The sequence below is a fragment of the Enoplosus armatus genome, chromosome 19 (assembly GCF_043641665.1).
Source record: "Enoplosus armatus isolate fEnoArm2 chromosome 19, fEnoArm2.hap1, whole genome shotgun sequence".
Taxonomy (NCBI): Eukaryota; Metazoa; Chordata; class Actinopteri; order Centrarchiformes; family Enoplosidae; genus Enoplosus; species Enoplosus armatus.
The window spans coordinates 4055989-4128077 of NC_092198.1; the positions used below are offsets into that span (position 1 = coordinate 4055989).

At 40.8% G+C, this 72089-nt stretch overlaps 1 protein-coding gene across 4 annotated transcripts; it reads left to right on the forward strand.

The window, feature by feature from the left end:
- Positions 1-24653: 24653 nt before the first annotated feature.
- map3k7 (mitogen-activated protein kinase kinase kinase 7) lies at positions 24654-41795 on the forward strand. Of its 4 annotated transcripts, none has more exons than XM_070926374.1 (18): positions 24654-24814; positions 25324-25443; positions 25544-25654; positions 25825-25890; positions 26006-26051; positions 28368-28506; positions 29357-29485; positions 30393-30517; positions 30968-31098; positions 32037-32118; positions 32397-32533; positions 32666-32813; positions 33876-33956; positions 35972-36039; positions 37856-37955; positions 38795-38856; positions 39114-39229; positions 39988-41795. In XM_070926374.1, the coding sequence occupies exons 2-18, from the start codon at positions 25351-25353 to the stop codon at positions 40166-40168; spliced, it is 1815 nt and encodes a 604-aa protein (XP_070782475.1). In that variant the 5' UTR covers positions 24654-24814; positions 25324-25350; the 3' UTR covers positions 40169-41795. The 4 variants fall into 4 exon arrangements, with proteins under 4 accessions (XP_070782475.1, XP_070782474.1, XP_070782472.1 ...); XM_070926373.1 differs by having other exon boundaries at positions 32403-32533; XM_070926371.1 differs by lacking the exon at positions 33876-33956 and having other exon boundaries at positions 32403-32533.
- The last annotated feature ends 30294 nt before the right edge of the window (positions 41796-72089 follow it).

A 72089-nucleotide genomic window follows, 5' to 3' on the forward strand; every position in this document is an offset into this window, starting at 1 on the left:
AGGTGTAAGAGCAATAGATTTTTTTAGATCTTGTCTATCAAATGCTCAAATATCTTTTGCAGATGTCTAAAGGGGGGAGGGGGACTCAGATCCTTTACGCAATACCGCAGTGTAGAAATACTGTAACAAGTAAAAGCACTTTACTTTAGTAAAAACACAAAAGTATTAGCATCAAAATACACTTAACATACCAAAAGTAAATGTCTTCAATGTGCAGAATGGCCCATTTTAGAATAATTTTTATCATTTGTACGTCACTCTAATGTTGCGGCTGATAAATGTGGGGCCAATTTTAATGATTTTATATTCTGCAGGGTAGCTTAACCTATAATAATATATCATCACTTATTAGTTTATTTATATCTTATCTTAATCATCTAAATCTGCAAAGTAACTCGTAACTGAAGTTATCAAATAAATGCAGTGGAGTAAAAAGAGGAGTAAAAGTATAAAGTAGCATAAAATGGTAATCATAAGTACCTCAAAATTAAAAGTACAGTACTTGAGTAAATGTACTTAGTTACATTGCACCACAGGTAGTAAACTCATCACTACCATCCACGAGCTCATTTGTTATCCCGACAAAATAGATGCAGGTCAACTGTTTATCTTCATCACATCCCCCATTCACTTCTCTTCAGGGAAAAGGAAGAATATATATATATTTATTTGTATTCATACTTTATGAAATTTGGATATTTGTCACCTTTAGGTTTTTTGTAGTGTTGCCACCTGTTGGTCTGTGTACAAGCCCATAGAATACAAAATACACATATCCCATTTGTCATTACCAAAAAGAGGCTAATTTTTGGCATGTGGCATCAGTGTTGGGGTCATTATTGGAAAAAGGTAATAATGTGCACATTGCTTACTTTTTATAGATGTGATTTGTTCCTGGCTTGTTGCTGAGTGAGAAAAGTAAAGTTGCACTATTCATTATACTTTAAATTGTGTGTTTTAGCTGATTAGGAGTTCTCATCCTGGAGGACCTTGGAGCTTATGAGGTAAAGTTGAAGGTACATTTCAATCTTCAGAAATACCTGGTTTTGCCTGTTTATGTAAGCTGTACTTTTCATTCTGATGTTTCCCCCAGGCAGCACAATATAGCAAAAACATTTTTTTTTACAGTAAACATTTTGAGGCCACAGGTGTAATGAATTATTGGCTTACTGGTACACTTAAGTGGAACACGGCCATTATTAATGTTAATAACACCTGTGCCCTTCCTTCAATAACAAGAACAAGGCCAGTTGTTAGGTTTTCCACAGATGGGTGAGAAAATACTCCTCTCTGGGGTATTACAGTTTTTTCTCAATTGTTAAATCATGCTTAAAGAAAGTGGGATCCACTTCTCTTGCAAATGTGGGTTTCTCACATTTTTCACACCCTTTTCAAAACAGTTAACACAGATCACAGAGAAAGACCCCCAAGCTCTATTGGATTAACTGTTAAACTAAAGGTAAACATCTATTCGCAGCTGATAGAAATGACTTGCATAATTATGAATCTCTAATGCACCGGTGTGAAACTCCTTTGCACAACTCTTCAGCAATCAGTCCTTATCCATCTATAAAAGATGCCACCTCTGAGTTGCTATTTGCAAGCATGGATCAAAGAGGCCAAAGGCCCGTAAGGAGAGTAAGAGGCCAGGGCAGAGGGGCCCGAGGAAGAGTTTGCATAGTGGTGGAGGAGCCAAAAAGAATGACATGGAAAAATCTGATGCAGTACAATAAAACATTTTGTTTTGAGCACTTCTGAGTTTGGGTGAATTTTTCTATTGGTTCTCTGGTGAAGAAAGAATGCACAAACGATGTGTGTAGTCCAGGTAGTTGCATGACAACGACAGATCATGGGCATGGAAAGACCTGCACAAACGAGTGAAATGAATGAAGAAAACCTCCTTAAAAAATGCATCTGTTTTTTTACAGTATTTCAAAAGGGCATCTCAAAAAATTGTAAACAGGGTACAGCTGGGTTTGTTATCTTTGGTAAAATCATCTTTGGGGAAAGGAATACATGCTGTGATATGCTTACTTGCCTTTTTTTTGGCACATACTATAACTATGTAAAGTTACAAATGGCACTTTGTTTAGTGTGACTCAAGTGTGTCCTCTGTCCCGTTTGATCACAGGGATTATTCGGAGGTTTAGTCTTTTAAGTCCTGTTTCGTTTTTGCCCATCCAGCTTGTTAGCATTTAAATGACTTTTTGTAATTGCCTAGGCAAGAATCTTGAAATAACATGAGGCGAATAGCTTTTTTTGGCCTCCTCCTCTGCACTCCCTCCTTGTTGTTAACCTCTCCATTCACTCTCAATTACAAACAAACAGAAAATCCTCGGGATTCCCGTCAGGAATTTGGTTCACTTCAAATGACTCACTTTGCCGCTGCTAGTCTGGCTTTGATGCGTGTGACTTTGAGTTTCGCTAGCCCCCTACGTGGAGGAAATATGCACCAATTATTCGCACAAACCCCTGGGAATGAGCCATTAGAGAGACTAAAGTGGAGCATGCTGCTGGTGATCCCACAGAGCAGTTGCAAGAGCTTCTTTGAATGTGTGTGAGAGTGTGTGTGTGTATGTTTGTGAGGATAGTAAAGGGATTCCTGAGACGTCCCGCGGTGAAAGCTTATATTTACACATAAGTACTTTGGGCAGGGCATGACTTCATATTTAATCTTTAAGCCTCCATTCCAATATGCTTAAATCCAATAGGAACCTATAGAAGGAAGTGTGGGCAGAACATCCAGCAGCACTAACCGCTCTGCTGTCTACAGCTGCAGTTCACACCAGTGAACATCTCGAGGCCGCAAGAGTAGGATAATGCTTTATTTCCTGCAAGGATGGCGATGTTGGTTCGTCTTTTCATACAACACGTTCCTGAGCAAGACATCTAAAAAACCACTGGACAGACAGCCATGGAATTTAATTCCTTCAGGATGACGTTGATGTTGATGACCCTCTAACCTTTCATCAGGCCTTCATTTTATCTAAAGTTCATCTGTCTGATTGGACTTGAATTTGTCTCGACTGACTTGAGACTGGACTTGCGGTAGTGACCTCACCCTCGGCCCATAAAATATGAGAATAGATTTAATATTAGTATATTAGATTAGATTAAGTTCAAACCCGCTGGGGCCTTTCTGTGTGGAGTTTGCATGTTCTCCTCATGCCTGCGTGGGAACTCCGGCTTCCTCCCACAATCCAAAGGCATGCAGGTTAGGTTAACTGATGACTCTATATTGCCTGTAGGTGTTAGTGTGCGCGTGAACGGCTGGTCTGTCTCTATGTGTCAGCCCTGCAATAAACTGGCAACCTGTCCATGGTGTACCCTAACCTAACCAATGACAGCTGTCAGGCATTTTAGTGGGACATGTGAGGTCTGACTCCGCTGACAGGTGGCTGCTTTCTTGTCTTGTTTTCATGTATACCAGGGTCGAGAGAGTCAGATAACACATATATGATGTTGGGAATGTGCAATGCCACAGTGAATGGATATCCGTCTTCCACAAGCAGCCAAAACCTGTCCAACTGAGTTGTGGTGAGTCTGATTTTAGTTTGGTTGATGGGCTCAGATTCAGTCATGTCAGACAGTGTTGAGGGCTGAGATGTACCAGCATTTGTGTTTACCTTGTCAAATCTTTCCATCACTACTCTGACCGTCGCTTTTTTTCTGATTGCTGTCAGCCTGAAAAACTCCCAAGCTGGAAAGCGTGTTGTGTTACCAAGACAAACTGCAATCATTAGCTGCGGCATAGCTGCATATTAAACAGTGTAGTGATTTTGATATTTATTACCCTCTTCATCTGTTTTGATATAATATAAATATCACCATTTTTTAATAAGATGAAACATAAAAATGGACAATAAATTAACAATGATAAAATAAATCATTATAAAGAGTACGGTCTAGACCTGCTCTATAAGTAAAGTGTCATGAGACTTTTGTTGTGATTTGGTGCTATATAAATACAATTGAATTGAATTGAATAAATCTTGTGGCACCCTAGACCCATCCTAAAATCCACTTTGGGAACCACTGATCTAGGATCTTTTATTAACACTGATAAGAGCAACGTGTTTTGCTCAGCAGTTCATCAGGCTAATAAAAAAGTGCAATGGGCCAGTCAGTCAAAGTCTCTGAAAAGATTTAATTTGGCTTAAAAGCAAAAACATTAAAGTCTAAAACTAAATAACACAGCAACCGGCAGGCCTTGCACAGATATAGACTGAATACAGTGTTTAATTATTAGCCATGTGCTCTGAAAGGACTGAAAGGTCTCAGCTATGTAAAAACACTATTAACATAGATTTGATAATGTTCATTCAAAAGCATTCAAAGAGACCTGTAACCCAAAGACTTGTGACTTGACTTGGTCTTGCCATAAAGGATTTCAGACTTGAAATAAAAATCTCTCGACTGACTCAAGACTTTATTTGAACATTTCTCAATTGACTTGAGACTTGACATGTCTTGGGCTCGTCTCTCTCTCTACTATGAGACTTAACAAAGCCGTAGATCTCAGTGGATCTAATCAATCGTGTGCCTACATCTTGTACAACTATTACCATCAAATTACTCCTGCCTGTCCTCATTCCCCCAGTGATTCATTGTGGCTTCACTATATGTTGGCTGTCTACAGTATTGTCTGTGTCTTACCTTGTTCTCCCGAGCAGTACGCTCGTCTCCCCATGAATTAAATAGTTTCAAATGAAGAGCTGCCAGCAGCTATTTACTGTGAGTGCCTCTTCCTCCTCCTCCCTTTACAACATCTCTCACGAAACACAAAGGTGACCTCCGAGACTTGTGTATACCCCAAATCAAAAAGAGCCTGCAAGAGATGCAAGAAAAAAAAACTGTCAACTGTTTCCACAGATGTTTCAAGTATCCTATGTTTGGCTAAAAAGAAAGAAAGAAACGTAGATGTATTCTGTACTTCTATCTAACTCTTTATGATTCAGTGTCAGTTCAGTGGATTTAAACAAGGGTTTGACCCACACAGGTCTTTGAAGACTGCTAACAAACAATTACAAATACCGATTTCTCACTGAACTTATAATATAACCTGATTGAACATTAGGTTATTGTAAAATACGTGTAGTCTATGTTATGGTATGGGGAACTATTGAACAAGGTAACAAACAGTAAATAATAAACAGTAATTTAGCATTTCACTGTGACTTGTCACAGTTCAAAACAGTCCTTATTGATCTTCTACTGGTCCTTCATGCAGCCCCTCAGTTCACCGTCTGTCTGAAACAAGCTGTTTTAGACAAACTGAACAACCTCCAAAAACTTGAAGAGTAGTCCTGAGCAGAGCGCTCCAATAACTTAGACAGCGTCCCTGTACGCGGTGGGCGTGCTGTGTCTGGATCAGATGACCTGCTGGGGGGCGTGGCTGAGTGGAGTGACTGTATAGTTGTGACATCACAACCTTACAGAAGTCCTGACGGCTCATTTAAAGGCACAGTGTCTGAATACGGGCTGTGTGCATTTTGTTTTGATACTTTCACAGTATTTATACAGCACCTAGAGCTGCTTTGTAATCAGACAAGACATGGAAATCTAATTTTCTACAATATGGGACCTTTAATACAAAGACAATATCAGCACAGCTCATCACATAGGCATTTATCAGTCTAATCCTAAATAAAATCCATTTTAAAAAGGTCATCACCATAAGTCTACGGCCTAGGTCCATTCGCGGGTGATGCAGCTTGTCATACAGCAGGACGGGGCCCTTCAGCTCTTTCCTCTACAATGACGTCCTTCAGTATTATTTGCAGTGGGAGCCTCCCAGACTGAGCTGAATGGTGCAAGGTAGGGCAATAAGGAGTGACAACGACAAGGAGAGGAGTGCTGTTGCCACGTACCCAATCACTGTGAATTCATTTGGGGGAGATGGAGGAAGTCTAATCAGTCTCGCAGGATCACCCGTGGATTCTGTTCTATTCACAACAGCAGCATCTGCTCCAGCTGCATGAAGCATGGCACTCTCTACAGCGTCGCTCCCCGCTCTCACTGCAGAACGGCGAACGCTATCTGTGCCCTCTTTTCCTCTCATTCCTGTCAAAACACTGTGTAATTATGTTTAAAGTTCCAATTTCAGTGAAGAGGCCCATGTTTGTTTCTGTCTTTCAAGTCCCAGCTGCTCTGTTAATGCCTTGTAAAACTCATGAATTGGCACCATAAATAATCCTTTAAATGAGGCTTAAAGTACACAAGACTAAACCTTAGAAAAGAGTTGAACGTTGCAGGCTGAAGTCCATTTTAGGTCTCAAATCTTGTCAGTATCTTATCTATCTATCTCCTTTTTTTTATATTTCCTTTCTCGTTTCTTTTCTTCATTTTGTCTGATATTTAACACAGACAGGGTGAAAAGAAGTCCTGTATGAAAAATTTTACTTAAAGCTGCATTAATCAATATTTTAATATATTATATTAACAATGGGTCAAGCATATAATATGAAAGGTGTTGCTCGTAGTGATGAACTCAAGGTTATGAACCCAAGGATATGAACAATATATATAACAAAAAGCAGTAACAACCTAAAAAAAAAATTATAATATTCCCCCTTCCAATATTATATAGTACAGCCCTGGTCTTTACATGCTGTTTATTACATTTCAATCTACCTGTAATTATAATTTTCAAATAAATGTAGTGGCATAGAGGTATAGAGTAGCACAAAATACTCGTTTAGTACACTACTATTATAAGAAAATTCAGTCAAGCCCAGGCCATGTTTATGGTTTTTGTGCAGCAGTCATTTAGGCACAAAGCTTTGTACACATAATATATTTGAAACTTGATTGAATAATAGTATTTCCTTCTCTAAGATCTGTACCACAGCACTGAAGCTTTCCCTTTGAGCATCTCATCTTAAAACAAGTTCTTTTCAGTTGTTTGCTGGAAAATGGATGAAGGGAGAAACTTTGTCAGGATCTGCCAATACCACCCAAGTTTGACTGAGTGGAGTACTGCCAGAAAAAAGTGGGCAATCATCTGGTGTGTGCCCATGTTATTTTTCACAGAGATAGTGTTTTGATTGCCTGGGGGGAGGAAATGGTATTATTTACTCTAAAATTGCCTTGTTTGATCCGCATTGGGTGAACTAGCAAGCTGAGACTAAATATTTCTCATATCCTTGACACAAGCTCTCTTTTCTGCAGTGCTGAGGAGTGAGAAGGCAGTCTTTACAGCCGAAGAAGAGGAAGACTACCAGCTCTCAGCTAGATGGCTGTGTCAAATGGCTTAGTGGGAATACTGAAACACAGCAGGACCTGAACATCATGTCTCCTCAAATGAGTTCATATCAGGATGAGCTGGATTTCAATGGTTCAAGGCCTCTCATGACTAACCACCAATAAGTAAAAAATAGGACAAATCTGTCGTCTTTGAAACTCAGGCTCCACTTTTTGAGCATGTTATCCACCAGCAAAAATATCAGTGAACTTTCTGTTTTGATTGCTGTGTTTGTCAAACTTTTGTGGTGTGGTCGCACCGATAAGCGGCTGTGCTCATGTCTTGTGTGGGCAAAGTGTAAAAAAAATGAAGCAGTCGGATAGCAGGTGCGAGATGAATCACGCCGGCTTGTGGAGGCATTGAGGGAAGATAAAATCAACGCATCTCACATTTCCTGGAATACAAACTTGGGCATGTGCAGCAGTTTGGATGACAAAAAACACAGAAAAAGGCCTTGAGCCAAGTTCTGGTGCGTGCAGCACAGCTTGCCATTGCAGCAACCATGGTCAAATACATCCCAAGACGGAATCTGACATGCTGTATTGTATTTAAGTTCACTTAAAATGCCATCCATGTGGGGCTTTTCAGAGCTGGGAAACCTCACTGTAATCATATGGCAAAACACACTCTATAAAAAGCTGACAGGCTCGAGACAGAGGTCGAGCCATCTCCATCGGCTAAATCACCGTAGTAATCAATGTCAATATGCTGGGGGCATCACGGGAACATCCCTCCTCCGTATGTTTTAGAAATTGCCCACTACTCTCGGTCACCATTTGGTTTAAACAGGGGATGAGTGGGCTGTTAATGATGCTCAGTTCAGTGCAGCACACTGCCACGGTCTTGCGCGACCCAGACACTGTTCGGTAATTACAATCCTGCATACTGTATACGCCATCATCATTACTTCTGGGAGAGTGAAGACTCATCTGCTCTGACTGCAGCTACACCATCATCAGCACTGTTTTGTCTTCATGGCATTTAAAGAAACTGATTATTTCGGTGAAGTATTTCACCGAGTTTTGTAATTTTTTTAATTTGTTCCATTATCCCATATGATATGTTAATATGTCATATTGACATGTAGCATCTACAGAGCTGGATTAACTTGATGGAGGGGCCCCTAGCAAAAATGATCATTGCGTACCACTTTCTAATAAATCACACTTTGTAAAAGTTTATACATTGCAATTAGTCTCACAGATTACAAATGGCGACTTCAGATTCAGAATCTGCAGAACATCTTCATAAAACATCATCCATCTTTGAAGAATTCAATATCACTGACAACAGGAACTGATAAGGACTACATATGATATTATTCATGAGGATCTGCTTCCCCGTGTTCATTTTCAGTCATCATTTATGAGTAAAAAGAGATGCTCGCTCTTGATTGCCCTCTAAAATTCAGCCACAAGATTACCCTAAAATGTGTAGCTGCAGGAGGGTTTCCTCGGAGCTGTCACTCACCGGTAAAAATGGATTTTGAGCGAGACATTGCATGCAGGTCGCATCTTAGGTCTGTTCCAAGTGAATGGGTGGTCATGTTTGTGTTCCTTTCATGTCCTGATACCAAAGGAGTGGATAGGACACTCTGTCTCCATCTCTGCTGCTCCCCTTTCAGCTGCCTTTGTAGCTGCATAATGAAAAGTCTCCTCAAACTGTGAAATTTGAAACGTTACAAACAAAGTCGCCCCGTCTCCCTTCTTGGAACATTTCTACCAGTTTAAAGGCAAAACAAAGGATGGATTACCTAACAATGTAAACCGCAGTCCTCTAAATTATTTCATCTAATCCTTCGTTAGAGTTTCCATGTCCGCCACAAGAAAGCGATTCTTTTCATACAAACAGGGAGATGCTCTGATTTTATCTTGCCTCCTGGCTCATTTTGGCTCCTGCTAATGCAGTTTTTCCTGTTCAAAAGCAAGTCAGCGTTGTTAGGATTTGACAAAATGTCAGAAGTGGTTAAAATCCTAATAACAGCATCTGTCGTTTTGTGGGCTCACCCAAGCATCCCCGAGGATGCTTAGGTATTTAGAACGAGTGTCTTCAATGACATTGGCAATGACAATCAGTACCCTACGAGTCAGTCGGTTTGTTACTCGCTCTGTGTATTTATCAACGAGAGACCACACAGTTAAATACAACCTGAAGACATGGGAAATCACAAGGAGAGTTTGATTTAGTTTAACCTGCGAGTAATACATTCACAGTGCGAAGCAGCGAGATAAATGAAGTGAATCTGAGGTTCAAAGTCTTCGATCAGGTTTGCAGCATGCAAAAAGCACCAGCTGGAGATCTCTGCTATTGCTTATCTGTGAAGGAATCGCAATTCTTTTCCAGTGATATGGTATTTATTATAGTCATACACAGCAGAGATATGACTGTGGCTATGGCGTGTTTCGCACAGAGATAAGCACTTGTTGGTCATACCTATCTGCACTCATGATCATGTTATCAAGTAAATGCACACAGTGACACGATATGCTAACTTTTATTCACAGAAGGCCCGTTGAGACCCCCGTCATTATAATAGACAAATGGAACCCCTTCCATGCACGGAGAAAAACAATGGCAGCGAGTCAACTGCATGTCAGCTTACACACACGTGGCATTCAGGAAATTGCCAAATACTGATTTATGTGCGCTACATTCCTCGACACAAGCCCTGGAATAATTAGAGGAAATATTTCCTGTGCACGTCCACACGCTCAGCTCTGTGGTGCGTCTCCCGCCCAATGACGGGGAAGGAAAGACACAAGCGGCCTGAGAGGGTGCTGCACTTTGCAAATGTACACGTAGGAGGGATTAATTGGACCCAGCTAGCCGGCTTCGGCAAACTATGTGAGAATGTGTTGAATCTTGAGTGACTACTGATTGATAGATATACCGTATGCCTTGGGCCCTTGAATATATTGCTATTGAGGTGCTCAGGATCTCAAACTGGGCTGAAGGTTCACCTTCCAACAGGACAATAGTCCTAAGTACACAACACAAGACAACACAACACAGGAGTGGCTTAGGGACAACCCTGTGAATGTCCAGCCAGAGCCCGGACTAGAACCGGAACTTGAGATCTCTGGAGACACCTGAAAATGGCTGTCCACCAACAGTCCCCATCCAACCTGACAGAGCTTGAGAGGATCTGCAGAGAAGAATGGCAGAAAATCTCCAAATCCAGGTGTGCAAAGCTTGTTGAGTCATACCCAAGAAGACTTGAGGCTGTAATCGCTGCCAAAGGTTAACTAAGTACTGATTTATGGGTAAATGGCTGCATTTATACAGTAAATGGTAGCATTTACATAGCGCTTTTCTACAAATCGCTTTATACGCCAGACCACAATTACCCGCCAGACCATCGGGAGCAATTTGGGGATCAGTGTCTTACCCAAGGACACTGACGTGTGAACAGAAGAGCTAGGGGTAGAACCAAATCTGAACAGTTTAGCATTTTCAATGGGCAGACAAATTGAACAAGACAGGACTTGTGAAAGGAGCTTACAAATCTCTGTGAGTCATGTTGTCCCATTTCACACACTGATATCTCAATCTCTGCTCTGAAATACATGATCACATTACATGATTATACCTTACATGTGAAAAGCATCATTGCTGAAAAATGCCCGTATGAGTGAAGGTCAGTACCATAATGTTAACATTGCAAACCTGTTTTTTTTTAATGCACTTTGGAACTCCTGTTGCTGCAGAGTAGATTAATAGTTTTACTGATACAGGAAAACAGATTTTTTGAACAACATATTCGACTTGACAAGTAAGAATATCTTTGATATAAGCAGTTGGCCATGTTCTGCAGATCACTTTAAAGTTGCCCACCAACTTCAGCTATTTGATTGAATTTGATGAAATGAAAAATTCAATTAAAGCTGTGCTGAATTCGGTAAAAGTAAGGTAAAAGTTCTCATTTCATTTTTCATACAGCGGGACCATGCAGGAAATGAAAAAGCAGAATGAAAACGCTGACTCCGACGTTGGAGGGAAAATACAAAGAAAAACTGTAATTCAGTTATGTTCTGTCTGTGGAGGATAAAATATACATTGACTTGGGTTGAATGAGTTCTATGTTTAATCCATGTAGTCATATTAGGCTGACTGTGGCACCAAACAGATATGAATAAGAAACAATGATAGTTGTGTCCAATGACCCAAGAGGGAGCCACTCTGCAGAGGAAATTAAGCCTCTTTCAGCGCATCAGGGAGGAAAGGATGGATTGTTGGTGTTGGGGAAATGACTTCAAAATCTGTAATTTACCAAATGACTAACAACCAGGAAAGGAATCAAATTACATTGTTACTACTCTAAGTGCAGTATAGTTTGTCAAAGTAACACTGCTTTAAAAAGCTAATTCAACTGCATCCTTGGTACATGGTGGGGAGGGCCTGTTACATGGTCATGTATGGTATTTATAGCTTTAACCTTCATTTAGTACAGCAAAAAACTAAGGTCCTAGACACTGGTGATGGATCAGAGGAGAGCTGCAGTGTACTAAACTCAATGACAACGAGCATATGAGGTGCATATACACCGTATTTGACGGTAAGGCTATGTTTGGTATAGATGTGGCCTTGATAAACAACAGATTGGTTGAATAATTTGATTGATAACCGCAGAGAAAGTGATACTGCACCGAATGTTATATAAGTATAAAAGTGGCCATAGAAAGAAAAGTAGATGCATTGACTTGATCGGGAATAACAATGCAGGCTGAACTGAGTGAATAAAAGGCCATGGAGAAGTAACAGGTATGGTGGAAAAACTGAAAAACATGTTTTAGATGCATACATACAATATGGATGTTCTGCCAGGTACGTATATGTTCCTCTCGGTCGTAATGTCAGCATTCACGCATTCACATCTTTATTAGTGTGAATTTTGATTCAGCAGCACATTCTTTTGACTTTACTAGGTAACTAGTGAGGCTACAAGTGTTTACTAGTTGAACTAGTGAAAACCAAAATGCTCACTAGTCACAAAAGCATGCACTGGGGATTCCTACTGGCTCTTAAGTTCAAAATAAAAAATGCCAACCAATCAGGACTCAGGATTTTGTTCTGTTGAGAAATTGCAACTACTTAACTAGTGGATGCATGTTGCAGCTTACATGTTAACTAGTCAAGGCAAAAATGTCCACTAGTTACACTCTTTAAGGTCTATTTGACCTTACTTGATGTTGAAATGAGGACCAAAGCTGTTTTTTTCTGCAGTCGCAGTGTTGGAAGGCAGAAGTCCATCAAAGCAGACTGTCTCAGTCTGACAAATTGGCATATACTATAGCCTATTTATTTTTATGTTGACAGTATGTGTGTCAAGTGTTTTGGTACGCCTTGCCGAGTGGCGCTATCCATGGTGCTGAAAGGGGGATTTAATTCTGGCATGTTCATTAGCATTAGCACCCAACAGCTGCCCTCTTTCCTGATGTAACGTTATAGGCTATTCAAATAAATATGTGTAGAACAATAACAGGGGGTATCTGTAAAGCATACAAACTTTTGCCTGTCTACATATAAATAGCGACCTTTTCCCAAAATACTGCTGGTTCTACAGTGTTGGCATTCCATATAACGCTACTCAAATAGAAATGTATAGAAAATGAATGGGGGTATCTGTAATATACAACAATTTTGCATGAATAGCCACCTTTTCCGAAAATAATGCCGGTTCTGTGGCGATGGCGTTTCAAATCTGATGCCTGCAGTGCGCCATAGGAGCATCAATTGAGGCGTGTCGAATGAGGTGAGTCAATTATCGCTTTAAGTGTGTTTAGGCCGTATGTCAGGAGTCACTCAGCAGTTACCATCACCATGGTAACCTTAGATTGCAGCTGGGGACACACAGCTTATTGAGATGAGATAATTAGTGCAGTTTGACACACAGACAGGACTTAGATATTTTCGCACCTTTTCAAGCATTTTTCAAGTCTTATTACTTTTCCAACTTCACCGTAAATAAATGTTTTGTTTTGTTTTTTGTGTGTTGTATGAAGGGACAGCTTTCATTTCGTTTTACAACCCTGTGTTGTATAATGAATTAATGAAGTATAATTAATAATGAAGTATAAATTAACTTTGAACCATGTCTTCATCCTGCAAACATTTACTGCTACTCACTATGAAAGGCCAAGAGTCAAGTTTGGTATCGTCTAGGATCAACTGTGCTCAGGGGCAAATCAATTATAGACCTTATTCAGCTACTGGAAGCTGCAGGATGTTTTGTAAAAATAACTACAGACAGAAGTAAACATTGTTTGAATGTTAGGGAAGTTTAATGTCAGCAAAGCATGATAAAGTTGCGTGGAAGCAAGTAGGTCAAACAGGAAGTCGTTGGCATGGAACAATCTAGGCAATGCTGGGCATAAGTAAAAGTACAATAATCTTATCTGTGTGCTTTATTGTCAGTATGACGAAAACGGGTTCATTTGTGCCGATGTTCACTCTCTCAAAGAAGTTCTCTTAAAGCAGTAGAAGCTGAAAAATCACTTCATCAAGTTCAGATGCATTATCTGCAGTGAAGATAAACATTCAACAAGTTTCAACATGCTGCAAATTTGAAATGCTTTCATTGTTGTAATAGAATGCACGAAACACAAGAGATCACAAAGAGCTGTAAGTGGCACAAAGCCACATTTTACCATAAATGAAATTCAAACCCCGTGCCAAACAGAGAAAAGCCCATTTTATGACCAAAGGAATGCGTCATCAGGCTGATGCCAACGCCGGTGTCTGCGGACAGACGGACTGTTGCTTTGACCGAACCAGCAGAGGCTGAAGCACTGGCCTCTTCTGCTTTGGCAAAGGCTTTTGCAGAGTCTCATGCATTCCTGTGTTCCACATCTTTAATACATTATGAATTTTATTCAACTTTTAAATCCCATTCATGCTAATTAGACCATTTCCCACTTTTCCAACTTTTCATACTCCTTCAGCTGCTTCTTCATACAAACAATGCAGCATTCACACTCTTCTTGTGAAATTGCCTCTAGTTGAAACAAGTATCCCCGAAAACATTTTGCTGATGTAAAATATTAGCCATCATAATTTAAGTCATGCCTCAAAGAACCTGGATTTTTACACTTCCCATAATGCAACAGGATAGCGCCTTTCATGCATGCTAAAAACCCTTTTGTTGGTCCAAAACATTCATTCATTCTCAGGAGTAAGGTAACCCCAATTAAGAAGGAGTGGAAAAAAACAATAAGCAGTGAATGCACATTTGAACAGCTACAGTATACAATACAGTGTATAGAGGATAAATTACAGTAAAAACACAAAATATTTACTAATGCTTTTCTATAGTATACGCTGTAAGAGGATACAACATCTTGTGTAGTTCATTTTAATGGAAGGTTTGCTGCCTCACATCAGCAACCAGGGGTTGAATATAATGCGATTAATTACACCCCAAGAGTGGAATTATGTGAAAAACAACTTCATTTAGCTTGTGCACTATCAGAGTCATGTTTCTGTGTTTGGCTATTGCAAAACATAGAAACATGACTCTGATAGGGCTAAAGTCAGCTGTAATGCTGCTTCCATTTTGACCATTCTTTCTTTTTAATCTGTCACTCATAACCCCCCACCTTTAAGTGCAATACTAAATCACTGGTGTTTAGTGAAAGGAAACTCCACAGAAGCAAGCCCTGACAAGCTCTGTTAAAAGCTCTGATCTATTGCTTTTACATAGGAATAGATGTCTGCTGCTGGCCAGGGAATACTACATCTTGTTGGAGCTGGAAAATAAGTAATTTTCTACTTGGCTTAGGGCCTCCTCCATAGGAAGCGTGGCTGTATGTGACCTCTGCTTGACAGTTTTGCTGATGTGCCTGCTTAGGCCGCCATGTATAAATGAATCTCAATTTCCATTATTAATTTCAAGCGTCACTATAAATTTGCCACTAAGTGGATCTGACCCAAGTTTCAGCTCACTACCACACAAGAAGAGGTGACTCCCATCACATTCACACACACACACACAAACATTTTACAGATGACATTGAAAGTATGGACATTACCTTTGACTCCTTAGAGTGGAAGAAAATGGCTTTAAAAAGGTTTTGAACTGTACAGATTAGGCTGCTCTGACTAATGGCAGATGTGGAGTAAATGTTAAACAAGTCAGTTTGTGGCTTGGAGGTACAGGATTTCTCTAGACCTTATTCATAAAGGGCATGCCATACACAGGGGAAAACACAATGTACTTTATGTGAATATCTAAAAGCGAAAGAAGTAGAGACATTCACAACTGCTGTAACAACAAGCACACAGGATCACACACAATTCAGTCATTAAAGGACCCATATTATGCTCATTTCAGCTCTATATTTTTATTCTGAGATTCCACTAGAGTAGCTTTGCATGATTCACAGTCCAAAAAAGTCCTTATTTATCTTATACAGGCCCTTTATGCAGCCCCTCCGTTCACCGTCTGTCTGAAACAAGCCGTTTTAAACTAACTGAACAACCTCCAAAAACTTGAAGAGTAGTCCTGAGCCGAGCGCTCCAATAACTTAGACAGACTGAGCGGGTGGATGAGTGTCCCTGTACTTGGTGGGCGTGCTGTGCCTGGAGCTGATGACCTGCTGGGGGGAATTGACCCTCGCTACAGCAAGAAAACCAGTGAGATATCTGGTTGGCTTAATGTATTGTGGAACAAGACAAGAAAGAAAGTGTGATGTGTATGATATGATGTACTTTCTTTTCTATGGCAGAGTATCAAGGCCACTGCTAGGCAGTAGTGGAAGAAGTACCAATACAATACAATAATGTAGGCAGGAAGGGTCTAACGAAGGACGTTGCTGAATTGCATTATGGGAGGTTTAGGTTTGCATTATGGAGCTTGACCCTACAACTAAGGACTTAAGGGCAGGATGTCTCGGCCTCTGCTGCGTCTATTTTGATTCTTCTTTTTTTTAATCTGTCTCTCATACTAGCCCTACTTATGGAAGTTCAATACTAAATAGCTGGGCCTTTAAATTGTAACTTCTGCCATCTGCACCAGTGGGAGGTGTGTTGTGGAGTGAAGTTCAGAAACTTGGTTTTCGAATCAGCCATTTCAAAATACAAACTTAGCATGAGTATGGAGATTAGAACATTACTCGCTTTAACAAAGCTGAGTCACCTTTAAACCAGTGGGAAATGTAGCTTTTCAATAAGGAGTCCAAGTACAACTCCAGCCAAGACTGATTCCTGTCTAAGTCAACACAGTCTGGCTTTGAATGGCCAGCTGCCTGTGGATGAAACAGGCCAAAGTGAGATTGAGTGAGATTCTGCCATTTCTATGAAGCTATATGTGTAGAGCCACATTTTCCCACGTGTAGGTAGGGCCAAGATATTTGCCGCCCCCCCCCTCAGAAAAACAAACTCTTAAGTGATCTCAGAATAACCCCCACGTGACAGCCACCGGCACATTGAGCCTGCCAGAGCCAGTACGGCCCCAGCAGAGCAGGGGATAACTTTATCCGAAATATAATGGCATCTGTCTCTCAAGCAGCAGACTCCTCATTACAGGCAGTTTCTTTGACTGGTTGTTCAGACATCAGCTGTCACAGTTCATCAGCCATGCCAAGGTAGGGGCAAACTAAGCAGCTGCCACAAGTCTCCTCAGCTGCAAAAGAGCCATGTGGAGATAAATGCTGGGCTGCAGAGCTCTGGAAACACTCCAAACCCCTCAGTCACTCTGACGTCTGTGCAGTGTAACCCCACATTTCATTTGAATTCACGTCAGCAAATTAGATGGTAATTGTTATTTAGGAAGTTGAGAGAACTAATGCACATAAAATGTTTAGTGTTAATATATAAATGGACTGCTCTTATAGTATATAGCCATTCTTAACTCAACTAGCTCTGGCTACAGTGTATATTCACTGCAGTAAGACATTCAACAACTCTGAATAATTAATCAAAGCATAAGAGAATCAAGAGAGTTGAAATGGTGCTGATCACGATCAAACGTTAAATCTCACATTGTCAGTGATTTATTTTAACATAAACTGCGTGTTTTACAGACACTTTCAGACTCATTACAACAAATGCATCAAAGCTTGACTTAGTCTGCTCAGACCAACGTTAGCACTGCATTAAAAAAAAACACAGCCAGTCTGGTGGCGCATTGGGGAGGCCGATGGGGGCTGTGGCAAAAACCAGGTTCAACTTTGGCTGCAACGCAACGTCATCCGGCAAGGCGCTGCGTTTGGCCACACATACATGCAAGCAGACATTCCTGGTGGATTACTTACTGTAAAGTGAGCGACTGTTCACTGTTCACCTCACCATTGTTGTGATGAAAGATAAAATAATGGCTGCCGAGTTGTAAAGTCCCGTCTTTGAGTATCACAAAGCATTGTGCATCCGATAAGTATTTTTACGCTTTATAATCTGTTACTCCAACTGAACTTCCTGGATTGTCTTACATTGTCTCGCCGGTACCTTCAACAACACACCTCCACCCACGCAGCCCCCCCTGCACTGCTTTTGGTTCCAAATGCAAATTCTTTCAATCTCAGTTGTTCACCTTCTGTCCTGATTCAATCACTAGATTCTCATATCCATCCAAGTCTTGAAAGTGCTCCAACAGCCTGTCACCTAATATTGTCTGTGCAGAAAATGAACGTGACCCCCGAAATAACTCTCTCACTTCACAACTCAAGTCACATGCATAATGGACTTTCTCCTGCATACTTGTCACGTGAACACTCCCTGGAGTTGCACAGATGCTGGAGTGAAAGTCTGTCTTCAGAGAGATGGTGCTAAGGGGTGGCCATAATCCCCCTAAATCCCTGAAAGGTTGTACACCTTCCTTGCACTGTAACAATTTCTTCTGAGTTGAGAAGGAGCGTCTCTAAAACTGTCCTTTTTTTTTTTGCTGTGTCTTATCACCTCCAAAAGCAGTCCTGCAGATACTAGGAGGAATAATCACAAATAACAAGAATGCCCTTGATCCCTGTCTGACCCCTCTCGAGACTGCCAGACTCTGCTCCTCTGTGTTCTGGCCTTGATACTGTCCGCCTGCTCAAGGGTACGGACATTACCTTATCCCACTCCTCCAGGCGTTTTGATGCACAACACTGATGTGCTGCTGCATTGGCTGCTTCCTTGGCAAAGGGCTCTGTCTTTATCACAGTGTCAGACTCTTGACTGGGTAAGTGTTCAGAGTACCAAAAGGAGAAGATGCCAGGAATAACTGATTGTACTAACTTGTCTGTTTATGGAAAGCAGCTGTATGTGTAGCAAACCAACAAAAAAGCTGGGAAAAATCTTATCTTTCCACACGCCCTTTTGGATGCACTGTTGAGGACACAGCCAGGTAAAATAGGTTTGATAAATGAGTCTTTATCAGGAACTCTGTGGGAGCAGTCGTAACTTTAATATTAAGACTTGGCTACCAGACATTCTTTGAGATGATGTCACGGGCTATATGAGCCTATGATAACCTCTTATGTTTCCAATAAAAACACCAAGCTTTTAAATGAGTGTAAAACCGCTTCGGCTTTGAACCACTGTGTACCAGTGATTTGTTTCCATAATCATATACTCCAAAGCCAAAACAAATCCGCAGACAGGCCTGTCAAGCTGGTGGCTCCGGATGAAATGTAGTGTTTACCGAGATGGATCCCACGGGAGCTCTTTGGAGAACAATCTACAACTCTTGATACCATCCAACAGTTTTGCAATTTGTTTAAATATGATTGATTCCCTTGAAAAACATACTGTTGCACTGAGCTAAATGCATATATATATATATATATAAGAAATAAAAACAAACAAAGCCTCTCAAGAAAGAATTGGCTGATACTCATTATGCTCAATGTGGTCACATTTCTTCAGCTTCAGACTTATGAATGCTGGACATTCAAGCTAACTACGAGCAGTGTTGTCTTAGATATTAAAAACCCTCTGTTAGTTATCTTGGCTGTTTGTAAGATAGTAGTCTGGTGGAGAGAGCATTGTATAAAAGATCCTGGGGAAAGTGAATGATAGAACTACCTAGTCATCTGAAGTAATACATTTATTATCTTTAACTCAATGTTAATAGGTTTTGGACATTATAGCCATTTGTAGGTGTGTGATATAATGTCTCCCTTCTTATAATGTCAAAAAACTAAACTAAACTTTAAAGGTCCCATATTGTAGAAAGTAAGATTTCCATATCTAGATGCTGTATAAATACTGAGAAGGTATCAAAACGCTCAGTCCACAGAGAAATGCACACAGCCCGTATTCAGACACTGTGCCTTTAAACGAGCTGTCAGGACTTCCATAAAGTTGTGATGTCACAACAACACAGCCACCACACTCAGCCACGCCCCCAGCAGGTGATCTGCTCCAGGCACAGCACGCCCACCAAGTCATCCACCAGCTCAGTCTGTCTAAGTTATTGGAGCGCTCTGCTCAGGACTACTCTTCAGGTTTCTGGAGGTTGTTCAGTTTGTCTAAAACGGCTTGTTTCAGACAGACGGGGAAGTGAGGGGCTGCATGAAGTAGAAGATACATAAGGACTGTTTTGAACTGTGAATCATGCAAAGCTACTCTAGTGGACGCCCAGAATAAAAATATAGAGCTGAAATGAGCATGATATGGGACCTTTAACGCAACAAATAATTTACCCAAATAAAAAGAAACAATTAAAAAACTGTCTCCATAATCTCTTAGGAGGATAAATTCAGCCTGTTTTGGAAAGCTTGAGTGCAGTGCACCATTTCTGAAAAAACATGAAATATTACACCTGTGACATCAAAAATGGGTGTAATTTGCCTCAAGACTTTGAACTTTTTTTTTTAATAAAAGTAAATTCCGTAGTAGAAAGTAATGAAAACAGAGGGCAGCTGAGAGCAATATTTTTTACCTCATTAAATAAGAGCTGGAAATATTAAACACCCAGCTTGTCAGAGGATAATCCACCAGGCAGGTATCTTGTCCCACACACCAACGCATGCCCTAAAAATCACCCAAAAGGTAACATTAGTGCTCAAAATGGAAAGGTCAGCCACTCCCTTCAGATAAACCTGGGTGGATAAATTATCCCACATGAGAAACAAGGGAGGGTTCATCGCACAGGCGTTTTTGGGTGGGTGGGTGTGCAGGGGGGGGGGTTAGGATGGGAGGGGAAGGCAGCATGGGCCCCCGCGCTCTCCCCTCTCGGCCACTTATCAAGTCTGATGGATCCGAGTCTTGGTGGAACAATACAGAAAGGTCACTCTCAGTTGGTTGCCAAGCAGTCGGCCTGTTCGGTGATACAGCCACCACCAACTGTGCTGGGCCGGAGCTGCTTTGTCACCTGCTGAACAGGAGGTATAGGGGTTGGGGTGGCAATCCTGATTCACATCAGCTCTCAGGCAAATAATGCATTAATTTCTACCTGGGCTTTGAACATGCCTCGTCTGTAATAGTCCCACTGCTACAGTCCTTACAGAGCCTTCTATAGGATTTAAGCCAGTCTTTCAGGTGTAGCCCTTTGATTCACACTGGGGCTCCATTGAGTATTCAGCTGTGCACACACTTCAGAAACTAATACTAATTAGCCTGTGGGATTATTTTTCTAGTGATATATTTCATCCGTCAAAAAAATTTGGCATAAGTGAACGGAGCATTTAGATAAAGTTAAAATGATTTTGCAAAATGACTTTGCAGTGGTCCCCAGTGTCTACAGTGTTTACTTGTCGGGGGTGCAGCGGTAGGAGCTGCTCCACTTATAGAAAATGATTCGGGTGGATATTTGCAAACAGTAGTCTTTTTTCCCTCCACTCTAATTAAACAATGTAGGTCTTTTCGGGGACAGAGATATCCATAACGCCAACCTGGAGCGCTTGTGGCACTTAAAAGCCATAAACACAAGACAAATGTTCATCAGCTGCACGAGTGAACCGTAATCAATCATGCGACTTAGCGGAGGAAACTGCTGACATAAGAATATAAATGAATGCATTCTAATTGTAAGAAATTCCTGTGTATAGTGGTGCACAAACAGATGAAATATACTGGTCTTATATAAGTGGAGAAAAAGAGGGAACTGTGATTGATCACTATCAGGCTCATCTGAAGTAGAGGCCAGCTGTTGGAAGAGCACCAGCAACACCCTGTGGCCATGAGAACACATAACATACTGATTGATACTGTGCATGAGACAGTGCAAGGATTTACAGTAAGTAGTACTTTGTGTCACATGAGGCTGTTTGAGGACCTGGTCTAAAGATTTGCAGTAGCATTCTGGACCACTTATATGGGATCCAGGGATGTCTGGTTTGCTATTACAGGTAGAAAGGGAGTTGTAGTGAAATAAAAGCATGCATGTTCATCTCCATCTAACCGTGAGACACAAGATTTTAAGATTAGCAATGTTCCTCAAGTGGAAATAATAGGATGGAACCAAACACTTCACATGTTGGTCAAGAGTCAACGTCTGACTTTCCATCACCTTGTAGAGACTGGGGCAAAAATACCAAATGCAGACAAATGCCAACACAAGCAAGTTTGATGAATTGATCTTTGTCATCGCTTAATTGATTATGTTCCTATATAAGCTTGTCAATTTAAGACAATCATATGGTGACTGTAAGTTTTTAAAAAAGGGAGTAAAACAGGCATGTATTCTGAGTTACAGTGAGAAGGTATCATCCTAATGTACTACATATATTTAATAAAGTTTTAATATAATATATATATATTTCATATTTTGATACATCTTCTTATATGATGTGATTGAAGTTGCAAATGAAAATCATCTGTTAATTGTGCCATAAGTAATGTACCATAGATCTACCAGTCCTGTTCTTCAAAGTATAGCTTATATCCCTAATTGAATACCACAGCATGTGATGTTCAGCAGGGTTCTGGGTTACACATGCAGAGTAAGGGACCTTTTTCTTGTGTATATTTACCAAAGGAAATGCAGAAAAGGCTTTTCAAATCCTTGGAGAAAATAAGTAGGTTTTTCTTTCATTATTTACACAACTATTTTTGTCACTTTCCTTATGTACATCCGAGTGCAACAGTATTACTACTGGAGAGACTGTCCGAAAGTGTCACTAATGTCCATTTGTACCAGTCTTTGTGTCTTTCCGCTCTCAGTATAGGCAGAAGTGCCTTTTGCCTTCGTCGTCATACAAACTAAAACAAGACTGACAAATTGGCCATACAAATATGAGCTTATTGCAGATATATTCACATTGGTCAATCGGCCGATAAGTAACAAGAAATCACAATACAGAAATGCCAAACTCAGTTTAAGGTCATTTAGAAACAGTGTCGCCTGTTTGTCCACCAAAGAGCATGGACAATGGACAATGGATATTGTTATCAGACTGCCAAAATATTGCTATCGGTATCGCCCTCAAATATCCAGTATTGATCGAGATACAGTATAAACTACTTGGCCTTCAGTCTCTCAATCGGGTTACAGTGGTCCACGGTGTCAAAAGCAACACAAGAACCAACATTACCATGCATATGAATGTCATTAGAGAACCAGAGAAGAGCTGTTTCCGTGGGGTGTGACCAGCAGAAACCAGACTGAAACTTATCAAGGCTCATCTTAGGCAACTGTCGGCTGCTTGACAACCACTTTTTCCTAAGACTTAAGCCATAAAAGGCAGCTCGGAAATAGGCCTATGAGTATAATCCTTGAGCATCCAATGTCAGGATCTCCTGAATGCATTGTAAAGCACTGATGACAGCTGTATTCTGTCCTCTCAAAGATCCCATTAAACTCCATCCCCAGCTGGTAAATGTCACTTTGGTATTGTAGGATATTACTCCACATCATCACTTCCATCATATTGCTGCATGATTATGCCACATGTCTGCAAGGACGCCTACTTTGCAAGCAGCGAAAGTCACCTGTCCAGAAGGAGAGCAGTTCATCAGGTCTGACTCCTCAAAGATTTCGGGCAGCTGAGAGAGTAAACAAGCGTGCAACTTCCTGTTGACCACAGGTCCCAAACCATATGCCGATGCAGGTAGTCCCAGAAAAACTGCCAGGTGAGAGCATTTTAATCACCTTTGAAATGAGCGATTAGAATAATTATTTCAGGGGAGAGGGATCGCTCCTGCTATTAACAACCCTCTGTTCAATATCACAACAAATTAGTTCATGCTCATTAGTATGAGTTGTGCTTGCCTAGTGGTTTGGAAAGCCTCCATTGGGAACTTGCTTTATTACTCCCTGTGAGTGGAGCATGTAATTAGCATTCATCAAGTGCTGTGTGTATATAACATCCTCCTCACAAATGTAATTTTGACATTACATAAGTGTTACTTGCTTGATCAAGAAGGGTCTTGCTTGCGAGGCTAAATTGTTACATCAAAGGTCAGCAGAACTTCCTCTGAACTCAAAGTCCGTAGAGAAAGACTTGCAAAGATGCTCGGAACCAACAGCCTGCTTTTCCCACAAAGTCATGTGTCAAGTCTAAAGTCGAGTGAGACATGCAACAGTTCTAGATGAGCCAGCCTAAGCTCTCTAAGGAAATACTACAAAAAACTAAATCTTAACACATAAGGAAAACAAAATGAGAAAAATAGGGGAAATACAAAGAGAGCTCACTTTGGCAATTCCCCAAAACAAACAGAAAGTTGTACCAGTTAGTAGAAACACAAAATGGAATACAATCAAACAAAGTACTGCATTCAAACTTTTACTTAAATAAAAGTACAGTAAGCTATAATGAGCATATATAAGTACTGATTAGGCAGCAGAGAGGCCCCTGTAAGTGTTACACTATTCTGTATTATAATAGTGGACACTGATGCATTAACTTGTGAGCAACTTGTAAGTAAAAGAAAATCTGTTATTTTCCTTATATTGTTGATGTTACTATATTGTTTTAATGTCAATGCTAGTTTAACTCCATCAGTCAGTTTTCCAGGGGCTCCACTGTCTTATAAGGGGACCTTAACCATGAATTAAGAATGCACTGTTGTTGGATTACAGTGGCATAGCCTATAACTAAATCCATTTAATTAAATACAGGCTAGCCTACTTGAGCGCAGTTTTGAAGTACTTACTTTACTTGAATATTTCAATTTGTTACTTTAACGTTAAACTTCATCTCCACTTTTCATGGGGAAATATTGTGCTTTTTACGTGACTACGTTTTACTGACAGCTATAATATTACTAATTATATTTCAGATTAAAGGTTTTCATACAAAACAAATGATAGTCTAAGGCAGTTCAAATGAGCTCCACCTCACACAGATACAACACATTCAAGGGAGCCTTTTCCTTTTTTGAAAGGTTGGACTGAGAGCTCCTGTCTGGTGTACAGGGGACAGAATTGCAGTGCGCACACACTTCCTGATGGAGCTGCTCCTGCGAAGAATAAAAATACACTCCTAGCAAGCCAGCTAGACGAGTTGTGAAAAAAGTTATGTCTGGCTGTCAAGTGGATAGAGAAAGACTATTTTTAAAAATGGACGCTACTCCTCGGTTTTCCGCACATGAATAGTAGGAACTATCCCCATGTCCAGAGAGCCGGCACTGGTGACAAGTCAACTGTAAAGGGTTGGATTGTTGAAGCTAATAAGCCCCGGTAGCTAGCGTTAGCAACCAGGCCATCCAGCTAACGTAAGCTGGCTAGCTAACATACTGTAGGCCTTGAGTAGCTTGTTTTTACTTGCAATTGTGTATGGTGATGTTAAACTGTGATCAGCACCGGTGTACCAGTGATGCTATAAACATATAACTTAGCTTTACGTGTGCCAAAGCTAACTTTGCTCTTAAATTTCAGTGACAGTTTTTCTAGGGCAGCTACAGTTAGCTCTGCTAGTTATGCTACGCGGTTAGCCAGTTGGTTGACTGCATCATAACGTTACTAACGTTAGCTGACAGATGGCTAACGTTAAGCTGTTGTATCTTGTTTGACAACCCGCGACAGAATGTGTAATTAACCGCGTAGCTAACGTATTTATTAAGTTACTTAGCCATGTCTCTGGCTAACCATACGTTAGTTCAACAATGAATGCCATCATGATAAATGCCTTGAAGCAAGTCTGCGCATCCTTGTGTTCAATTTTACTGTGCAACTTAGACGTTAATATTCTGGTCTTTGTGTCTGCAATTTGCTCTCTTCTCAGTAAGTTACTAGCTGACGTTAGCTAGTAATGTCTCTAACGTTACCATCTGCCGATATACTTGAAACACCTCCTGGATATCCGTTTGAAGAAATCAACTATGAGGATATTGAAGTTGAGGAGGTAGGTGGTGTTTGTTTTTGTGGTCTATGTCCAATTAATGCTCTAGCTACATGAACGTGCAGAAGTAGTAGTAACTTTCTTGTTAACTGTCCGTTTTCAGGTGGTGGGGAGAGGAGCTTTCGGGGTTGTTTGCAAAGCCAAATGGAAAGGCAAAGATGTTGCAATCAAGACCATTGAGAGTGAATCAGAGAGGAAAGCCTTTATTGTTGAGGTATTGCTGCAATTGTCTTGACAAGAGTCAAGATCTAATGTCATAGTTTCATTCGTTTCAATTCATCAGTGGCATCAGTAGTGGCAGGGCAGAGTACTTGTAATGACAGATTATAAATATTTGTGTATTCAAGGTGTTCAACAGCATGCATGTTTGCGCTTTGTCTCCAGCTCCGGCAGCTTTCACGAGTGAATCACCCCAACATTGTGAAGTTGTATGGCTCTTGCCATAGTCCGGTAAGTTATCTAGGAAAGCAATGCTGTCTTAACTACACCGCCACATTGATGATCCAACTCACCAGTAATGGTGTGTCTCAACATAGTCTTGTATGCTTGTATTTTTCCCGCTCAGGTCTGCCTTGTGATGGAATACGCTGAAGGCGGGTCATTGTACAATGGTGAGTCTACATGTTGTACTAGAGAGCAACACTGTATTGCCGACAGTGTGTATTTCCACTTTGCGAGCAGTGAAATGAACACAGCCGTGCACAGACATGAGAAGCAGCCCTGTTCAGTTGACCCTCCCACTGTTTGCATGCTCGGTCACTTGTCCAATTCCTTACTTGTCTTATCACAGTGACATGCAGTACAGCCTTGTGCGAAAAAATGAGGTGTGACAAACAACAATTAGCAGTAATACTATACTATATGCCTCATTAAAGATAAATATGTGCCAGTGTTTCGGCAAAATTCTGCATTATAGAACTTGTAAATATGACCTCAAGACTTTTACCTTATGCTCGATGATTAGGGGATACACTTGTGAAAGATAAGTCTGACTAAATCGATATGGACCACATATACGGACCGCACTTAACACAAAACAATAGAATGTATTACTTACAGTTCTTAAAATATAGTTGGCACTTTACTGTTTCCAGGAAAGGATGATTCTGTTTACTGGAATTTGGGTCTTGTTTTGACCATCATTACTATCAGTAATAATACTATTGCATTTTCAAAGTCAATTGTTGAGATCTGAGAATGTGGCAGCATCGCTAAAAAGGAATGAGGTGACGAGCTGTCCGACAATCAGCAGGTTTTAAGCAACACCCAGGTTAGTTAAACCTTTTGTCAAAAGAAGTCAGTAAAATGAATACTCAAACAGTTCATAGTAAACGTCCACCACAGCTAACAGACTTCCTTCTGTAACTTTGACCTGCCATACATAGTTGCATAGTGAGGAATTATTATCGACATTACAGGTCATTTACCTCCAAATAAAGTGGTTTTAGATAATCCGGATAAGCTGATAAACATGTCTGATCGTCTGACTGCTGTTTTTTGCCACAATGGACTTTGATGTTATAATAATAAGGTAATAATAATAAGCTTTATTTGTAGAGCACCTTTCATACAAAACAAGCAGCGTAAAGTGCTCTACATTTAAACAGGAATAAAAACAGGAAACAGATTAAATTTAAAAGAAAGTAGGTAAAGATAAAGTCCATAGCTTTGCAGAGAAAGCATGCCATTTAAAGGATCAACTGATAAAAAAAAGACATTTAAAGGCATAAAAGGTAATCTTAAAACAGCATGTGGGACTCCACATGAAGCACATACATTGTAAGAAGTGATGCTAAGGAAAGGCTTGGTTAAAGAGATGTGTTTTTAAGTGGTGCGCATGCCTCTCTAATGCATCTCCAATTTTCTTTTTTGTGGGGTTTCGAGAGGATCTAAGGGCTTGTGAAGGAACATAAAACAGGGAGTCTATGATGTAGGCTGGTCCTAAGCCATTGAGAGCTTTGTATACAAGTAGAAGGACTTAAAAATCAATTCTAAAAGATATAGGGAGCCAGTGTAGTGTAGCTAAGGCTGCATTCAGACCAAATCAGACATTGCAGCAAAAACGCCATTCCACCCATTCATTTGAATGTGGGTAGCCAGTTTAGGCTGCGGTGGAAGGGACCGCAGGGGGTGCTGTGGTGAAAAGTTGAAACAGATTAAACTTTTGGAGAAACGCAACCCGACATTGGAGCTCCAGAGCTTCCATGCCGCTGCAAAATTCCATGCTAATCGCCACAACACCTGATTTTGTCTGAATGAAGACTGGAGTGAGGTGTTCTTAGCAATGTTGCTGTTGTCCCAGATCTCAGCAAGTACTGTGTTGAGGATCATGTGATCATAACTGATTGAAAGGATGGCCAAAACTACACAAATTAGGCCCAAGTGGTAATAAACTGGAATTAACCATTTAAATGTTGTTACATGTTTGTACATGATTTTAAGTCTTCTCAAGAATCATTGCAGGCAATTAATGTATGCATGAGTGTTTCATACTGTGAATAGGCCTTGTATCTGTTTCCCCAACACATCAGTGGTTGGAACAGCTTTCATTCCCAAGTGGTTCAGATTGGCAAGGCTTAGTTTTTCTAGGATGTGCATCCCACAATAAGGGACTCCCTGTGGTGCTTCACATTTCACAAGTACCTCTCCTCCGAAGTAACTGAATCTCTAGTTACTCCTGGGAGCTACGCTATGGCACCATAACTTTGATGTCATTCAGTTAAGTTGTGATTGCTGTTAGTCAGTGTTTCCCCCAGGATGGATGTGAAGCACGCAGAAAAACTATTTTTTGCACAAGTGCAAAAACAAACTTGTTAGAGAAACTACAAGGAAAAGGTAGTGAGCCCTGTGTGGTAGGACTCTATGTGTGATCCTCTGGAAGTTTATTGTCTGTGGTGGTGGTTGTGACTGTGCTCTCTTGTCCACAGTGCTGCATGGTGCTGAACCCCTCCCCTATTACACTGCTTCCCATGCCATGAGCTGGTGTTTACAGTGTTCCCAGGGTGTGGCCTATCTCCATGGCATGAAACCAAAGGCTCTCATTCACAGGGACCTCAAACCACCCAAGTATGCTCCTCCTCACCTCACACTCTTGTCTCCTGTTTCACTGTGCCAACACAGTGCCTTGTGGTTTCCGTCAAATTTGTTTGATTTAGTTCATGTCCAGCTGATATTGGACCAGGTTGAGCCAGAAGTGTTTTTGACACAGTATTGCAAGCCACACGATCAAAAATGTGTAGTTTCTCATGTGTTGTTATGGAAGATCCTTGAATGCAGAGTTATTGTGTCTCAACAGGTGTGGTAGGTGTGCAGAGGTGTTAAAGTAGGCAAGTTTTGAACTTCTCTCTTAAGCTCTTTTTGTTAAAGACATCAAAACTGGAGCAACCACCGTTCCCATGTTTTAGTATGAGATCAGTTTAGCAAGACTACTTTTTTTTTGTTGTATTTTTTTATGCAAAATCATAACACTATATTACTCCTCTGTCTGCCCCATTCTAGTGAATGCGATATCTCAGGAAGGTCTTGTGGGAATTTCTTCAAATTTGGCACAGACGTCCACTTGGACACAAAGATGAAGTGATTCGAATTTGGTGGTCAAAGTCATTGTGACCTCAAGTCCGTCCCATTCTCATTATCGCAATATCTCAGGAACAGAATACGAATACTTCTGCACTTCCATTTCCTGTGATGAGATTGTGCAAATTGAAGTACATAGATAACACTATTAAGATACCATTTGATGGGTATTCACATTAGAATATAGCTTGTCGCCTTTTGTGTCTGTAATATCACTTACATTTCTAACACATATCAGTCTGTTATCTCAGTGGTTCCCAGGGGTTGGAAGTTATTTATTTTATTGTTCAAAGCAATACCAGCTTCTATTGGGGTTTATGTCTTGCTTTCTTTGTTTCAGTCTGCTTCTAGTAGCAGGCGGCACTGTGTTGAAGATATGTGACTTTGGAACAGCATGCGACATTCAGACCCACATGACCAACAACAAGGGAAGTGCAGCATGGATGGCCCCAGAGGTATTTGAAGGCAAGTATGAGTGGCATTCCAAGTAGTTGAAGAGCGTTGGATACCTGCCCTGTCAGTTGTTTTTTTAAGTAAAGTGTTCATATGTATCCAGTTACTGTTTGATATCTATAAATGCTTTCAGAATCTCCACAGTTCAATGAACCAGCTCACCCATTCATATGTGCTCTTTCTGGCACCCAACTTTGTTTTGTCACCTTTCACCTTAATGGCAGCTTAGCGCTCCCAGCATGCAGGCATTAATTCTTGATTCATCATCAGCAGCCTTACTGTACCCCCTGCTTTATTGATGGTAGCCCCCCCCCCCCCCCCCCCAAAGCATAGTGAGAAGATGAATGGAGTGATGCTGGTGGCTTTATTTCCCTTGGGAGACGACAGTGTAGAATTTGTGTTCACATTCAGCCAGGAGCCTAATGTATTTCTACACGATGAGACATGTTCTTGGCAAAGGGGTCAGGAGGAAAGATGAATCAAGCCACAGTCATTATCTTGTTTTTGGAGGCAAGTTACAAGACTCCAGTGCAATTAAACAACTCGCTCTTGCCCTCTCGGTGAACTCTTTACAACTAATTTGCATCAGTGTGAAATGCTATCAAAACACCACAGCGCAGCAACTTTAGAATAGGTGTGTGATGTGCACTTTAATTCTGCAATAATAGGCCAAGTAATTAAGCAACACAGGAGCTGTTCCTTGGTAAAAAATTGCTCCCTTATTTTCATCCTTGTCCCCCCTGAAAGCGGAGATGAGATAAAAGCTGCTGTGCTTTCCCAGGCACGTCCTCACTCTCATCTCAAATGTGCCACAGAGAATTACCTTTATCAGTCAGTCAGCGATGTCAAACAGAGCCTCCCCCCCCCCCCCTGTTTGAAAAGAACCTAAGTGTTGCTATGCGTTCTTCTGTACTCGCAGGCAGCAATTACAGCGAGAAGTGTGATGTGTTCAGCTGGGGGATCATTCTCTGGGAGGTGATCACTCGCAGGAAGCCCTTTGATGAAATTGGAGGACCAGCTTTTCGCATTATGTGGGCTGTGCACAACGGTGAGTCACTGACTGTGTGTGTGTATGGAGGTGGAGTGGTGTGGTGTGGGGGGGGGGTTAGGAGTTGGGGGATGCAAAGGCCATGGCCAGCTGTCTGCCATTGTGACTCCTCAGACGGGCCTGCCCTGCTAGGCCTGCTGGGAGACTGAAAGTAAAGAGCCTGGCAGAAGAGAGCAGCTAAAAGGCATATATACCCGTGCAGCGCTCCCTGCAGTTAATCCTCATACAGAGATGTATGGAGGAGAATACTAATGGGACACTAATAATACCTGGGGACAAGTCTAATATTTTTTACCACTGAATCTGGAGGCAGAGGATTTAGCATAATTTTGCAATATTTCTTTGCTTGTCTGGTGTGATGCCAAAAGTTATTTGTTCCTTTGACGGCAGCAATCACTTTTTTCTTCTTTTTTTTTTTCTTTTTTCTTTTTTTTTTATACTTACATTCAGGCACAAGACCTCCTTTAATCAAAAATTTGCCCAAGCCCATTGAGAGTCTGATGACTCGCTGCTGGTCTAAAGACCCCTCCCAGCGGCCTTCCATGGAGGAGATAGTGAAGATCATGACTCATCTAATGAAGGTATAATCACACGCTGCTTACCCTCTCTATGAGGCTGTCATTAAACTGAATTAATCAATAAACCTGACCAAATACACTGAGAGCAGAATGTAATGTGAATTTGTCCTTATGAAAACAGAGCCAGGAAAATAATGCCATAGGTAAAGTTTTAATGCTACATACGGTATATGCTTGCCAGTTTATTAGCTATTAACTAATGCAGTCTAATACAACAGTCCTGTAATAAATCTTACCATCATTGGTTAGGGTTAGGTCCTAATGTTCAGTTTTTGTTTAAAGGTCCCATTTTATGCACATTTCAGCTCTATATTTTTATTCTGGGATTCCACTAGAGTAGCTTTGCATGTTTCACAGTTGAAAAAAGCCCTTATTTATCTTCTACTGGCCCTTTATCCAGCCGCTCAGTTCACCCTCTGTCTGAAACAAGCCGTTTTAGACAAACTGAATACAGGCTGTGTGCATTTCTCTGTGGACTGAGCGTTTTGATACTTTCACAGTATTTATACAGCACCTAGAGCTGCTTTGTAATCAGACAAGACATGGAAATCTAACTTTTTACAATATGGGACCTTTAAACTGTTTTAGAGAGGTGTTGATTCAACTTCATGGTCACTTTGGAGGATGTAGTTTGTGGTGCTGTTGAACTGTATTTCCTTACACAGAGGTGTTTCTGTTATTTAGCCTACCCTATTGATGAAAATGGGGTGATCAAACATAGCACCTTTTTCGTTTTATCTGAATTGAAGTTATTATTAGTTATTATATTGTAATCAACCCCACTTTTTCATACACAGTGAGCTTGGGAAGAAAGATGTGGGTTTGAGGTTACTTCCAGGTCAATCAAGGACTCTATCTTTAGGACAGAAAATCCTAATTGAAGCTATTTTTGTTAAATCCAATGTCACTTACACGTCCTTCTTTTTTTTTTCTTTTTTCAGTACTTCCCAGGATATGATGAACCCCTGCAATATCCATACCAATATTCAGATGACGGACAGAGCAACTCTGCAACTAGTACAGGTACAAGAGTAATCCAAGTAAACTTGGGATGCATCAGTACAGGAATTTAATGTTAAAGAGCAACTTGCAGGTTGGAGAATCAATGTGTAGGAAAATTATGTAGAGACCTACATATGTCTGTTTAAAGCTTTTGAAGTATTTTGAATCATTTTCAGTATTTCTTTTCAAGTTTTCATCAAATACAAGCAGAAAATGCCCCAAAAATAATGTAAAATCTTGGATGAAAGACACCAGAAAGTATGAAACTTATTAAAACCTCTCTCCTGTCCTGTGGGGAGCAACAGGTTCATATGTGGACTACACTGGCACTAGCACAAGCAACAAAAGTGACGCAAACATGGAGCACAGTGATTCTCAAGGGAGCAACGACACCATCAAGATAACGCCTCAGTTTGCTCCTCATTTCAAGCCAAAGGTAAACCAATTCTTCATTCTTCTCCTTTTTGATCAAAACCATTGATATTTTTTCTGTATTAATGGATATAGATGAAAAAAAACTACTATCAAGAAAAACTTCTATAGTGAAAGTTTTCTTTTGTTCCTTCAGGGAGACCCATTGAGGACTCTGCCTCTGTCCAGGGGGGGCAGTGTTGAGAGTCTGCCTTCACGAACACAGTGCCTGGCATCATCTGATAGCAAAAGAATGAGTGCTGACCTGTCGGAGCTGGAGCCCAAGATGCCATTTACCCCTTCAGGTAATGCCAGACATTACACAGCACAAAACAACACCTTTTGACTTTTAAAAAAGAAAAGTTGCACAGGAAAGGCATGCAGTGTTGTTGTCGAGGCGAGTCTTGTTGGAATGAGGCCTTTCCAAGCCCACAAGAAGCTCCTCTCCTGACGCCCAAGTCAGGTTCTTTTTTTCGTGTGCTTTCATCACTTAAAGGTGAAGATCGATTCCTCATATAAAGACATCCATATGCCCCTGAACACTGAGGCCCGTCGGACCCAGCTGTCAACCATCTCCCCTCCTTTGAAAGCTCTGACAGAAAGCAGCCGATTCACCATCAAACCTCAGGAGCTTCCCGCATAGTTTTGATTTGAGCACAGAGTGTATGTCAGGGTTTTTTGTTGTTGCTCTATGTTTTTAGACTTTAATGTTACTTTAATGAATAGAGTTAAGCCCCTTTCACACATGCAGTCTATCGATCGATATTCAGGGAAACACATTTTGTATTGTTTTGTATACACGCTGTATTACATTACAGCTCCTCACCCGCCATGTTCCTGAAAATAATAAGAGCGTCTTCTGCCCCATACATCCGGCCTTGCCCCATCTTCTTCTTCTGTTTTGTTCGGTTAGCATACCGCCATCTGCTGGACTGTCTCTGGCCCATCTATTCCAGCATTGCCATAGCATTTGTGCAAAAGCGCAAGATTGAAATGTCCCTGAATGTAGCTGCATGTGTGAATAGTGAAAATCACTAGCGGTGCCTGAAAGGTGATCCCAGTAATTTACTGGGTACTATGTGTGAAAGAGGCTTTACATTGCCTTGTTGAACTTTTTATCCAAACAGCATTGGAGCTGAATGTCTGCTGTTGTTTGTGCTCGGAAAAGTAGTGTGGTGGCTGCCGGCAGTCAACGCAGTACCACTCCACAGCGTCTGCAATGGACGGGGTGCATGCCGCTCTTGCACGTACACTGTATGCTCTGCATGTATGTGGCCCATATCTCCAGTCCAGCTGTGGGACCCCAGTCTGTCTTAGTCTGCATGTTCGTTGTGTTCGCAGCTGTATGTGTGTGTGTGTTTTCGCAGCAAGCTCCCAGTATAAACGAGGCCACCGTAAAACGGCGTCGTTCGGCACCATTCTGGATGTCCCCAAGATCGTCGTCACAGGTATCACTGGACCACCGGGCTTCCTGGTGACCGGGTGGAGCTGGCTTGGCTTAGCCCGTGGGTTGCTGTGCTCTTACATGGCCCTCTTCTGTGTGTCACTCCATATGATACCAACCACAGAATGTTCATTCATATTAAATTTGCTGCAAGTCTTGTAAAAAAATAAAACAGATTTAATTGAGCTGGTTTTGGAGTAACACACATAAGAGTTGCCTTATGTCTCTCTGTGATTTTTAGTTGGCAGAAGCAGAACATGAGTTAATATTCTCATCTGGTGCCACCTTTACACCCCAAATCTACTTCCAACTAATTAAGTTTCCTCAGATGATGATGAGTCCCTCTATCACTTGTGTCAATAGCAACAAATCTTTAGCTGACTTCTGGAAACCCAATCCGTATATTGCATCAGATCAGGTGACACAGATGAGATAAGCTTCCTAACTCATGGCCCTGTCCTCTCTGTCCTCTCTCTGGCTTGGCTGCAGCAGATCATGGGTAGCAGTAGTGAATCAGTGCACCAGTTCTCTGCATTCGAGCTCGTCCTTGCCTTTCATGCATAGAGGACATAGAGAAAGCATTCCTCATTTTCCTCCCTCTCTACCTCTCTTTTCATCCATTAACTTTCAAAAAAGTCATTTTGATTAATTTCTCTCACATTGAGGGTCAGGGCTATTATTACAAGCAGAGATACGGATGAAAGGAATGGGGACAGCTCTGGATGTCAGAAAAGGCTTCTATTTTGGAGCTGCGTGAGACGCGTTGAATGAGTGGCTAATTTAATCCAGTGACTAAGGGAGTCAGCCGGAGCACGTTATTAAAGGTAGGGCACTTATCATTGCATGTACACACCTGGACAGGGCTTTTCCCCAGCACATAAATCCCTGGTAGGGGAGTAACGGTGTACAAAAATGTACAGTTCGGTATGTGTCTCAGATATGGGGTTATGGTATAATACATTTTCAATACAGCTTGTCTTTTATTTTGAAAAATGTAAACAACATATAAAAACATAGGCATATGGACCATAAAAAAGTCAATATGTCAGTAGTGCGCCATCGTTATTACAGACTCAAATATATGGTGTTTTCTTTGGATTAGTTGTTTATTTATTTGCATTTCCTCAAATATGAAGTAAAATAAAAAATTGTCCATTTAGATGAGTGCAACATATCAATAATGAACTTAAATCAGCCATTAGAGCCAGTTTAGTTACAGTAGTGAAACAGAAGTTAGAGCGTCTTTAATGCTAGTAGTGATGCAACGTATTTCCGAATGAAACTGAACATGTGGGCATGTTTGATTTAACTGCTCAAAAGTAGGTATGGCTTAGTGAATACACGATACGGAGCTGTGGAGAGAGATGGAGATGCAGACACATGTTCACCTCAGGGCACAGCTCCCTTACCTGTATTATAAGGAGGAGGAGGATAAGTGTTGAATGAATAAATTAGACATCAACCACATAAACAAAGTTTTTGTCAGCTGAAATCTTCACCTCCTACTAAGATATAGCTCTGCTAGCTACCCACGAGCTAACGGTCAAGTGAGTTTTTTTAAGATGGGTGGGGTTAGTTAGTACCCCAAATTAAAGCAGATAGAGCAGGTAATACCTTTTGACTGCAGTTACTCTACAGGTGAGACCTCTTAACATGGTGTTAATCCAGGCAGCAGATGAATGAGTTCCCATGGGTTCCCACCTGCCCCTAAGCCAAAGCAGCCAGTCAGTACCAAGCCATCACATAAATACACTCAGCTGTTCTTGTGGATAGGTTGAGTCTGCAGTGATATCTGTGTGTGTTTTTTGTGGCGCTGGGTGCTTTTAAAGCGACTGTGGTCACGTTCCAGCCATGCCACAGCACATGTCGACTGGACATGTTAAATCCGTGCAGCTGTCCCTGTGTGGCTCTGTGGGTCTGGATATCCCTCAAGCAAACACAGGCACCAATCTCCCATCACCACTATCCACAAAACTCTGGGTTTCATTCTTTCTATTCTCTGTCCATCTTGTCCCACAGCCACATGCGACCCTCAGAGACGTCGGTCTGTGCAGGATCTGCCAGGTATCGGCACGGAGTCCAGCCAGGTAAGACGCAGTCTGGAGTTTATTTCATTGATAATTAGAGTCACTGTTGGGACAGGGAGTTGAAATTGGCCGATGTAGCTGGTGGTACATTTAAGCTCTTACTTAGATTACTTAGACAGCATACGACCTGCTCTCTGAATTACACATCCTGTGCTCTATTGTTAGGAAAAACCTGTACCCTTCATTATGGTGTGCCCTGTCTGCCAGTGAATTTACCAATGAGAATACAGTGACACTTTACTGTATTTGCATAGCTAAGTACTGTACGTAGCCACCATAGGTACGTTGTAGATGGTGCCTTGGGTGTAGGGGGATGAGGGTTGAGGATGTAGCTACAATATGTGGACCACAAAAACTGATTGGTAAGCTTGGGCTGCTTGTGTTTTCTCCTACAAGTTTCTGATGCCGGTGGAGATTGTTAAAGAATGGCGAATCTACAATTACGCTCACTATCAATATGAAGGAAAAAATGAAAACACAACAGTAATCTCCTATTCACTATTGAAAGAAGATGAAATAACTTTTACTTGGATGTAATTCCAGTTTTTCAGAGTACAGCCCTCAGTCCCTCGTATCACAGAGTGAATGAGAGAATGTAAACACACTTATATATAGGAAATATAGTTAAGGTGTCTACAAGAATGTATGTGTCTTGGACTAATTTGTTTTACGGTTATAAGCTAATCAGCTGTAGCACATTGAACAGCTCAAAAAGCATATCAACATCAGTCAGTTTAGACGCTAAGCCCACCCACTCAGAGCCAAGAGAGACAAAAGGAGCATTTCTGATATATCTCGAAAGCCTTTGTTTCTTTTCATTAATGGAAAGGGATGGCTTCAGTGGCTAGCGAATGTTTTCTGTACACAGATAATCAGTTTTACAACAATTTATCTTATTGTTATTCCAACTCCACTTTCATTATTCCTTTCCTCCTGTGAAGTTTTGCGGATGTTTGACTGATGCGGTCTTTCAAAAGCATTTGATGCAGTCTTTGTCAAGAGAGAAGTCCTTTAGGAGAAACTGTCATAGAATATGACATGTGTTTGATATGTCGGGTCCAAGAAGATGAAGACATCAGTGTAGGAGCAGCCCGGTGCCCCCCTCCCTCAAACACACACAGGCTTCAAATAAGCTGCTTGGTTTGGAGCATTTCTCCTGCTTTCCCAAACATTTGTCTCCATTCGTTTGGTAGTAAACCCACAGCCCTCTGCAGTCAGAAGTTCATTTAAAGTTCACCATGAAGACTTTGTACCAAACCACTGTTGCTAAAGAAGATCAATTGTGCTGCGATGCCTGTGGGATCAACCTGCCCTCCAGACTCCTGGTGGTGTGACACTGCCATTGATCATGGGATTGTGTTTGTTACCATTCTGATTCTATTCCCATGTCAGGATCTACAGAGACACTCTTAAACATTGTATTTTGGTAACACTGGATTAATCTTTGCCCTACAGCTGTCCATCAAACGTGCAAGCTACTAACTTCACAAGTTATTTCCAAAGTCTTCTCTTTCCTCCTTCTTCAATAATAATAGAACCGCAAACAAACGCCAACGTTGGAGGTGTTCGGTTTTACCTTCTGGTTATTAAGTGATAATTGCAAGCTGACGAAATCACAAATCACACTGCTAAAGAAAATTGAATTTTCTTCAGTATGCTTCATTTGGCACATGCCTCCAAATGTGCATGATGAGCGGATTGGCTTTGCTGCATTCTTTTTCTTTTTGTTGTGGTCTGGATCACATTTTGCTGTTGGAACATTCAGAAGCTGGCGACTGGCTTCCCGGATGATTGACAGTGTTTTGCCCTCCTGCAGGGGAGCAGGAGCAGCAGCCGGTCCTCCAGTCCCAGTGTGAGGATGATGCCACCTGATAAGACGAGCAGCCGAGGTTACTTCTCCCCAGATGACCCCACAGGTACTCGTGACAACTTTTCCATTAGAGTCAGGTACCACAACACAATGAATGAGAACATATCACAATTGCACCAAAAATAATAATAAAAGTATTTAAATATTTAATATATTTTAAGTTTTTGACTCCACTTACAGCCCAGTACTTAATCAGTGTAGCTACACATCGAAAGAAGTCGAAAGAAAACTGATGCCTAAAAAGACACTAAGAATGTAAGCGTTGTGTGAGACGGACGACAGAACAACACTGCAAAAATGTGTACAGACGAGGTGTAAAGGAAAGCTGTCGAGGGCAGTATTGAATGACTTTAAAATTAGTTCTGTTTTAGTAGACCAATACATTTACTTAGGGCCTGTGTCCACATAGCGTTTTTCTCTGGCAGAAAAGCGCTGGGAGCGCTGGGATGAAGCCATTGTGTGGTGGGAGAAAGAACGCTGCATGACTGTTTTGTTTCTATGACAACAGTATCTTAACACTACGTTAGGGGGTTTACTACACAGCTAGCATCACGCTAACAAGCACAACTCTCACCGGCAACATTTAGTTGCAGAAAAGCTCCATGTCTTCAATGTCATGGTAAAGAGAAACAAGTGAAGGTTGAATTTTACACCTCAGCTGACTGATTGAAACAGTGGCTGTAACGGCGTCAGTGTCATTGTGGCCAGATGTTGTGAATCTGTCAGGCTGCGCTGTAGTGTTAATCAGTGATTACACAGTGATCCAAGCTGAGGAGGCGGACAGGAGGTTGTTTCTGAAGAAAGACCTGTGGTGGACAACACTGTTCCTCTGCAGTCATAGGAAAAACAAACAGCCCTTGCACTCCCTTTCTCCTCTTTTCTCAGACACCAACGGCTCAGACAACTCCATTCCCATGGCTTATCTCACCCTGGATCACCAGCTGCAGGTACACCATCCAACCCGCCTCCAGCTAACAACGCTACATACAGCTCGTTTGTTGTTCCATTTAAATGTCACATGCATTGAATCAGTTTTAACTATGTTTTGGTGGTGTTGCAGCTCCCCTCTCAAAGATGAATTTGAATAAGTACACATTGGCGGCATCAGCGAGATGTTTGGTGCATTATCTGCTCAGACTATACTTACTGCTGATATAAATATATTCTGTAGTCAGTTAACGGCAACATGCGTTTTTATTTTCAGCCTCTCGCTCCTTGTCCCAACTCCAAAGAGTCCATGGCTGTGTTTGAGCAGCACTGCAAGATGGCCCAAGAATACCTGAAAGTGCAAACAGAGATCGCCCTGCTGATCCAGAGAAAGTAAGTGTAGCTGCACAAAGCAGCCAGTTTTCATCTGATGAGGTCATTTTGTGCTTAGAAAGGGTTTGTACACTGCAACCAAGAGAAATGTTTCGTATTATGCCACAAGGCCAGCAGAATAAACAGGGCCCTATTAAGGCGACTTCACATCATAAAGGCATTTTAATGTAGCGATGTGAGTGTGCAGAAAGCCACCTTTAAGGCAATGACTGAATTTAGCAGACACATCCAAGGCAACCGCCATCCTAAGCTGCAGAAGACGAGCACGTTGGACCAACTGTGTTTGACTAAAGAGCTCATCTCATTTTTACAGAACATGGAGGAAGCAAATACACTGCTTAACTCAAATGCAGGTTGAAAAATGTAAATGTCAATGCTCGTTCTAACTTCATGTCTTGGCCTATAGTCATGTTTAGACATTTTCTTTAATATTAAAAGTAATTCAGCTGATTGTCGTCTGTACATCTGTGGTGCAGATTCTGCAAAAATGTAGTTTTTATTTAATTCTGTTCAACTTAATGCTTTAAAGCAGGGCTCAGGTAGAGCCCATAGCTAACTCACTGGCCTTAGTACATACTAGTTGTATGGCCTATTGAGATTGTTTCAAATTAAGTCCAATCACATGTTAGTATGAATTTCCTTTTTTGAAAAAGTGACAGTCCTAATGGGAATGCCACAAGTCTGTAATTTGAGTGTAAACAAATCAAATCCGACTTTGGCTCAGAGGGTTAATACTGCTTCTTATCCCTTCTGTGCAGAAAAGAGCTCATCGCTGAACTGGACCAAGATGAGAAGGACCAGCAGAACACGTCCCGTCTGGTGCAGGAGCACAAAAAGCTGCTGGAGGAGAACAAGAGTCTGTCCACATACTACCAGAAGTGCAAAAAACAGCTGGAGCTGATCCGGGTCCAGCAACAGAAGAGACAGGGCACATCGTGATGAGACAAGAGACATATGAACTGCTACCATCCCCTCCCTACCCACCCCTTCCTCACCCCTGCACTATAACACTACCCAGTCTCATGCTCTGCACACACACACACACACACACACACTGGTCCCAGTCCAGCTTTGTAAAGAGACCTGCACTCTACTGTTTCCTGCATGTTGCATCGTAGACCCTTACTTCTGTCCAGGAAGATGACGTCCTCTGTACATACATTTGCACATCCTCACAGTGTATTCTGTGACCAGCAGACCAAACAATCACTGCACCGATCCTGACCCCCCCACCCCCCCCCCAAGGCCCTGCTGCTGTGCTCTCCGTGATGGACCTTGTATTCAGCAGCGTAGTGTCCTCTTGAGTGTGATGGCGGGCTGACGAGTGTGTGGGTCGTGTGTGTGTCTATATGTTTGCTCTCAGGGCCTCTGGGTTGCCGTTGTGTCCACTTCTGACAGCCACACCCGTCCTCCAGAATGTGAAAACCAAGACAAAAGGCTTTTTTCAGCAAGAAGTGTGATTTTAATATGCAGAATTTTGAGAGCAATGAGGATGTGTGAAACCTGTTCTACGGTGCGCGCGTGGAATCCCTGTTATGCAAAACACACCCCCCTTAAATCAACATATTTATCTCTAACTTCTACTTTTTCTTATCGTGAGCATGAGCCCTTCCACAGACCACCATACCTGGTTACTTCCTCAAGGTGTTTGATGTGTTCAGTTCAGAGAGGGATGTATCACAGAAAAAGGAATAGCTCGGGGGTTTTGTGTAAACCTGGATGCAGCAGTAATGATCTGCTCCTCATGCTCTTAAAAAAACACAACTAGCTTCCAGAGCAAATACAGGGAGCTGTGGATTCCCTTTTTATTTTGACTTCAGTATTGTTTTTGCGTGTAGATGTTTTTGTCTTTTCTATTCAGTAGTTCACTTTATATGATAGCTCTTGTGTCATTTTTTCGCATTAGGACATATTTTATCTGGTCTGGGAATGCCCTTGCGGACAAAATAGAGGAGCCAATAGCTCCCTATACAGTATCTAGTTTGTTTTTAGTTCACATGTTGCCTTAGAAGTTGCCTGCATTTTAAGTGCTTGTTTTACGTGACATTTAGTGGGGATAAAAGCTAAAAAAAATATATATATATATTTCTAATGTAATGGACATTGAATGAAATTCTTTCCGGAGGGGAGTGAGAAGGATATACGTCAGTAAGCTGATAATGTAAATGTTTCCCACCAGCTTTACATCCAAGCGATACCATGTACTCTAAAAGAAGGATTGGATGTGATCTTTTTTTTTTCTTTTTTTTTTTCTTGGTCTCATGTCCCTCAAGTATTTGCACAATCACTTTTTGTTTTGTCTGGTCATGTACAAATTTTATTTCTCATTGAAGCAATTCTGTTTTTAAAAGTGCGAGACTTGACGAGTCTTACTTTTAAATCTGTTACTGTACAGGAGCGAATCCTCACCGGTTCTCCTCATGAGTTTTCTGTTCACTAAAAAAAATCTTCTGCCACACACACACACACACACTGTTGATGAAGTGTTTCCTAAGTTATTGGGAATTGAGGGTACAGAATATGACAGTGAGCAAGGCATTATGAAATAAACTGAATGGTGAAAAGATGCACTTTTTCACGCCTGAATTTTTGTGTTTGCCGCATGTACAGTATCCTTTTGTCACTTTTTTTATTTCAATTTTCTATAAAGCCATGTGAATTATTTAAGTGTCAAGTATAAGAACCCCATGTGATGATTAGATAAATGCGGTGATGATGATGCCAGATGAAAGGTCAGGGGATCCAGCATGAGGGGGACATGAACGTCTATATCAATCGTCATGACTACCCATCCAATATCTGTTGAGACTTTTCACTTAAAAGCTTAACTGATCAGTGGATCTCTCAGTCATTAGAATTCATCCTGTGGGCACCTTGGATATCTACCACGTTTCATGGCAATCCATTGCGTCATTCTTTACACATTTCACTATAAAACAAATCTCATGATGGCGCTGGAGTGGACTCTTCAGTTGAGATTGTACTCAAACTCTTTTACTCTCTTTTAAAACAGTTTTAGGGACAAAAAAAAAAAACTTCACTCATGGTCCACTTACTACCCTTTTCTGAAGCTTTCAACTGCATCCTACAGTTTTCCTCAGTGGGTGGAGTTTGCTCAGTTGCCATGGAGATATCTCAGTTGTTCAGTTCAGGGTGTGTAACAAAAACCCCAACACAAAAACTTCTTATTTATTTTTCACTTTGGGATGTTCAACATAATAAATGCTAAATTCACTTGACTGGCTATAAGGTGAGCAGCGTGGTAGACTGTGTCTCACCAAAGAGGATACTGTATTTCAAGACTCCACCTTGAATGTGACAAATTTGACATGTTTCTAACATTAGCAACGAGTTTTATCAACCTGACAATGCCCCAGTGCACAAAGCCAGCTCCATAAAATAAAATGGTTTTGGGGTGGAATAGTGCTGCGACAATTAGTTGATTAATCGGTTTGAGTATGGGCAGAGAATGTAGCGACAGTTTTTATAATCAATTAGATTAGATAGATGGGAAACTAGTTTGCTCACCCAACTACATGACAACGACAGCAACAGACAGTCAAATAATTATGTGAATAATAAAATAGGACAGAAAAGTGCGGCATACACCGTATATTACAATATATTATATATTACATAGAAACATAGAATTATGTTCCTAAAAATATAAGGAAAAATCGTCTGACACCTTGCAATATCCACAGGAAATAGTCTGTTCAGAATTTTATACAAACTTCCTGCAGGTATCACCTTCACTATTTAGGTTAATTGTACAGTTAATTGTTCTGTGCTGTTATTGCTTTTTTTATGCAATGAATATAATGAATATACATAAAGATATTTCAAAAGAAGTAAGCTACTTTTTCCCCTTTTTATTTGGGTGGTAAAATGGTAAAATAGGGAAAAGGGTTGGAACCACTGGTGTAAAAACTACCTGAACCCTGCCACAGTGTCCCCATTCTGCCAGCAGGTGGTGCTAAACATCCAGTCTTTTTCCTGAACTCAGAGTTGTGGAGCTGTTTTTCCCAGACAAAGAACCATACATCTCCAGCGTATCGATGGCCGGAATCAAAGTGAATCCTTATTATGTCATGCTGCGAGGCCCAGCCTGACCTTCTTTATTGATTGTGTGAACAGCCGCTCTTTTGAATTGAGCTGATTTATCTAATATAGAAATAGATTCAGTTACATAAGCCGTGTCTGGCCTTTGATAGTGAGGACCCTGAGTATGACCCATTTTTCTATTGGCAGTAAAAGAGCCCAAAGCTTCTGGTTTACATTTCAGGTTGAAATTATCTCAGCATTCTGCTGACAAAGGCTTCTGTTTTGTTACTGTCTGTGTTTGAAGTTGACAGCTAAATGGGGAACAATGAGTCATTTCATTGTGGAGAAATGATGTCATCTTCCTTCTCCAGCCAGGTATTGTGTGTGTGTGTGTGTGTGTGTGTGTGTGTGTGTGTGTGTGTGTGTGTGTGTGTGTGCTCCTGCTCGCCCTCACTGAACTGGTGGAAATAAGGAAGACAGCGTGTTGTTGCCAGCTTTGTCCTGTGCTCTTTTGTTCTCAGAAGGACATGCAGTGTTTGGCCCACTGTGGGCTGGTAGGAAATCAAGGGCGATGGGTGTGTGTGTGTGTGTGTGTGTGTGTGTGTGTGTGTGTGTGTGTGTGTGTGTGAGACCGAGGAACGAAGGCTACTGTCCATTTGTGATGATTCGAGTATGTAAGCTTTTATTTTCACAAGGACGGATGAAACCCCAATGTCACAGTTGTAAGACTACTGAGGACTTGCTTCTTTAATTAAATGTTTGTCTGCTAGTAAGCAGGTGGTTAATTCTTCACATTGTTCTATACTACTGCTGAAACAATCCCTGAGTTTAGGTCAGAGGCCACTTTCAGATGCCAACGTTCTCAAATGTTAAATGTTGTCTTACACAAGAAGCTTTGGACTAAATATAATATAGTCTGCAATACATTTTGAATTACATCTGGAATTATACAAGAATAGGTAAATAAGATTACACATTTGACGTTTCCGACACTTGACAGTTTTCTATTCTCCTTCTATGCTACGAAGACATTTTGTCACCAAAAAAGCAGCAGCACCAGAATCTGGTTTAGTGTGTGTGTTGGAGGCTGCTTCAATAGTTTCTGTACGGAAGCCAGTTTAAATGTTGTTTAAACGCACGGAGCTTTGGTCTGAATGAATTAAAATCTAAATATGGAATAAGGAGCCATCTGATCAAAGAATAAGTAAACAAGATTACCAATCTGACAAAGCATTCTAGGTCACTTTTATGACAGTTTTCGATACTCATTTTGAGGTTCGATACCCAACTTTGGTGCAGCAGCACCAAAACCTTATTTAGTGTGTTTCCTGAGAGGCACTTCAGCAACGCTGGAGCCTAACTTGCAACCATTTGGTAAGGCATCCTAACAAAAGGTATCATGTCACCATGGTAGCGGACTGATGCTCTCTCCCTTTTTTAAACCTTTTAAACACAGTGTGTTTTCCTGTTTTTACTATTCATGCAAATTAGGAGATAATGCTTAACAACATACTCATCTGCCTTTGTTCAAGTGCTTTAATGAATGTAAGGCAGTAATGTCACCCGCTTTGCTCGGAAAAAGTTGATTTTGCACCTGAAAACCTGCGTGTGCTTTGGATTTTATCTATGGCATGGTAGTCATGGAAACTGGATGACATAAATAGGCTAGCAGTGGCAGAGAGAGATGTTGCAGTTTTTAATAATGGACAGAATTTGGGTCATACTATCTTGCATGTTGGTCTATAAATTGCGCCGTGTGCCAGTTAGGATTCCATTAATCTGCATGAATCCCCTGGTTGGTCTTTAAAGTGGCTGCAGGCAATTATTTAAGAACTCGACGAGGTCTCCTCTGCAGAGTCAAACATGTTAGAGGAGCGAGGAGCTTCACATGCTAGTGCCAAATTCTTTGTTTACTCTACTTCATGCATTATGTAATTACACATTGCAATTTAACTACAGTAACAGCGTATGTGTGCTAATTGGGATCATGAATTAATGTGTTATTTGGAACAGCACTCAACTCCGTCATTCTCCATTCATAATTTCACCACGGGTCTATTTAGAGGGGCACTAATGAGGGCGAGGGGGGGGGGTGTGAGCAGCTGCTCCTTTTCTGATGCAAAAAAACGCTTCATCAAATGTATTTTTCTATGAATTCATTTCTTTTTTTTATCTCCTTGGTGCATCAGTCAGTCTGCTTGTGTTGCTTGATTGTGTGAGTCATAGAGGAGAAGCTGAATTGACCCTCTTTGATAGCAGCAGCAGGGTGAGAAAGGTCAAAGCTTTCTGTGCAGCCTTGCTGGAAGACACCAGGCACCACTCAGCAATTGAATTTCTACTCCACACACTGTGGAGAGTGACCACCACCCACCCTCAGCACCATACAGACAATATTTAAAAAAAAAAAAGCATGAAACTGGGATTACGATATTTCAAAGATGTTTGGTGCCTCGTGTGAAGTATGAATGAAGTTTGTGGCTTAAAATATGCTGAATAATGATTGTAATGAAGAAGTAGATAAGAGTATAAGAATGCATTGCTAAAGCAAGCTCACTGACAGTGAGACAACACCTCCAGATGAGTTGTATTACTGTATTTATCACCGCCGGTCAATGGAACACCTGCCTGTGATGTGTTGAACATTGAACAGCTGACCACAACAGACAGCGCGCTGCTGCCTCATGTTTGAAAGCACTGCATGAGTAAGAGGTGAGGCATCTGTGTGTTACGGTAAGACGAACATCTTCCCAGATGCCCTCAGGTTCAGGATGAGAATGAGTGGGAAGTGATGAGAGCAGCACTATAAAAGAAGAGAGAATGCCTGTTGCACACTGCATCAGCAAGTTCCTTACACCTCGTGCAGCCAAATGTTTCTCTGTTAGACATGCTTATGTTGACAAAATGTGACATTTTATAAGCAGTATGTGCAAGAGCATGTGTCGACTGGATCTTTAGTCAGGGTGGGAAAGCCTCTGAAGCTGTATATTCATGCTATGATATCATTAACGTTCTCCAATGAGGCCTTTAAAGCTCTTTACACCACAGCATCTTTTTCAGCAGCAGGCGAAATCGACTGTGGGAGGGAGGCTGTGGAGTTCAAACCAAAACAACAAGCCCGTTTCTTCACAGTTTTTCCACAAGCAAAGGTCTAGGAAAAGCACAAATAAACAGTCAAATGTCAAGAGGGCTTTATTTACTGGCGGTTTGGTTTGAGGTTTGCAGGTCTGGAGGTTCATTTGCAACTTGAATGGAAGCTAATGATGAACAGGTCCCATTCACACTGCAAGCCTTCACGCTCGATTGATAATGAAATGAGAAATACAAAATGCTTCTCTCTTTTTTCCTGAGAAAATTGGCATTTCCACCTCTTTGGCTGGGCTTAATTGCTTCTGTGATAAACAGAGATGATTCATCAAGACGTCGTGCTTAGATCATTCCTCTCAATGGAGCTCCCATGTTCAGTAATGCGCTCTTACTATATGTATTTTATTTATTTTTATGGGACTTTTTTATTTGCGGAGGGCATGAATGAGGACTTCTCAATTAATTTGTTTTTATATTAAATATCTTTAATTGATGTGACTTTGTGGGGGGGTTTTGTGGATTATCTTGTTGCTCCTTCTTCTTGCTATTTCTCTATATGCCGCTCATTAAGAGTATCTGGAGTAAGGTGTCTCAATAGGCCCCCTAGTTCTAGTACTTCTCCTGTTTATTTACCAAATATTGCGTCACCACAATGTCTTTTATTGGACGCTCCCTTTGCCTCTCTGCCTTGTCTGGGAATATGATTGGCCTGATGTCACATGACCATATGCCCACCCCATCTGTGTAGTTGGTCCCATTGGCTGATATCTGTGTGGATGTATATGATTGATTGTGTTTTATATACTGTATACATTTTTTACCTTTTTAAAACTTTTTTCCTGCCTCATACCTACTCCATTTAAATGTTCCTCGTAATGTGTTTTTATGATGACCATGCACCTTTGAAGCAGGTGTTTCACACAGTTCAGATGAACCTTTGAAGACTAAAGTTCAGTATCTTTGACTCTTTATTCTCAACACAAAGTGAGTTTGTTTTTTTTTTTTGTCAAACTCACTGCCTTAAAGCTGCGCTAATTTTTTGGCCACTTGAGGGCAGTGCAACAAGCTGTAAACCGCCTGTTTACACATCTAGCAGACATTGAGCAACATTAGCATTCAAATCCAATATTTACTCTCCTTTTATCTGCTGAATGCTCCACTATGTTCATCAGCTCGTTGCCAACTGTGTCTTTGCTGCTGGGCAGGTAGTGTGCAGTGGGTCTTTATAGCTTTTCTTTTCACTGAAAACAGCTGCCTGCTGGATTGGAACAAGGTTGATGAAAAAACAATTACCTAAAAGAGGCTACAAAGCTCTGCAGAGCTGAGGAAACTGCAGAGTTGCTGATAATTCTCTGTGGGTTCCTCACTACACGTGACATATTACACGTAGTCATTTGATCCACGGTCTGTATAAACATTTTGATTATTGCAGCTTTTAATAATTAATTGAATAACTAACAATTTGTTTTTGAATTTTTGCAAAAAATGGGGGGGAAAGAAAAAATAACTGTTTAATGAAGACACAGCCTGACTAAAATCTGTTAAATGTAAAACAAACCTAATATCAACGTGTATAGCAGATTCTGTGTGTGTGTGTGTGTGTGTGTGTGTGTGTGTGTGTGTGTGAGCTGGAGAGTGCTGGCGAGTGAGTTTGCAGTGAGACAGTGCGACAGCCTGTTATTACGGCCCATGTGACTGACAGCGTGTGGGCGAGAAGGTAATTGCTGAAGTATGCCTGTGGTGACGAGGGCCTTCAGGGGAGCGGATGTTCAGCAGACTGAGGCACGCAGAGCAGCACAGAGAGGCACAGCGAGCCCAGAACTGATGACTCATCTCTCACACCCCATTCACTCCTGTTTGTTTACTCCACTCATCCACCGCCTGAGCCAGAGTGGTGACAGACAGGGAACTGTCACCCAATGATCGGGCCCGTCTTAAAGGATTTCACCTGTTCAGACTTCGGCACAAGCGGCTTAGTTAGATCCAGGTCCACTTCCCCATGTAAACAGCCTCCAGAGCTGGCAGACTGTAAGCTTCTATTTACTGGACTGAGAAGGAGAGTCAGACCCAGGTCTTAATTTACCAACTGCACTCCCAAAGATGGAGGTGCTGCAGTGGTTGGGATTATATGCTACACATTACACCTTTATTTAAAGGTCCTTTCCTCCCCCACATTTTGAGATCTTTTGTGATGTTTGTGAGTTTCATTGTGCAGAAAATAAATCACTTTTTTTTGCACTATTACTGACTCTTTCAGTTTCTTTGGTTGTCATCTTCTTTTTCCATCGAGGAGGCCTACCATTGCACTGTGTGTACTCAACCAGGGCCAGTATCTAGTCAGTGACCGAAACATAACATCCACAACAAAACCTCAAAACTTAAAGCTGCAGTAGTTGATTTTATGGCCACTTGGGGGCAGCAGAACGAGCTGGAAACATGCTATGCTGAACATGTTCATTTACATCTGCCTCTTTCAAGTCGTGTTTGTGTCCACCTGATGAATGTAAGTCCAATAATCACTCTCCTTTTAGCTCTGGTTTTGGTCTCTAGCGGCTGCTGAGAAACACAAATTCACAGTATGTTTTGAAAAGCTGTGCTGTCACTTTTCATTGATTGATTTATTATCTATGGACTATCAGACATGTTGAAGTGAAAAAACTTCCCTACATGGTTACAAGACGTTCGATGACAAAGAAAACTTCAACGTAATGATACAAAACGTTGTATTTGCAGCATATGTATGAGCCGGATTTAACAGGTGAGGTGAAAACAGTAGCTTGAATTTCATGACATATCTCGACACATATTTAAACAGCGAGCTCAGATTTACAAACTGCCTTCCAAACCTCCATGATAGTAGTAACCAGTAAACAAAGCCCCCCTCTCTGGGCAGCTGTACTTCTGGTTTGTAAGCCTTATTTGCTTGTGTAAAACTATGATGGTTGTTTCAAAAAAACTGGCTTTCTGCCCATCTGAACTCTGCAACTCTCCAACTCCAACCGCCCACATCCATGCAAGCCACGCACACTCATACACACCTGACAAACACACAATGACAACCTGTCATCTGTGGAGGTTCAAGCTTTTACCTTTTAATCTCTGAGGTATGGAGAGAGAGCTGCAAGCTAGCCCAGTCTGTCAGATGGATCCTGTGGTAAGCCTGAGGCGTGGATTGACCCTGCAGTTCCTTCCACTCAGCCAGCCAAACAGTAGTTCCTCAGACACACACACACACACACACACACACACACACACTGGGAGTGTGGGTTCCTGCACCTGGGTTCATCTGCAGCATTCCACTATGTTCTGTCTGTTAACCTCTCTGACCCCATCAAACCCAGAAGGGTTCATTATTACAAATGCGCAGTACGTTGTGCACTCAGGCATTGTTCAGAACTTTATTTCAAAATCTACTCAAGTTTGCAAAGTTTCCAAAGATACCAAATAAGTCTACAATGACGCATTAAAACAGAGAATGATTCCATTTGAGGGACTGAAGCAGCCAAAAAGCATTTATGATTTAAGGCTTTATTGTCATGTACACAGAGAACAAGCTGCACTGTATAAAGAGATGGTTTGTTTGTTGTCCTCTCTGATTGCCGCACAGGGAAAACAGTTACTTAAAAGGGTTAACCTCTTCAACCTCACTGACCCACCAATGAGTCACTCATGACAAACTCACGCTGCAAAATTTTGTTCAAACGTACAGACCTTTTTTTTATCTTATATTCTTGTGGAGATACACCAGTTTCCAAAGATACTAATATACAGTATGTCCAGATGAATTCTGGAGAAATAGAATGAGGCAGCCATGAAAACATGGAGCCCTGTGTTTGAATATATGTAAAGTTAGAACACGAGGATGGAAGATTTGACAAGCCAAATCAAACAAAGCAATAAAGTCAAATACAATATTGTCATATTGATTTACCTTTTATGTGTGCATTTACTGTGTCATAATTAAATGAAAGACATGCTAAAAGGGCAATTATTATTTTTGAATTTAACGAAATTGATGGTTACATTAATTTTCCCTGCTACATTAAACTCACATCACAACACAGAAAACAAAGTGAAGAGATTGCTTTCACAAAAAAAGAAATGCAATTTGGCCTCAAAATCCCACATTGCATGCAAAACATTTGTATCAAATTCGATAATACATTATGTTTCAAGTGTATGTTTGTAAATTAGTTTTATTTATTGTTGCATTTTAAAACGAAATGGTCAATAAATCCCGTGAAAACAGAATTAGCAATTGTTAACAATTTCCTCAAAGATTATACAAAAATCAGCAGGAGAAATTATCAACTTACACAGAATTCAGTATTTGAAATTATGTATTTACTGAATACGCTGTATTTCTGCAAATATAGATAATGGAGTCTGGCATTATGTGACTATACTTCACTGAATCAGCTTATTTATTTGTTCTTTATCAACCTCAAAGTGTGTGCTTTTTTAAAGTATTCAAGACACCAAACATTTGATATTTACAAATTGTACATTCATGGAGTCATCAAATATACGGTTAACCAATACTGACATGTTGGAAAGCATAAAACAATAAACAACAATTTACACTGACAGGTACCAAACACTCAATGTCAAAGTTAAAACATTCTGACAGGAAACAAAAATAATGTATTGCAGTGGTGATTATGTTGCTATGATGCAGTGATGTTAAGGTAAAATATGAACAAATGTTTGCAAACACGTGGTGCATTCAAACAACATTTATTTGTTAACTAGATTCACAGGATTTTAGCTAGTAAATTAGACAAGCATAAAAAGAAAACATATGTCTGAAAAATAAAAAAAGTATCAAAATTAGAAAACAATGTTTTAAAAGGCACAATACAAGCATCTTATAATTTCAGACATTTTGGAACAGGGAGATACAAAAATGTGTTAAACACCATGTTTTTCTAACTTTAAAGCTGCTTAAAAGAGAATGTGTGTATGAAAATCACAAACCTGAACAACATGCATTTCTGTTTGCATCTTTCATTTGAATATTGAATAAGCATCATATACTGTAGGTATTGTAGCTGTAGTTATGAATGGTGGTTAGATCGGTCCCTGAGGCACCGTCAGGCTTGCAGTAATTGATGTAATCAAAGGCATTTGGCTTTGGGTCACATGCCAGTTTGCTGGCTGACAACAGTGCTGAATTTCCGTCTTTTTGCCTCTGCCTGGACTTGCTGCTCTCCTTAGCCAGCGAATTCATGGAAGTTTTTTTCGGCTGGCGGTCCTATCTGGGTGACTGCAAACCCCAGTGAGTCACTTGGAAATGAGTCATCTTCACTCTCAAAGTGATGACTGTTTGACCGACGTGTCTCTTGTTCTGAGCAGGGCTTTTTTTCTCAGGTTTTTGGTTTTGCTTTGAACACTTTTCCTATGAGTCATTGCTTTGAGCAGATGCAGGATTGTGTATGTGTCTGTTTTGCTCACAGTGCACATTCACTAAACTGCTCTAAACTGTGAACTGAGTTGTATAAACCTACATTGTCATACATTGTAGTTCCACAATATGTTGCGAGTGGCTCTCATGGGCACTTTGATAATGAAACTTTCTCTGCAAACACAGGCTGAGGAAGCTGGATAAACTACAGCTGCAGTTTAAGAGTGTGTTGGTGTGCTAAGGAATACAAAATCTGATTCAATCTGTTTCATCTAGTCCTGCCTAAAGTTTGTGTTTACTAATCTGAATCCACATTATCTAGTCGTCTGCTTTCAGTTCTAACAGTCTTATCTTGTTAAAACAAGTCAAAACGTAGCTGCAAGCGGCAATGATCAGGGTCCAAGCAAATTGCAAACATTTGGATGTTTGTTTTCATGTGCTTCTTGTCAATTGTCAAATTGACAAAAGACACAAACAACATGCACATGCATGAATTGCCACGTTGTTGACAAGTAGGATGCTTACAACAGTCAAAATGTTGGTGATAAAATATGAAACAAATTACACATCATTCATCTGTATTGTCAAATACATGAAAAATAGAAAATGTTGTGCATACAGTACTTATTACTGTGCAGACAGGTGCGTTTATCTTAAAATATGGCTGATGTTACAGTGAAGAAATATGGAGTAGAATTACTATAACACTGTGTGAACTGTACTAAAGGGTTCATTACACGGTAGGAGATGTGATAAAAGCAGCAGATTGAATTTGTAACTTCATAATTAAGCCATTAGAAAAGGAATATTTTGAGACCAACTGCCTCAGTCTGTCTTGTGTCACATACAGACATTAACCATGCTGTACCTCACACGTGTGAGCTGAATGGACATGCTACATGTATCGGTTGCTTCTCAGTACTGCATGCATGACAACTTCTGACAACTATCAGCCCAACAATAACATTCCACAGGTGTTGCACAATCACCAGCGCTGCCTTGTCTTTAAGCTGAGAGTGTCAGAGTTTCCACATAGACTGGGCCTCCCTCTGCATGGAGCTTCCTCTTTCTGTCATGGAGGAATGGCAGACATTTCACATGCTGTTTTTATTAAGTTTAATTGGACTTCCTGACATAAGAGCACAGTGTTTGTCCACAGTGTGGGCGTTGGGCGGGAAGGCTAGGCCAATGACATCGCTCTGTAGACTCTTTCACCCCCCCCCCCCCCACCACCACCCCATTCATCCCCCTTTTCCACCACCCAACTTCAGTCAGCTGCCTTTCTTGAAAAGATGACCTCGAGGTCATCGAGTGCAGGAATGCCACTGCTCACTGTTAAGCCCCTTTCACACATGCAGTCTATCAGCAACATTTCCTGCATGGGGTCGTGTGTGAATGGGAGCAGGGATCGATATTCAGGGAGATCTGTTCCCACCTCGAGACAAGATAACATTTCAGGGACAAGCGCGTGGAGCGAGCGAACCAATCACAAGACTCCTCTGATGACGCATTTGAATCTATGACTGGTTTACTGTTGCTTTAATACATTACAAGAACAGCGGCACTGGACAAAAACAGCTCCTCGCCCACCATCTTCTGCCGTGTACACGTACATCTGGCCATGTCCCGTCTTCTTCTTCTTCTTCTCTTGAGTTTTCCATAAGTGTCGCGTTGCCGTCATTTTTCTGAACCATCCCTTGCACCATATATTCTGGTATTGACACGGCATGTGTGAAAAGGCGCAAGATTGAAATGTTCCTGAATGTAGCTGCATGTGTGAAAAGTGAAAATCACTAGCGGTGCCTGAAAGGTTATCCCAGTAATTTACTGGGAACTAAGTGTGAAAGAGGCTTAGTCTATGCATGTGTGTGTGTGTGCAGGGAGTCTATACTCTGTGATTATATTCTTCTCATGCATTTAGTGCATTGGGAGCATGAGTGAGATGTTGACTGTGAATGCACTACGCTGAGACAAAGGGGTTGAGGCTCGTCTCTCAGCCCCTTTAGACACGGGGCCGCTCTTGCCTGCCGAAGGCCCCCCGGCCCAGCTTTGGAGCTCTTTAGGTGTCAGAATTAAAAACCCTCAGATGTCCCGAAGGTTTCTGTGTGGATGAATATGAATATGAATACCTTCACTAATCTGGGGGATTAGCTCCTGGATTGTCAAACTGTGTGTCTGGACCCCAAAAATCACCCTCTGACAGATTGCAAGTCTCCTTTAGTGCTGTACTTTTTATTTGGCATTTAGCTCCTTATTTCAGGGTACCTTCTGAGTTTCCTCTGTCACATTTGACTTTTAAATTACGAGTAATGCATATTAATCACAGTAACAGTATGTGCAGGCTGCAATGAAATCTGTGCCTGTCATCGGAGGTTTTAGAAGTAAGCTGACTTTACACATAAAAAAGTACCATTTGGATTAAGAAAATGGCTCCACTGTCTGTTTAAAAAGATGTTTACAGAGCCTGTCGAGAAGCAGCATGTTTAAAGTCCAGCTGAACTGGGATTTCTCCTCACTTTTTGTGTAAGGAAATATAAACTAAAAAGATAGTACATCTATTTTGCAGATTTTTTGATTCTTCAAAAGAGCATTAAAACAAAACAGTGTTACATGTAAGGAGGTAACTCCAGGCTGACAGGGACTGAGAGCCGTTTCAGTGTTAAAAAGCTACTGAAAAGATGCCCAGAACATTACTGTGTTAATGCCACTTTAATGCCAGTAAATGTACGCAAAACTGGAGACCAAGTGTTTTTTTGTAGTCACAATTCAACAACATTCAGTGCACTGGATGACACACTGTGCTGCTTTTGTATTCCAAGTGGAAGTTAGCCTAGTCTGCTGGTCTGAATCAAACAACCAATCTGGATAGTCAGGGGTTCTGTGTCTTGATTCGTTCTGATTCACACTCCAAACCAGAAGGTAGAAGCCCCTGTTTGTGCAGAGTTGATGTGATTGGCCAGTTACATGCTAGCTAACCCTAATTGGTTGTCTGATGCAGACCTGGTCCAGTTTTTTAAAAGACTAAATACAAAGGGGCGGGTGCTCACAGACAGACATTTTTTTAAAGGAGCCATTAAATTAGATATTGTTGGTGGCATGCAATGGTCAAAATTCGTTGTTTCAACGAAAATTATAATTCAATAATATTGCCTACTGTAGCTTTAATTGTATGTTTATAGAAGAATGATTTGTAGTCATTGGTCAGACTTATTTTTCATGTATTTCAAGCTGCCCTGCTCGCCATCATACAATGGCCTCATCACCTCTCCCTTGCATACAGTATGCACAACTCTCTAAATTCCCTGAATCTCACTCACTTTGATGCCTTCTCCATGCCAATAACAAACGCCTGTTGGTGGTGTTGTTTTGATGTCAGCAGCAGCACCATCTCAAATCGCTGGTTTAATGCACGCAGCAGCAGAGGGAGCTGCTCATTGAACGCCACTCATGGAATATCCAGTGAGAAGTGACGGCTGCTATGAAGAAGGGGCTGTCTGCCGCACAGTGATAATTCATAATTACATGCAAACTCCCCAGGGGGAAGTTTTTACATTAGGAATTAAAACATCTCCAGTGAGTGTTTGCATGTCCAAATAGGATGTGAACTCCTTTCTAGAACAAAAACCCTGCCTCCCTCACATGGCTGATGTTTAAGCCGTACAGCGTTCTCCAGCTTACCTCCCTCCCACCGCCTCGCTCCGCTCATTTAGCATCATGCATTTGCATTTCTGTTTGTTTGCTTTGGTCTGTTTTCACTCCTGAAAACTTAGAAATCTGCCCCCACATAACTGGTTTTCTCGTCAAGTAGTCCATCCATCTTACAATATTATTTATAATATTACATAATGTATATAATCTTATAACATTATAGCAATATGATATTTCTGTAGAACCCTATATTGTATATGTGAGACTTAATACTTACTTTATAGTGACTTTAGCATTCATTTTACCATAAGTACCCCAAACACAGAGAATTTGTTTTTGCTCAATGGCCTTGCAAAATGTATTGTGCCATACAATTCAATTGTTTTGAGGGTTACAAGCGTGAATGATTGTTTTCTTTTTTATTATTTCTGGAGGGTAGCTTAAATTGAATCGAAGAATGTAAGTTAGGCCGATATGAGCGTCTTGCATACGTAGACTGCTCATTTTGTTTATACTTACTGTAGTATGAGTGATGACTGAATAAAATATTATTACCACTACAATCATCACACTGACGTGGACCAATCACAGCAGCACTGAATAGCACTGATATGACAAGATGTCCCTCTGTGAAAATAGAAAAGAAACACAAAAAAAGAGGAAAGAGTTAGAAAGAGGAAACAATAGTCATAGAAACGGCTACATACAGATTACAGAATACAGACTGAAGATAATAACGATGATATAGTTAGTGGACCAGAAAAAGACTTCTGTTCTCTGTTTTGGATAAAAAATGCTCCGTCTTGAAAGGATTAACGGTTCTGTTTGACAGGTTAGTTTTGAGTGTAAATGTCCAAATCAAGATTTGGGGAAATGTTGATTTACCAGAAGATAAAAGAAGTGTGTCAGTTATATATGATTTAACACAGTGTTCTTCAAGGTGACATTTGATGTTACTGCATCATGCAGTCTGGCCCATATATTATAGACTTGACTTTAGTATTCCCTCTCATTATCCAATTTAATCTGTAGGCCAACAGATATATTTTCAGCTGGTTTTATTCTAGCATATATGCAATATTATATATGTGTACAAACTGGAAATGTATGTCGTATATAATGAAATGCATACAAAAATACATTTGAAGTAGGATATTACCAAGATATGCGTAAAAATATAAATGTATCCAAGACACATGCCATGATCACGTCATGTTACTGCTACTGGCACCTTTTTGGTCCAATGCAGGCACTGCACAAAACTATGCATTTAAAACGTGAATAGAAAACAAACGTTTTACGTCTTAAAGTACGTTTTTTTTGTCTTAAAATAGGTGACAAACGTTTGAGCCACAATTGATCCCAAATCAATTCAATTCATCAATTCAAGTTTCAGGCATTTTCTCTTTGAGTTGGGACTATATTTTGATGCTCTCTCTCTCTCTCTCTCTCTCAAACTTATGTAGACGGAAATAAGTGTAAAGTTGGTTTGACTCCATATAACGAAGTAAACACTGAACTGAAGTGTGTTCACGTTTTCGTCTGCAGCTTGTGAAAAATGCCTTGTGTCATCTTTCACCCTCATATTCCCGCTGTGTGCACCGCGAGGAGGAGGAGGAGGAGGAGGAGGAGGATAGGGGGGCCAGGCGGCCGAACCAGCTAGCAGGAGGGGAGGGATCTGAGCTAGCAGCCAGTAGTGCGATTCTCCAAGCTCCGCTGCGCACCTTCGAGGGAGCACACGCGCGCTTCCCGCCGGCATCAACGCAAAAAGCCGCGCCGCGCTGACGATGTTGTGAATGAGGGGATAGAGTGACGTCAGCGGCCGAATGTCAACAATGTAGCGACTGAGAGGAGGCGTTCCAGTCGAGTGTAACAAACAGCGGAGACGGAGCGGCACGCCGCGCGGGATCACCACGCACACAGAGACACGCGCGCGCGCAGTCGTACACGCACGCACACACACAGCGGAAACAACAGACCGTAGAAGCACGTACGTTGTTTTTTTTTTTTTTTTCTAAGTGAGAAATAAGCGAGTTTCAGCGACGGGAGAAGAAGTCACCTCTCCGGAGGCTTTGAGGAAACGACAAAGCGAGTCATCATGTGAAAGAACTTATGTGGGAAACGGACAAAAGGGCTGGAATACGAGCAGAATAGAAAGTAAAAGGTGAGCTGGCATGTGCACGTTTCTTGGTTGGTCTTCTCTGAACATCTCGCTGTGTTATTTCTGTGAATCCCCCCCCCCCCCCACACACACACACACACACCGTTTGTCAAATCTCAGTCTATTGTTGATGCTCTCATAATCGAGTTGCAAACTTGCATAAGTGGCGTAGCGGCGGGCTCGCAGCCGGGAGAGTCCTCAGAGTGATATAAGGGAAAAAAGTCACTTATAGAGAAAAAAAACAGCAACTGAAAAACCGCATGCACGAATCCTGAAAGCTTGGCGGTGGTGCGAATATTGACGAGTGTAAAATGTTGGGGGTGTGAACGCAGGTTCAGGAGTGAAACTCAACTCTGTACCACATCCTGTTATGCTTTGAGTCAATACGCCGTGTGCGCTCCCTTTTCTCTGTTTTTGCAAAGTAGATGTGTTGGTGATCCCAGAGGAGGGTCAGGCGTGCTGCTGCTTTCATGAGGGAAAAAAGCTCCATAAAAAAGATGTCACTTCCAGCGTCATTAAACACCTCCCTCATTCACTACATGCATCACTCATTCATCAAATTAATTTGGAGCTGAATAGAGTTATTATTGTTGTTGTTGTTGTTGTTGTTGATGTTATGCAGTGCACTACAGCATTTCTTCTGCTCGTTCCCAATCTGAAACCGTCGCTTGTTACACCTCCTCACTGATCCACGTTTCAAAAGCCATACAAATATTTGCTGTGTAAGGACCAGCGTTGTTTGCTCCGACAGCTCAAGAACCCATGTTGTCATTATCATTAACCCCTTCTGTTAAAAACTGATCGGGAGCAAGCCCGACTCCCAACACCTTGCCGAAAATAAAAGAAGCACATTTTTAAATCAAGTGGTGACTGTTTAAAAAAAAACAGCTGCGCCTTTACGCGCGGTCATGTGAATGGGTGCTACAGTAGTGGCTGAGCTAGTCCCTGTCAGTCCTATTATGTCGGAGTCAGTGGTGTTGGGTGAATTATGCTGAGGTACAGGTCGGTGATAAGGCCTCATCGATATAGAAAATAAAAGAGGATGTTTTGTGGAATAACTCATTTTATAATTACTTTATTTCTTCATCATTTAACAAACCAGTTTGGTGGCTGTTATGCAAACAAGCCATTAACGGCTTAAAGATACCTATTAGATATTAAATGTGGCTCTATTTGTGTGTTTTGTTTTTGTTTTTTTAATACAAAGTTTACAATGAGGAAGAAATCGGTTGACAAGCTGAATCTGTCCACATTTGCTTTGCTGAGTCTCTCGTGGAATAAAAGAGAAGCACACGAAACACAAGACAAGGTGTCCAGGCAGGTGCTGCCGCGTCTTGTCAGAATAAGAAGATGAAAAATAAATGTGATACTATTGTTTGGTCGCCACGTGTTTGACTCGGCGATGGAGGTGCCTGGAATCATAAGGGAGCGCAGTGATGCTGCCATTAATGCGGTGATACAGCATTTTGAGCAGCAGTGACATCCACGGCATCACAGCCTCTTTGTCTGTTTGTGCTGATGCAACGCGATGATGGCACTGAGGGGGATCGCAGCATCACCCTCCATCCTCAACCATCCCTCACATGATGTGTCGCATTTTGCTCGTGGGCTATTTCTTAGAATGTATAACATTGCGATACTCGGATTTCGTGAATCCGCGCAGCAGATGCTTTTTTTTCTGTGCTGGATAAGAAGAGTCGTGGTGATAAATAATCATTGTCATTTTTAAAGGCGCTGAAATGAAAACACGTCGTCGTTCACTGGCAACGCTCTGCTTTCACAACACGTGCATGGCGGTATAGCACTCATGCGCAGTTTTACGCGCAGAGCCTTTTGTTCTGTACAGTAGCCCCCGCTGCCTTTCTTTTCCATGCATGGCAATTCCCTGCTTACTGTGAGGGGGAGGAGGGGTGTCCAAAACTGTAAACCCCACAGTGACTCAGTCAGCCTTAACTGCCTCTTCATCCGAAGTTATCCCTCCTCCTTATTTACATCCACATTGTCATCTGAAATATCCAATTATAATTTTCTCTGCGTCAGGATTCATTGTGATCTTTGTCCATCAGTATAAAGAGAGGCATTAACCTTGATAGGGCAACATACTAATGCATCGTTTCACATATCAAAATAAAGTCAGTTTGGACAGATTGAGACATTTATCAACAAACATTAATATCAGTCAAAAGTTGAAGTTTCCAGTTTAGATCAAATAGAATCAATTGCACGAGCAATGGACTGCTTTTACTATGTGGAAGAAGAATTTACAATTTAGTGTTTTTTGTCTCTGAATCTTTAAAGATTCCTCAGCTGAAACCCGCATCCAGAGAATACCTGTCTATTATTGTCCTTTTTTAATCTCCCATATATTTTACTTTTGTAAATATGCCTTTTTATGGTATAATAATGTCATTTCTTATAAATAGATGTTCGCCAGAAGAAAATCCAGCCAATATTATCATCACACTAGGGCAAGGCAATTATTGAAATCAATATCAAAATGTGAATAAGAATATTTTTAGTATAGTATATCATGTTACATGTCTGCAAAATGAAGTGATGTTCAGTGCGGTGAAGTGTGTTCCACTGTTACGCATTACAGGCAAAACTGCAATAACTTTTATGCATTTCTGCTTTTCTTCATTCTGTCTGAATGATTCATTTGGGCAACAGCATTCTCTAAAATGATAGCATGATATAATTATATTATCACAGTGTGATACCACTGAGTGTCAGTAAACAATGGTATTGAATGATTGAATTCCCTCTCTCCTCTGCCCCTCCCGTTATTGTAAAAGCTGCAACTTGAAAGTCGCATTAGTCACGTCTATTTTGTCCGGCCTCAACGTTCTGTCACAACTGCATCAGCTGCATCTAAATGAATGCAGCAGGACTGAATTAAACCAGTGAAGGTATGTCATGATGATGCACAAAATGACTGTTATTATATAACAAGGCCAACGTCTCTCCAGTTGAGCTCGGCTTGGGAACTGTTTTGAGGCTGTTTTAGGGGGTCTCAACATAATGAGTCCCTCAGGGTTTCCAGCCACAGCTGAAATCCCACACGGCAACAGGATCCCTTCATGTGACCCTGCCAGTCCCCCCCTCCTTCATGCTTTCTATTCTTAACTGTATGAATCGAGAGTCAAAGGATAGAGGGTGTCGTACAGATTGTAAAGCACCCTGAATCAAATTTTTGTGTTTTGTAATATTGGGCAATATAAGTCGAATTGATTTGACTTGACTCGAACTGCACCGTCCAGGGTTAGCTCCTCCAGGTTCCCTCTGAGCCCGAAGTAATCGTGTTTTATGTTGCTGAAGCTGCTATCAAGCTAATTACAATGCTGATGACAGAAGAAACTGCTTGTGTTCAGAAGTAACCAAGCACTTATGGGTTAGTGATTCATGAAATTGCAATTGTAGGATGTGATGGTGTGATCTCTCTGTGTGATCAGAGATGGATTTCTCTTGAAGACAATCCCAGTAGCCCCTTAAGGTGCTAAAACTGCATCTCTTTTTTTTCTTCTTTTTTTTTTTATGAAACGCAGCAGAAGTGTGGTTTAAAAGAAACGCATGTCCTCCTGAAATCAAATAAAAAGCTGCACATCCCCATCTCTCACATAGAGTTTTTTCTCTCTGCATCATTAAAGGATCGTTTGCATCACTGAGGGCATTTGAGTAACCCCCACCAGCTTAAGCTCAACATCCCAAGCCAGTGCCTTGGCCAGGAAAAAAAGAAGAAAACATGTTCCCATAGCTCTCCCACGTCAGCACAAAGGCATGTTTGACTGGGCTGCTGCCAGTGTGAGGCGTAGATGGAACAGCACTGCTGGGAGAAATCTAAGATCCTGCACTTTACACCAAGGCCTATTGTTTCCCCTCTCTCTCTGTCGTGATCCCTTCTTCTCTCCGTCATATCATGGCTGCTCTTCTCCCGCCGTTCACGGCAGCGATGTGCACCGGCATTATCGCTCGCCATGTGAAATCAGATTGCATTATCCCGCCAGACCCAGCTCCCATAAGTCTGCGGTTGCAGAGTCAGTGCCTGTCTGTGTGTTTGCTGCGAAGACGAAGACACTTGCCAAGAAGCTATCAAATCTAAAACACCACAGGCAGATTTCTGATTGTTCTGTTTTGGTTTGTTTGGTTTTTTTTTCTTGTGTTGCCTGTAAGAAATTATCAAGACACGTAAATCATCTTGATAGTTGCGTCAAAACCTTTTTGATGATCTCACAGACTTGTCGTGCTGCCTCAAGGGGAGAGCTTCACCTTCTGAACTCTGATTTAATACTCTTTAGAAACCCATCCTGTGGTCATCCATACATTTACAACTGTGCAAAACATATTGAGCTAATGAAATGATGCACATCTGGTCCTAATAGCTTTGGAATTAAAACATTGGAGGGGTGGGGGAGGGAGGGCAGGAGGTTTGAAGAAGACTGAGCCTTGTGTAAAGTGCTGTTCAGTGAATGAAGAGAAAACATTTAGCACAGTGTAATGACCTGTTTGTATTGGATTAGTGCAGCACTACTACTACTACTACTGGCAAGGGACTGGAGAGCATTGCCGAAGTCTGTATAAACTTGCTCCCACTGAGCTGGAGAGAACTCAGTGCAGAGGTGACGCCGCTACATTTGGTTTCCTTACAGTGGACTTGAGCAGGTGCACACAGCTACTCCTGGCACAGGGTCGTGTCTAGATGGTAACCCTCGACTGGCGGAAACCCTGCTAGATTTGCGAAACTCTTGCAAGAAGTTATTTTTTCTGTCAGGGCTTTCCTCTCACAAACACAGGACTTTCACCCAGGAGGCCGCTGTTCCTCTGTCCCGGGTGAAGCCAAGTCAACCAAAACCATGATCTTTTCCAAAACCTAACCAAACTGCGACTGAAAAATAAGAAGAAGAAGAAAAAACTGAAAATGTCAACTAAGTCTAAAAATAATAAGTCACACAGGACACCTGTGCTTGATCCATTCATCCACCACAATTGCCGCCCTACATGGTCAAGGATTTGAAAGTAATTCAGACACATTATTGCAGCAACAATATTTGATTAGTTAATAAATAAAGTCCCCTGCGCCATCGTTAAAGCATATTTTGATGCGGATTGCTAGCGTGTGCAGAGTCAAATGCTACTGTGCTAAATCAAGAGCCCATGGGCGAGAGTTTCACAAGTCTAGGGTTACCATCTAGACACAACCCTGGTTCACCTGCTATTTTGACACAGTAGCTCCTCAGTCAGAAGAAGCACGGCTTGAACACAAGCCAGTTAGAGCCAATTCATTAAAAGCTGTTTGATTAATTAATTAATAACATGATTCATCGAATGGTTACGATTAAACCAAGAATTTAAAGACAAAAAGTAAAAGTTCTGACTCCTGAGACTAAAGTCAGCTCTGAGTTTAATATCAAAATTTAGAATTCTGCGGATTAAGTGTTAATTTAATCTGACTTCATTTGAACAAAAGTTTATTCTTTCTATTGCTTTAAATTCCTGATTGGAATTCTGAAATTAAATTCAGAATTCTTATTGTCTTTAAAACTTTAATTAATTTCAGAATTCAATTCAATGTTCTTCATATGGCCTTGATCCTCCACTGAATTCTGACAATAAATTTACCATTTGAAAAGAAAATTGACTTCAGTTGTTGACCTAAATCTAAGGATTATTTCTTCTCATAATTCCAGCTATATTCTTGGCATTGAGTGAAGTTTGAATTCAGAATTTTGTGTTTTCTGACATGATTCAGGGAATTCTGAAATAAATCTCAATTCTAGTTATTCTATTAGTCTCAGATGCAGAAATCAAATTTGAAGAAATTAAGACTATTCTTGGTATTGAGTTAAGTGCCTCATTCATTAAGTTTGAATTCTTATTTTTTCATTTTATCAGCTCTCACTTTACTCTTATAACATATTTATAACATTACTTACACTTAAAGTCTAATTTTATTCTCATAATGTATTCATTTCAGAAATTGTGCTCACATGGCGCCAATCCTCTCAAGAATGAAGTGAGAATGAAAGACAAAACTTTTGATTCATTGGCAGAATTTTTAAGACTTTCTGTCAGACGTTGATCTAATATAATAAGAAATATTTTTTATTTTTGTCTTTTTCTGACATTATTCTGAGAATTCTGACATAAATGTCAATTCTCAGAATTCTCACTGTAGTTACAAAATTATCAAATTAAATAGATAATTCTCAGTTAATTTACGAATTCAGGATTGTTTCAATAGTTACTCAATAGTGACTAGTAGATGGAGATTTCGGACACTTTTTAATAATTGGATAATCATAATCAGCTGTAGAGCCGCAGTAATCTTTTGCATGTGTAAAATGCAGAGTATTGAATTTGTTTGCAGGAAGCACTTTTTTCGGTCCCTCGTGGAATTGTTGAATCACTATGTAGTGGTTTGATTTCTTTTCTGACTTCTTATTTGACTTGATTCTGAGGATGTACTTGACTTTTATCTAAATTCAGAATTCTCGTTTTGTTGTCAGAATTCATTTCTGAACTCAAATCATTTTTATCCATGTGGCTCTAATTGTCTTCCACCTGTCAGTGTTTCTGTTGTCAGTTGGAAAGTTCAGTTGATAAAAATAGCTATGAAACTTTAGCATGAAACATGAAACACACTCCTCCATATTTAAGCAAGTGCTTTGATGAAGCTTTTGCATGTTGTTTAAAAAATTCCACTGACTTGTATGTGGTCTTTCTTTTATTATTCCAAGCATCACAGAATGTGAATGACATGTGTGCTACAACCCCCCCGTGCCCACTGGGAAAATTAGCTACATCAAGTTCTTTTGCTGTCTAGATATTCACCTTAGTAATAGTAACAGAGCAATTATCACAACGTCGAACTAGGCCAGCTCTTCCATATATCCATGTTGGGTTTTCTTAGGGTTGCCAAGGTTATTCACAGTAAACACTGTTGCCTTTGTGGTCCCCGGAGCCCAACCCACTGCTACAACCATAGAAATGATATGCATACCATATCAAATTAGAGCAAAACCAGGCGGTGTAAACAGTGTGTCTCTAGGGTTAGGCCTCTGGTGTTTGCAACCCATCTCAGTGTCCTCCTGGGGAATACTGAAGTACACAATAGTAGTAGTTCCAATTTAAAGTCATTGCAGCTGCTGAGTCACACATAAAGTGGAAGCTCTCATTGGCCAGAGAACAGTCAGTGCTGCACCACCATGTCAGTCTGTCCACCTTAAACTTACTCTTGAATGCGGTCTCTGTCTTTTCTGTGTGAGCCTTTTTCATTTATTAGAATGTTCTTTGTGAGGCATCATTTGTTCTTCCCATTAGAGTAGTATATAACAATCCAATCTGATTTTGTGCTCTACAAACCATATTTCTGGCGGACAAGCAATCTGGAGCTTTTCATCAGATCACATGCTCCTCATCAGCAGATGGAGATAGTTTCCAAGGTCAAGAATGAGCTTTTTGAGATGTTCAAGTAGTAGAGTGCTGAAAAAAATGTAAATTTAAACATCTACAAATCAATCACAACAGATCAAAATCCATCTGCACGATGTAGATCATGTGATATGATTGAAAGTTCCAGAACTAATAGAATTAGTTAGAATAATATAATACTAATTCCTTTGAATAATTGCTTTTAACAGGAATATCTAATTCGGCGAGATAAATCATATGACACAATTTGATCTTTGGGGGAAGTACTAAAATTTAATTGATTTACCAACTAAAATAACTTCCAGTAAATGTGTCGTTCATCAAGACTTGAATTAATTAATTAATTTGCACATATAGTACAAGTTAAGTAAAGTAAAAGTAAATACAGATCATAAAAATAAGATCATCCTTTATTGATTCCCAGAGGGGGAATTTTGAATTTTTCAAAAAAAAACAATTAGAAGTATATAGGATAAAAATATGAATAGAAATAAAAACATAGAAACTATACATGCCAGACTTACTCAAATACCCTCCACCAGTTACACTGAAGCTAAAAAGTTGCAGTACTGCAAAGCAGCTTAAATGAAGTGTTTCACAAAGGTAGAGACAAACTGCTGCAACAGGCTGCCTACCTACCGCTCAGTGCTCGGAAGTAAAGTCTTTATTTTACTTCAGAGTTATTTCAAACTTTGACTTGACTTAGACTGAAAAAACAAGCATGCCTTTTCTGACTGTGTTAGAAAACTGACATGCTGAACACATCTTGTCTTCACCTGACAGAATACAGATAGTGGTTGATGGTCACAAACTTCGTCTTTCTAAATATAAAGATGTCTGTAAATGATGTTAGAGTGTTAGTTTTGACACAAGCCCCCTCCACCCGCCTGCACAGGCAGAAGAATGCTGTTTTATGCTTCTTCCTCTGAAGTTTGAGGTCACATCCTTATATGTGACACCCTTTTGTTCTGTTCACTGAAAAGCTCGCTAGTGTTGCTGCAATCATCACTGTTAAACTCATTACACTGTGATTATACCAGCAGCGCAGTATGTAACAGTCACAGTCACTGTTGCATGCTGTGAGTGTTCATGGTTCCTGTTCTAACCCAGACAGACTCCCCTATGCAGCAGAAAAGACTGGGTGTCAAAGATACTGCGATGAATATGATATTGATTATTATTATATATTCAATGGAATTCTGTCATCTAAATACTGTACATGCATCTCTTTTCCTCCGAGAACGGATACTCAGAGTCCTGATATTGTTTTGTAGAGCCTGACCAGTACGTTGGTAGCCAATGTTTTCTGCTGCTATTGGATTCTTTTATGTTTTTCTGGATTGGAACAGATATGGCGGTAATGGTGTGTATGTTGGCAGATACTCAAACTTAAATTTTGCTATTCAAGTGTAATATAGTTGACAAAACAATCTTTGTTCTGTCTTAAAAGTTAAAGATTGTTTAAGCCAACATGGGTAAGTCTTAAATATTCATCTGTTGATGAAGACCATGTGATATGGTTTAAAGTTTATTGTTCATCAAGTTTGATTTTGTCTCCAATGTTTTTATCATGAAATTTTTAGATAATGCAAGTTTTGATACTTTACTTTGAGAAATTCAAATATGGGTTTCTGGGTTTTTATCATTTACCATGTAAAAAATGTAAATGTATGAGCAGTCATCTTCATAAGAAATCTGACCACAGATTAGATGCCAGCCTTTGGTACTTGACTGTCATTGATAATTGGGCCAAATTTGGCTCTGTACTAAAAAGCGTGTTCATGTTGAAATGTGTTCATGAAAAATCAGACAATATGTTGCTTTGGGGTTTTTATTCTTATCAAGTAGTAATATCAGCCTCAACATTGGTCAGGCATCAATCTGAAGTTCCTCACCTCACTGCCAAAAGTCATCTTTATGTTTTCTGATGAGTCAAACCGTTTGTGGTAATGGGCCAAATGAAAAGAACGTGCTCCCATCTTGCTAGAGGGCTTGGACGTTTCCTGCCAAGGTCATTTAGCCCCCCCCCCCACTCCCCCACCCCCACCTCACCTCTCTCTCTCCGTCCTCCGGGTCGATGGGAAAAAGAAGTGGCACTCAGTGGAAGCATAGTGGAAGGTATTTCAAACAATCAGCGGATTCCTGGGACGGGGAGTGAGATCATTGTTTTTGTAAAGGAGGGGAGGGAGGGGAGAGAGCTGGGATGACCCCCGTGGCAGGACGTTGTCGTCCGTCGGCCAGAGCCACTCATTGACCACTGTGAACTTGGAGGTGACACCGGCCCGTGGCAGAGGTCAGAATTCCATCCCCGAGATGGATTTAATTGTACTGCTTTGCACGTCAGGGACAACCTGCAAAAACAGAACGCTCCCATTGTGTCTGCGAGGCATGTTAACATGGAGCTCTGACATCTGTGGCTGATGAATGTAGTATAAATAGAAAATAATAAACACGCTTCTCTGAGGTGGGAGTAAACAAAGTGTCAGGGAAGAACTATTGATCCTTCAATAAAGACAACAATTTGATCTCTCGTTTGTTTTGAGAGATCACGCACAAGAGATGACAATGAAAAATGCCCTTGGTGCGGGTTCAGCATTAGAGCTGCATGATCCTGAACTTGACTGCACGACATCCATTTTTAAAGTGACGGTTCACTCAAAGTACAGCAGAACATATTTCTTCACTTAACCTTCACGGTATCCAGCCATGCAGAAAGTGTTGGTTTGGTATGACCTTGCTATTATTGTCGCTAATTAACATGAATTCCAAAAGTTGGATAAACTACAGAATCTGTGTCATTTTGATGTTAGAAAAGATCATCATATAATTGTTATATGATATATATATATATCACCTTCATAGCTTTTAGAATTAATACCTCCAAGATTCAGGACTGTGAGGCATTTCTCATTCTAACGTTAGCATAAGCAGCTAAAGTGCAGCAATATAGTGTTGTCGGTCAGTTAGATACCGAACTTTACACCATCAGACAGGACTTAACTGCAGTTTGTCATTATTACCGTAAGTGGACAGTGTAGCTGTAATGAAGAATTAATATACCACCAATGCAATATCTTACTAAATGTGAGCCTCTAGTAAACTACCTAAAGTAACTTTGAATTAGTTAAAACCATGGAATAATCTAATAAGGTTCAAGGTACATTTATTTGTCATTCTACAACACAGGGCTGCACAATGAAATGAAAGCTGTAGCCCCCTTCACGCCACATACATAGAACAAAAATACAAAAAGTATCCAAAATCAGATTAGAATAAAAATAAAAACAATATATACAGTTACTTACATGCAAATATTATATTATTGGTAATGTGCAAAACCAGCATAACAGAAAGTTCCTTGTCATTTATTAATGGTGGAGTGTAGAGGATGAGGTGGAGTTGAGGAATGTCACAGCCTGGAGAAAGAAGCTGCTCTGCAGTCTGGTGGTACGGCACCGGATACTTCTATATCGCTTGCCAGACGGCAGCAGGGTGAAGAGGCTGTGGACCGGGGTGGGTACTGTCTCTAGTGTCCTTTGGGCTCTACGAAGGCACCTCACCTCACCTATATCACTGGTGCTCAGTAGATGGGTACCAGCGATGTTCTGGGCGTTTTTAATCACCTGCTGCAGAGCCCTCCTGTCCTGGGCCGTGCACATCTCATGCCAGTTTGTAATGTTTTCAGTTGGTATCAAATCATAACGTAATAAGCTTAATAATCATTTATCTGATTCCTTTCATGTACAAACAAGATCATTTGATGATAATACTTAACAGAATACCAAACAGGCCTGGAGTTTAATTTATAGAAAATAATAGCAATTTAGATATGAATTGTAATATTGGTCTGAAATCTTTTTTTTTTACTTGAATTGTAGACGTGAGTGGAGTTTTGTTTCTGGTGCTCACAGAATTGAAGAATGACATGTTTGAAAAAGCAACATCTTCAACAAAAACAGTCTGCATGGCTTGAAACCACTAGAGGTAAATTCGATTTTCTTTTTTCTTGTCTGGGGCGAGGGGGGTGGGGGGAGCAACCTCTTAACGACTGCATGCACTTTGAGGCAGTTTACAGTAAACCGAATCATATCTTCATTGACGTTGAAGCAGTGGAGTGTAAAACAACAAAGTGTGTTCAGTGTGCGGTTTGGTAAAGAAGTGCAGCTGTAAAGGAGTTTGTGTGAGGGAGGAGAAGAGGGTTGTGGGGGGGCATCCTGTGAGACCAGCACAGGTGGTTGGGAGGGGGATGGTTTAGAGGGTAGGAGGGGAGGGGGGAGGTTGTGGGCGTGGAAGTGCAGTAATATGCCCACTTCCTGTACCTAGCCCCTGTGCTGTACTGTAAGCTTAAAATGAGATCAGCAGGATTTGCCGGTGGTGGCTTCCTGCCATTTCACAGCAGGCAGCCATAGGTGGAGATCCTGTCTGTGCACTCTAGTAGCCCACAGTGCCTCGTACTTTTCCATATGATGTTCTTTTTTCTTCTAATCATGGCATAGAAAAAAGACCAAGAAAAGGACTATTAATTCTACGGCAAGAAAAAGCTGTGAAATGGAAGCATAAAAACTGAGAGTATGACGTTTACCCCAATGGGTTTTTCATTTGTTGCACACAGATGCAGAATGGAAAACATGAAAGTCTTATGTGTTGGGTTGAATCCATGTTTACAGCCCTTCCTGTGGGGGAGTAATCCGTATGAGGGTACTTGTCAGCCAGGTTTAGGCTGATTTCATCCTGTAATTTCAAGTAAATGAGCCTATAAAAACATAACAGTCGCAATCCCTCTCAGGGCACGTTCACGTCAGACATGTTCGGAGCGGTGCACTCCTTTTGGTTTGGCTCAGGTGGTCAGATGAAAATTATGCCATTTGAACTTGGGTGGCACCAAACAAACCCTATCAGCCTCCATGTCAACTTGGGCCAAAACACACGGTAATATTGAGTGATTCTGCAAAACCTCAGCTTCTGTTCAGCAGTGAAGTCTCCGATCGTTCGCTGTCAGTGTTTCGAGCCGTCAGTGATGACTGGTCAGAAAAACTCTTTTGGAGGGCAAGTTCAAAATGGGGAAAAAATACTCTAAAGTGTGCACGTATGAAAGAAACAGCCACGCAAACATTTTCGTGCACGTTTTCCTACATGCAGTGTGGAGAATAATGCTCCAGCCTTTAGTGTCAAACTCATTTCAGACTAATTTACATTAGTTTGTTTTGGATGGCTTCAGTTTGAACAGGCTTTATTAGTATTATTACCACAAAGGCAGCAAGCTGCTAACCAGAGTAATGAGATTGAAAAACTTTTGAAAAGTTTTAGCTAACAGCACTCAACCATGCAGATTACATTTTAGCAAAATTAAGTTATGGATGTAAATCATTTGCTACATGAGCCAAGAATTATACTTCTAGAGAGACTGTGGCATCTTTATTATGTAAGAAAAAAAACACAAATTTACTTTAGTGCACTATTACCACTTAATAGTCATATACGTTTTTGAAAGATAACTTTTTTAAATTCCTCACCCTTGTTTTCTTTATTCTTTGTTCACAATGTACAACATTTGAATGAAATGATGCACATCAGAAATATTAATTCTGAGCATCAAACTTGTAAATCCCATCATTCTATCAGTAGTAAGGACTGAGAGTGTAACTAGAGGAAATGACTCTAGAGCATAAGTTTTATGGGGATAAGAAAACAGATGTTGACATCCGATAGCCAGCAGTTACTCATTCTTGCAAAACCTCAAGTAATAAAAGGTCAATTTTAATGGCGTGACATCCAGAAAAGGTACATACTGTCAGTTTGCGCTCTGGTGCGTTTGCAGTTAGGACGTGTGAACCTAAATGACCCAAAAAAATTGTAACAGTAGTGTGATCTGAGTTCATGGTCAGTTCAGTGGGAGTCCACCTGTGTCTCCCTCTGGCCTGCAGTGAGTCAGCAGGCTCTTGTTGTGTACCTGCAGCGGTCACATGCTGCCTTGTGCAGTCCACTGGCCGGACCGTTTTATTAAAGGACAGATGGTGAAAGGTCAACACGGTAGAGTTGTGGACGCTCCGTTGTTGATACTGAGTCACAAGATCTGCTTCAGCCAAGCATGTTAAAGTAAGGCAGTGTAGGTGCGCCTGCTACCTGCCTCTGACTGTTAAACCATTCACTCTCAGTTGTTATGTTTGATTTGAAAGGTGAGTTTTAGATTTAAGTTTTGTCTTTAAATGAAATCTTGATTGGCTCCTTGCAGTCAGGCAGTTTTGAAGCCTTTGTACTTTCAGTGTGTGTGTGTGTGAGTGTGTGTGTGTGTTTAATTCTCTTTTTATTTGAAGCGTGTGTTTTCTCTCTAGTTCGTAACCTTGACATTTGAAACGTGTTGAATGTTTTCTCCTAAGTGCTGTATTGATTCATTATTATTGACATATCAGTTGGAACTGGTATTGTCAGCCAATCAGGGTCCTGGTTAGCGCAGTTTTGAATGTGAGGACATCAGTCCTCAAACTCTTTTAATAAATCCTTAACATCGCTTGTAACCCAAACCAATTAGTGCTGAGACAATTAGTCGATGAATCAATTAGACGCACAAGAGAAAATGAGTCGACAACAATTCTGATAATTGATTCATCATTTTAGTCTTTTATAAATTAAGAATGGCAAACATTTGCCACCATTATATATATGTATATAATGTGTATATATTAATATATATAATATATATATATTAATTAATGTATTGAATATTTTGTTTGATTCTGTTTCTGTCGACATGCTAAGCCTTTTGTGTATATAAGGAATCACAACTTTTAGTTTACATGCAGGCTTTGAACTGAAGACACAGAATTACCTTTGTAAACACATCTGAGTTTATTTCTTGAACACATTTAGAAAAAAAGATACTCCCTTATCTAAGGCACAACCTGCTATTTCAGCATTTGTGTTGGTGCCTAAAGAGGAAGCATGCCTCAACATAACCACAGTTTCATCTGAGCAGACAGGACCTCGTGTCATTAAATTAAATGTAATTACGTGAGATGGTGAAGAATGTCTGAATAATTTTTAGAAATACATTTTAAATTAGTTTATTCTACAGTATTAAGCAATTAACTGAG

Excerpts from the sequence above, each read along its gene's own strand:
- map3k7 (XM_070926374.1), top strand. The coding sequence starts at position 25,351 with ATGTCTCTAACGTTACCATCTGCCGATATACTTGAAACACCTCCTGGA. Across the intron at positions 25,444-25,543 it reads AGGATATTGAAGTTGAGGAG|GTGGTGGGGAGAGGAGCTTT; the intron begins GTAGGTGGTGTT and ends GTCCGTTTTCAG. Across the intron at positions 37,956-38,794 it reads CTCCCCAGATGACCCCACAG|ACACCAACGGCTCAGACAAC; the intron begins GTACTCGTGACA and ends CTCTTTTCTCAG.